The sequence below is a fragment of the Canis lupus genome, chromosome 35 (genome assembly GCF_003254725.2).
Source record: "Canis lupus dingo isolate Sandy chromosome 35, ASM325472v2, whole genome shotgun sequence".
Classification (NCBI taxonomy): Eukaryota; Metazoa; Chordata; class Mammalia; order Carnivora; family Canidae; genus Canis; species Canis lupus.
The window spans coordinates 8,585,350-8,657,438 of NC_064277.1; positions in this window are offsets into that span (position 1 = coordinate 8,585,350).

A 72,089-nucleotide genomic window follows, 5' to 3' on the forward strand; every position below is an offset into this window, starting at 1 on the left:
CTATTTCTTAAACTGGATTTTCCTCACATCAGGTGGCTTTCTCTTGCCCTCCTCCCACTTTTTTTTTTTTTTTTAATCAAGCCTAAGGAAACCTATAGTGAAGTTCTCTAATAACAAAGTATAATGGGGCCTCCTACACCGTTGTATGTTGAGGGCTGTCTATTCTATTTTTAAAAGTCTCCAGGGAAGGAGCTTCTACAACTTCCTTGTGAATCTCTGACTTCGTACCTGGCAATCTTCCCCTCCCTGGGTCCCCAGGCTGGCCTTCCTCCCTTGCTTAAGAATTTATTATAGATCAAATTATTTTAGGGTTCTGAATATATTGTTATATTTAAACGATACTTTCCCCCAAAGGGGCTCAATTAAAAGAGTGCAGGATGTCTGTGCAGTGGAGTGCTGTCTTCGAAGAAAGGTGTTCAATTAATATAAATGGGTGAGATTCAGAGGATAAACACAAATCGAAATCTCTCAGATGAACTCTTTCAAAAGTTTTGAAACAACTGGAACCTGAGGTATGTCTTCTTTCTCCTGATTCTCCCCGGAGTTAAGAAATGATGTGCTATTGAAGACAAATGATCCCAGCCTGAATCCCGAGGCTAGAAGCTTGACTGCACTGTCTGTTTTTTCATCAGAGGACAATGATGGTGCTGCCCTACCTTATTTTTTTATGTGGCTTAATTAATACTTATATGATATTTGCAAAGACATTAAGAAGTATTTAGGCCTTCTATGGGGTTGATACTGTTATTATTCCTCAAGATATTTCTATTGTTATTTTCTATCCAAATTAAAACTGTAGGGAAGAATGGAATTCCATTTTGTCATAAAATCATGTGTTGGCATTCAGGAGGAGACATAAATCATTTTTTTTTTCAAATTTTCCATGTTTCTCTAATGTTCTCTACTACCTTTATGATGTCTTAGGAAAAATAGTAGCACAGTATAACTAGGAATTAAAAAAATACTTCTATTGCTATCTAATACTATCCATAAACTTTCAATTAAAACACCAATGAGGCTGACTCATTTAAACAGTCAAAAGTGTTAACTTACATACTAATGTTAACTATTTACTGTTTACTTTGCTTTGGGGGAAGGGGATATACCCTTTTTGTGTCTTATGTTTGCTTGTAGTCATTTAGAACAGTTTTTAGATCTGAGAAAAATTTAGATTCTAATTTTTGTGTTACATCTTCTTTATTAGAATGAACGTGGGAGCAGATTTTCAAACAATCACACTTTTGAGAATTTCTCCTTCTTCCTGTTAGGAAAAGCAAGACAGTTATCTTTATTGGGAGCAAGTTGTTTTTGTCTGCCAATATTTTGGTAACAAGCTACTTTCAATATTGCTGGTGAGCTTGTTTTCATGTTTGGGGAAGGGACTTATAGGCCTGTTTGTGTATAGTAAGCTATTGAACATGTTAATGGAGCTCAATGGGGAGCAGGAGATTTTTGCTATTGTGTGGTTCTGACCCTGTTCCCATAGGAACAGAACAAGTGTACTTCCCCACACTAGTTTTTCTTTTTTCTTTCTTTCTTTCTTTCTTTCTTTCTTTCTTTCTTTCTTTCTTTCTTTCTTTCTTTTCTTTCTTTCTTTCTTTCTTTCTTTCTTTCTTTCTTTCTTTCTTTCTTTCTTTCTTTTCTTTCTTTCTTTCTTTCTTTCTTTCTTTCTTTTCTTTCTTTCTTTCTTTCTTTCTCTTCTTTCTTTCTTTCTTTCTTTCTTTCTTTCTTTCTTTCTTTTTCTTTCTTTCTTTCTTTCTTTCTTTCTTTCTTTCTTTCTTTCTTTCTTCTCTCTTCTTCTTTCTTTTTTTTTAAGATTTTATTTATTTATTTGAGAGAGAGATCAAGAACAGGGTAAGGGGCAAAAAGAGAAGGAGAAACAGACTCTCCCCTGAGCAGGGAGCTGGAGGTGGGCTCAATTCCAGGACCACAGAATCATGACCCGAGCCAAAGGCAGATTCTTAACCAACTGAGCCACCCAGGTGCCTCATGCCTGCTTCTCTTTCTGATCTCCATCTGACTCAGGAGGTGGAACCTGGAGGACAGAGTTGGGGTATTTGTTTTCTCTTTTGTTTTCCAAACATATCTTAGAGTTAGAAAGGAGGGATGCTAGTATTAAAAGAAAAAAATAGGGGGACACCATGGTGACTCAGGGGGCTAAGCCTCTGACTTGGTTTTGGCTCAGGTCATGGTCTCAGGGTCCTGAGATTGAGCCCTACACTATTTGGGCTCTATGCTCAGTAGGGAGTCTGCTTGAGATTCTTTCTCCCTCTCCCTCCTTTCCTCCTCCTGCTTGTGTTCTCTTTTTAAAATAGTTAAATAAATATTTTAAAAAATTGCAAGGGACTGTGGCTCATTGTATCAAAATACACATTACTTAGCCAAAAGTTCATATCATGGCAAACAGACACACAGTTTCCCATTTAAAATTTTTTTTTTTCTGTGACACTTAACTATTGTCCATCTTGGGTCTAATACATAATTTCCATTTTTCATTTTCTTCATTTTTTAAAAAAGATTTTATTATTTATTTATTTATTTATTTATTTATTTATTTATTTATTTATTCATGAGAGACACAGAGAGAAGCAGAGACATAGGCAGAAGGAGAAGCAGGTTCCCTGTGGGGAGCCTGATACAGGACTGGATCCCAGGACCCCGGGGTCACACCCTGAGCCAAAGGCAGACACTCAACCACTGAGCCACCCAGGTGTTCCTAATTTTCTTCATCTTTAAGAAAAGATAATAATGCTTCATCTCAGAAAATATTTGTAAAATGCTTCATAATTCTTAATGAAATGTGTCACGTTAGTGCAAAACCTTCTCTTAGTCATTATTCATATTGTTCAATCATATTTTATCTTTTATTTCAGGAATTATTCAGTTTCTTTTTTTTAAGATTTTATTTATTTCTTCATGAGAAACACACATTGCGAGAGAGAGAGAGAGAGAGAGGCAGAGACACAGGCAGAGGGAGAAGCAGCCTCCCTGCGGGGAGCCCGATGCAGGACTCGATCCCAGGACCCCGGGATCATGACCTGAGCCAAAAGCAGACACTCAACCGCTGAGCCACCCAGGGATCCCAATTATTCAGTTTCTTAACAAATTGTAATGGAGGAACAGTGAGATGAGGGATGAGGGGTATATGATTTGTACTTCACAATGTTCTAAATAATTCACTTTATGTATTACATGTATGTGTAGGGAGGTTAAATTTCTTAAAATAAATTGCTTCAAACTAAAGTCACAATTCTCAGTGGATTATTAAACAATTGGAAAAGGGAGTATCATATTTTTTTCCACTTTGCAATAAGAAAATTATAAAATTTTATTTTCTTCATCTAGCATTGCAACTAGATGAAACAATGTTTTCTTCACTGTCATGGTATCATGTCCAAGAAGAGTAATACATGTTGGTAAGAAACTTGTAGTCTGTGTTATTAACCAAAATAATGTTTTAAAACCGTATTTCCTTGTATTTCCTATGTCTTTAGGCCTAAAAGAAATATTAAAGTAGGTTTTGTTAGTTTGCAATATGGACTTGAACTTGCTTTAGAAAAAAATCATTCAGAAATTTATGTGAAGGATTTATTGCACATTTCTCTTTGAGGTGAGCAAAAGCAAGTCTGCTATTGCAGATACCACTTGAAAGCTCATAGAGGAAAATGGTGTGAACACTTGCTTTATTTCTTAACAGCAAACTGATTTTAAATGTTGGGGTTAGAAACCTACTCAACAGTTTTTTTTTTTTTCAACTGCTCTCGCTCTAATTCATAATTACAAGCTTATTCCAATCTCTGCATAATGAAACCACATTTTAGACCAACAGCTGTTATCTACTTTTTTTTTCTGGTAGCCTTGGGGTATGAATATTTTAATATTCATTTTCTATGTGCAGATAAACTAAATACTTCCTACTGGAAGTCTATCAAAGTAATCACGAAAATCTTAGTTGCTGTTCTTTCTTCCATGTAACACATTAAAAAAAAAAACTGCTTACTTTATGCTGCATTTTCCATCAACCTGAAAGTGATTTTTTATAATAAGTACCAAAAAGGATATGGAGAAATCCAGGAATAGAAAGGTTCCCGGGAAAGATTAGAGCCATAGTGTTTTAGTGACCTGAACTTGCATCCTGTGCGTCAGTTTAAGCCTTGATATTTTGCTTCTGGCATTTTTTTTTATAACTGGTTTTGTGTTGGAGGACTGTGATTTTTACTTATTGAAATGGTACTAAGTCCTCATATGCAAATGGTATGGCCTAAAGGTAGACCACCCCATCCCCCGACTTTTGAATAAAATCTCACAAACACCATTGTAACATAGCATACAGCATATGGCAACTTTGGGTTTTGGATGGCAGTGAATGAATAGAAAGATTAAAGTTCTGGAGCCCAGTGACATGTCAAAGGGAAGCAGCAGATAGAAGGGCGGTGGAAGATCTCACAAAGAAAAAGGAAATAGATGAATTTGTAGCTGCCGTGGGTGGATGTTAAGATTGGGGGTGGTCAAGATGGATTCTTCCTATTTTTATGAAGTCTGTAGGCAGGTGTTTTCACCTGTCCACGTTCCAGCAGAACATTAAAACTTATGTAAGCAATATTTTTGTATGGAAAATAATCTGTGCCATTAGGTCAAGATCAAATAGCTCTAATGTTAAACCATGACGATATGAACACATCTGAGGCCTGAGCATGGTGATGGAAAATAATGCCAGGAACAAAAAAGCCACATAAAATGCTCCATGTAGTGTTTTTCTGTTACAAGGAATCAAGGTCTGTGAAAGCTTAGTTGGCCTTAGTGAGCACATATGTGGTGATGTCCTATGTGATCTTTCTTTCTGACTTTATGTTCTTGGCTCTTGGGATAACAGAACACAAACACTCAGGCCCTGGGTTTTTTGAGAAACAGATGCTTCCTCCCTTTTTAAAAAGTGCATACATTTGACAGGTCTTGATGGTGAGACGAGATAGAAACTTCTAATCCTTTCCAGGGCCTGTGACAGCTAAAATTTTCATGCTTGTCTCTTCCTTGTACTTTCTTCAACCTGCCTCATGCTCTTCTTCTTCTTCTTTTTTTTTTTTTTCCTTCCATTTTTGCTTGTGACTTAAGAAGTCCCTTCTAGATATCAGGGACACATTCCATTTATCTTCAGCCTCGTTGTCATTGTTGTTTCTGCCTTTGTCTTCATGTCTTCACAGACACTTGCTGTTCCCTCCACTGCTTTCAATGGAGTCCCAGCTTTTTTGAAGGTCCTACCATAATACTGCCCTTTCCCCCCACACGACATTTCCTTATCTCTCAAGGTCTCTTTACTGACTCCAGATCATCACTGCTGCCCTGGAGGGCTTCCTGCATTTGGCTTTTATATTCTTATGGATTTTCTTAACATTCACCCAGCAATTGCTCTGTGCAGGGATGATGCTAAGCCCTGTGAATGGCTTCCTTCACTTCTCCCTCACCATACTTTAGATGTCTGCTATTATTACTTCCATATTGAGATGGAGGAGAATGAAGTGTACTGCGGTTGAATGATTTGTCCTGAGACAAGCAGCTGTTGGATGGTGTGGCTGGGAGTTGAAGTTGGGTCTTGTCCAGAACTCATCCTCTCAGTCATTAGGAGTCTATTTGGTTCTTCTGCCTCCTACTCACCATCGTTCAGCGACACTGGTCTTCCTACTGGCAGTTCATTAGATAGGGGTTATGGATTCATCATGTCAGCTTCTGGAATTCCACATCCACCGTACAGCTGCTGTACTCTCGATCTGCACACAGTAGGCCAGCTCGCCAACCCTGACATCTCACAGCCACTGGGCTCTTTGCCTACCATTCTCCCTCTGTTCATCCCCATTGGATCTGCTTCTTTTCCGGTGTTTCTCATCTTCCTAACCCACATCCCTTCCCATTTCACCTCCATCTTTTCACTTCCTTTGCCTACATCACCTTCTCCCACCGGCACGCTCTTTGTGTTGATGCTTCTTACCCATCAGTCTAGTTCAGCGTAGATTCTTAAAGTCTCTTTGTTTCAAAAAGCCTTCAGTATCAACCACCAATCTTTTTAATTTTTAAAGATTTTATTTATTTATTCATGAGAGAGAGACAGAGGCAGAGACAGAGGCAGAGAGACAAACAGGCTCCCTGCAGGCAGCCCAATGTGGGACTCGATCCTGGGTCTCCAGGATCATGCACTGGGCCAAAGGCAGGCACTAAACCGCTGAGCCACCCAGGCGCCCCTCAACCACCAATCTAAAATAATTCCAGAAATTACTCTATTCATGTGCCTCTTTAGATTACTAGAAGATATCCTCTGGCTTTCAGTTCTCTCTCAAAGAAGATGCCAACTTGCCCAGCAAATACTGCTTCCAGCTACAGTGTGACACTTGCAGCTTCTTGCAAGTTCTACTTACCCCTTTGACATCTTAGGGCTTTCTCCTGAGGCCTTATCCTAAACCTATTCTCACTTCCTCCTTCCTCACAAGCCAGCCTTCTTCCACTGTAAGTCTCTCCAGTCATCCCCGACTTTGTGAAAGGCTCTCATCCCAAGTCCTGTCCATGGTGGCACTTGCTCCCCACATATAAGCTAGGTTTTGTCCAGTTTTTATTTTGAGACATTTCACTCTGGGGCTTGTTTCCTTTGCCACAATTTTTACTTATTACAGTGATTCCTCCTTCCTTGCCCTCAAACACACTTGAGCTCTCCTTCCTTAAAAAATTCTTCACTTGACAGCCCCCCTCATCTGGCCATGATTTTATTTCATTGTGCCAGTTGTTTATTTTATTTCATTGTGCCTGTTGTTTTACAGTCTTAAATAAATGCCCTTAACTCACTATATCCACCCTCCGACAATCTTTTCTTCTTTAATTCCTTGAAGTGTGACTTGCACACCCAGAATTTTGCCGAAGTGCAGTCACTCAGAAAGTTATTTTTGCTAGATCTTTCTTTTGTCCTTATGGTCGTTGATGTCTCTGTAGAATTTGGTTCTAGTAAGCTTCAACTTCTGAACTAAAACATGTTCTTCTCTTGACTTTTAGAGCAGCATTAGTAAAGTTTGCTTCCCCTAAATTTGGCCGTTCTTTTTTGTTCATCTTTTAATATTTTTTAAACGTGAATCCTGGGAGCTCATTTTCTATTTTTATAAAATTATCTCAGAAAAATAATTACCTCAGAGTTCAGCTCTAACCTCTGTGATCTTCACTTTAAAACCAAGATTTCCTTCCCTTTCTCTCCAGTTGCCTGTGACATATTTTCACTTGGTTTACAAACCACCATTTCTTTAAGGTCTAGAATTGAAATCATTCAGAAGTCATACTTTATTCAATTATTTATTTCCAGGGACAGCAACGGTCTGCTCCTTGGTGGACACTCATAAATTTTGGTTTATTTTTATTTTTAAAAAAATATTTTATTTATTTATTCATGAGAGACACACATAGAGAGGTAGAGACATAGGCAGAGGGAGAAGCAGGCTCCCTGTGGGAGCCTGATGAAGAACTGGATCCCAAAACCCCGAGATAGCACTCTGAGCTGAAGGCAGATTTTCAACAACTGAACCCCCCAGTTGCCCCTATTTTGGTTTAATAGTATTAGGAGTGTACTTTACTGAGCAGCTACTATAGCCTCCTATAGACAGTGGGATAGGCACTTGAGGTATTTTATTTAATATTCTCAAAAGTCCCTCAAGCATAGGCTCTGGGCAAACCCAACTGGTTGCTTACCCAAACTTTGACCCACAGCTCCTTTTTCTCTAATCATCCCAGCCAGGGCTGGCCCAGTGTTGCTATTCTGGATAATAAAGTGGAAGTGAAACTTTAAAGGGTGGGTCTTCCAGAGAAGCTTTGGGATTTTCTTAGTTCATACACCTCTTGTCCCTTTGCCTTTCCCCTTGCTGCTTTCCAAGAACGTGGATGGACTGGAGACACTGGAGCCATCAGGGGAAGGAGAACAGAAAAAATACCTCTTCTCTCGGATATTACTTTTTAGATCAGTGGAATCAACATTCTCTAGTCAGCTATACTCAGGTCTTGCATTTGTCTGGTCTCACTCCTCCAGCTCCTCATATTTAGATTTCTACTTTTATTTCTTGACTAATCTGACTCTAGTCTCTCCCCATACCAATTCATTCTTGTTATTAATGCCTCACTAACCATACTTACAGAGTTCTGCATTCATGTGAAGGATACAGATAGAGGTGTTAGCTAATGCTACACTGCTAATGTTACGTAGATGCCACTAGCAAAAAAAAAAAAAAATACTTCTTTAAACTTGTAGAGAGCTGCTATATAAATTTACTTGGAACTCAGGGATGTTTGGGTGGTTTGGTGGTTGAGCATCTGCCTTCAGCTTAGGGTTTGATCCTGGAGTCCCAGGATCAAGTCCCGGGATTGAGTTCCACCTCGGTCTCCCTGCAGTGAGCCTGCTTCTCCCTCTGCCTGTGTCTCTGCCTCTCTCTGTGTCTCTCATGAATATATAAATAAAATCTTTAAAAGGAAAAAATGAATTTATATAGAACTTAGTGCTCATTAACTTATTAATTATACCATGTAATAGATATAAACCTAAGCAAAGGATATTTTATTATTGTTACCTAGAAACTGAGACTTCTACATGGCCAAAACCATGGCCACCACCAGTAAGCTGATAAATTAGAAATAGAATTAAAGTTCCATGAGTCAGGATTTGGTGCTTTCAAAACCACATTTCTCTTGTCACACTGCTTTGCAATTTATTTTTATGCTCAATAGTCTGCTGGAGTTACTAACACAGTGACATATTGAGTGCATTTTAAATAAAATTTCCCAGAATCTTTCTCCATCCTCCACATGTAACTTTTTTTCTCTGATTCCCCAACATAACTCCCCCCACTTAAGTCAGACCAGTTTAAATATAGTTTCTCAAGCCAGTTGATGTTGTTTTTCTGTTTGATATTAATATTTGAAGCTTGGCTCAAATCCTACTTCATCCATATATCTTTTTTTAATTTTTCATCCTAATTAATTTGAGCTACTCTATTTTTATATTTATGTAAAACTTCTTAGCAATTGACCTTATCCTCTCTTGTATTAATTTCTGATAATTTTATGTATTGCAAACTTGAGTGATTCATTTAGATCATGTGCTTGAGGACAGGGGCTGCAAGTACTTCACTATCTCCTGACATTGTTAAAAATTCAATGCACAGCCCTAGCAGAAACATGTCAGGAATCACTGAACACACCATTTCTTGATTCTTCCTCCCTTCCCTTCATCTCTCTCTCTCTCTCTCCCTTCCTCCTTCCTTCCCCACCCCTCCCTCCTTCTCTCTTTTTTCTTTTTTCTTTCCTTTTTCTTCCATTGCTCAGATTGCTGAATGATTAATGAATCATGAATATCCCACCACTTCTTAGAGTTGCCACACACAACTGCTGGCTAAATCATCAACCCCATCAGCTGACTTCAGCCTTCTCTGATCTATTTTGTTCTTGTTGCTCCATTGATGCAACTCCATTGCTCTCGATTTTACTGAAGTCTTTTATAAGAACTGAATACAAACATCAGGAAAGAAATCTATGTAACAGGCTCCTTCCCATGTTGTTATGGGTGGAGGTCCATAGCTCCAAATCCTGACTGTTGCAGTTAAACATTTAAAACTGAAAAGAATTGAAGGCAGAGAAGCAGGACCAATTACAGAATGCTGTCATAAAAAGGCTCATTCAGCCTCAAAGAGCTCCATTTTACACTTATAGGGAGTAAATTTCTATGGTAAGCTGTAGAAAATTAAGTGGGGAAATCACATGTTGGTTCACTTTACTGCATAGGCACATACATGATGTATAAGAAACTGGGTCCCAAGACCATTGTGTGTTGAGTTCCAGCTTTGTTTCTGGTGGTCTACATGAGTTGAGATAAATTTATTTTATTTTATCTTTTTAGAAAGATAGTGGGCAAGTAGAAGTGGAGGGGCAGAGGGAGAGGGAGAGAATCCCAAGTAGGCTCCTCACTCAACATGGAGCCCAACATGGGGCTCAATTTCACAACCTTGAGATCATGACCTGCACCAAAATCAGGAGTTGGTCCCTTAACCAACTGAGCCACCCAGGCACCCCGACTATTCTTTTACTTTTTATTAGATATAACAAACATTTATCAAGTATTAACTCTGTGTAGGACAAGGTAGAGTGAGATGTGTAGACACAAGCGAAACACTTCTGTAAAGGCAGATAGTAACAGTGTTAAAAATAGATGTTATGCAGGCAATCATCATCCTAAAACTGAAAGAGAAAAGTTAATGTCACACAATGGGCAGATTTAAATATTTGCTAATTTAAGTACGTGTGCATGGCCAGGTCCCATGTTGGAAGCAATATAGCTTCCCTTCAATGCTGGTGGCTTGATTGAAGTCTAGTCATTGCCTATTTCTACAGCATCATGATATTCCCATTTTCCTCTCTTTTTGGTGAAAAGCATTTTTTTTGCCTTGTTTTCAAGGTATTTTTGATAAGATTTTATGATTTCCAAATATAGAGACAGACATCTTTGTTTTCTTTTTCTCTTGGATGCACATGCTAATTAAACTCACAAACAGTTTGACTTGGACCTTAGAACCTTAGGAATTTCATTAAACCTTTGAAATTACATGACAAATTTCTAGACCTATGTATATATGTGTCATTATGGAAAGAGTATCCAGTATTTTTCATCCCTTTATCCAAAGGGTTTGTGGTTCTATAAACATTTTAAGGATTACTATATCCAGTGGCAATTTTCCATGGTTCCCCAGCAGCAGCTGGGATATTTCTCAGTTTTACTGGACATTAGCTGTTGCCTCAGCACGTATGTTAACATGTGGTCACACATAGGCATACTTAACAGGAATTCATTGCCCAGTATTTATTATGACTGTTCTATCTCATATTTTATCTCTTGAATTGCTCAAGTGGGCATGATCAACACACTTGCTCTCTTAATCACATATGAAGGAGGTGTGGGAGTGCCTTTTTCCTGCTCTAATCCAGGGTGTTCTGAAGTTCAGTTTGTCCTTCACATGTTAGGTGGAGACTGAAGGTATGGAGGCAATCACAGTGACTCTACTTGTGGGCAGTCTTGATGCCTGGAAGCCAACTAGTGAGCTCAATTTGCAAACCCTGGATTGGCCTAGAGGTCCTTGATTGAAGGTGAGGAATCTACTAATCTGCCTCCGACAGGATTTTGTCTTTTGGAGCTCTCATCTCACAGCAAGGAGTTGCCACTGCATTGCTTCTGGAAGTGTTGATTTCAAGATGCCTATTAGGCATCCAGTGAAAATTTTGATTAGGCAGATGAAATAAGAGATGAGAGCTTAGAAAGTCTGCCCTGGTGATCCGAAATCCAGGGTCCTCATCATATAAAACCACTGGACTAAGTGATAACAATTAGGTACTAAGCATTAATAAATAGAAATCTGAAGATCTCTTCTGAATGTAGGGACCTTCTGAAAGAGCCTATCTGAAGGACCCTGTAGATGTTCAATATCCAGGGGTAAGGAATGATGGGGGTATGGCAAAACAAAACAAAACAAAACAAAACAAAAACCCGAGCAGGTGTGACCAGATAGTTTGCTTTATTCTCTCTCTCTTTCTCCTGTTTTTAGCTTTGATAACATAATGCAGCCTTCACCCTGCCTTGTGAGGAAGTCTAATGTATTTCAGTAGATCTCTATGACCCTGATCCTCTTCGACTAACTTCCTCTTCTGTGCGATGGCCAACAGCAGAAACATCTCATTGACTTACACATCCTGGGGATTTCTCCACTCTATCTTGTGTTCTCTCTAAGACAGTGGGGCAATCTGCTACAAAATGGAAGCCTCAGGCTTTGAATTCATGCACAGTTCCTAATTCTGGACCATTCACTCTGGCATCTGTCCACTTCCAAAGCTCTCCAGCCTTAGGATATTTCAGTAGCATACTTTAACTGGAAGATCAATTTATTTTTCATTCATCCTTGCAATGACCTCTTTCTAGACTCTACAAAAAGTTTTAAAACCACAGTGGCTGCCACACCTCCAGCGGATCTAGTGTTTGGTGGTAGTATAATACATGGACCTTCAATTAGCCCAAGCTTCTCTTCCCCTCCAGAAAGAACATTAATTTCTCAAGATGGTAGGTTTCTGCAAGGAATAGGTTAAAACTGATTATTTCTAATTTACAATGTTTTAGAGTTTGTTAAACTTTTTCAGTTTAGTGAATTCTTACTGCATTGTGGATATTTGGCTTTCTGGCTTATCCAGTCTTCCTCTACTTTTCCAAAAATTATTACAACCCTTGATATGTCGAATCACTTTCTTGTGTATTACAAATCTAACAAACAAGTGATATGGAATCTCAGGTTTACTAAGAATTCTCCTTAAATCCAAAGTCTTAGGCTATATAGCCCCAAAATATAACCCACACAAAGTTGAGCTGCTTCTATAATCACTTACACATTATCACATTCAAAAGAAACACCAGTCTGGAAATTTAAATCTAGATCACAGAACATATATCAAATCATGAATAGATTGCATAATGCAGAGTAGATCAGCCTAAAAAACCTGCAGTCAATCTTCCCAAAGGGTGCAAATGAAGTATTTTATTGAAAATTGTGCTACAAAACTAACTAAACTTCCCAGAAGAACAACAAGAGTGAAACGAACAAGCATAAAAAACAGGGAAATATAATAGGTAAGGTTGATGTGGCTGCTGTAGTCATTCATAACTTTCCATTAAAATTTTTGTTTCCAAAATGCGGTCTCCTTGTTCTCATTGGTTGGTGCTATGGGAACCAAAATATGATACATGTCCATTTGAGAAAATACATGCTAACTTATGTTAAACATTTTAATCACTTTCTATTGGGTGAAAAATTCCATTTGAAAATCACATCTTTAGGATTTTGTTTCTATTTCCATATTATTGCCATTAAAAGTTTTAGGTATTTTTAGTATGGACAGTGATAATTTATTTGGGCGCATTAGCACTCATGTTTATAAATAATTAACACTTAGAGATGAACTGGATTTATTCTGGTTTCTCTCCAAAAGTCTCTGGAATGATTTCTTAGTGTAGGATTTTAGTGACTTTGGGAAGTTCTTATTTCCAGTCCCCTTAGCTGTTCTTCTTCTGGTTTCTGCTTAGTGTAGCCTATATTCTTTATTCCTTCTCATCCTACAAACACCATCTCTTCCTTGCTTAATGCCTGGTATCCATTAAGTCAGAGCAAGGATTTGGGGAGTTGATATCGGATTGTGAACTAGGTGGATAGTAAGGAAGTAGAAGAGTAGTGAGGATAGTTCAAGAGGCAGAGCCATAGCTTTGTGTAAAGTTGTGGGCCATCAGAAATTGAATTGGAATTAGACACACAAATTAATTGGAGAAGACACAAGAAATCTGAAGTAAATGCCAACAGCTATGTCTTTGATGAGGCAATGAATGTACTAATGTGGTCCACAAATTGTTGACATGATTCCTTGAGAGGTGTGGCATATATCACCTGGAGTCTGGACTCTGATGGTTTGATCAATAGTGTAAATGGGCACCTGGGTGGCTCGGTGGTTGAGCATCTGCTTTTGGCTCAAGTCGTGATTCCGGGGTCCTGGGATCAAGTCCCTCATCAGGCTCCCTGCAGAGAGCTTGCTTCTCCCTCTGCCTGTGTCTCTGCCTCTCTCTGTCTCTCATGAATAAATAAATAAAATATTTTTAAAAAATAGCATAAATACAGCCATGCCAGTTTCTAGGCCCCCGCCTTAAGAAACTGGCAGCTTCCATTTCCTGTCTCTTCAGACCATGACGTAAAATCCAGCCACTTTGTTGGGAGGCTGCTTAATAAACCAATGGAATGGCCACATGCAAGTGTTCTGAACAATAGCCCCAGTTAAGGTTCCAGCTGACAGCCAGCATCAACCACCAAGACCCATGTACGAATGGGTTTCCATATGACTCCAGTCTCCATCTGGTCATTTACCTGTAGGTTTGAGCTTCCCCAGCAGAGTGCCCAGATATCACAGAGTAGAGGCAAGTCACCCCCATCGGGCTCTTTCCTTAATTCTGACTCACAGAATTCGAGAGCACAATAAAGTGGTGGCTGTTTTATATCACTCAGTGTGGGGCCATTTAGCTATTTACTTTTTATGTAGAGATAGTATCCAAAACAACCATTATCAGGCCCAGGTATGCCCAGGTATGCCCATGTATGCCATGATTGATCAAAATCTTTCTTCTCTTAATTAACATAAATCTTATGAGAATCCCGAGTATGCAGCTGTACATCAAAAATAGATGATTTGAGGGGCGCTGGAGTGACTCAGTCAATTAAGCATGGACTTTTGATATCAGCTCAGATAATAATCTCAGGGTCCTGGGATCCAGCCCTGCATGGGACTCCCCTCTTAAGCAGTGGGGAGTCTGCTTGTCTCCCTCACCCTCTGACTCTCTCCCTGCTCATGTGTGCATGCTCTCTCTCTCTCTCTCAAATACATAAACGAATCTTTTTTAAAAAATGAATGATTTGAGCCTCTATATGTAGTAGCTTGGAAATGTTTGACTCTGACAGATACAATTCCCTTCGAATAAGAACCACTTTCCTCAAAAGTGTTAAATTGTAAATAGATTTTGAAGCATGAAGTTATTTATTTGATGGTGACCTTGTCACTTCCCTTGCTTGTGCCATGTGCTTTGCTCTTCCAAACATTTTTGATAAGGGGATCTTTTAAAATCAGTAGATTGCAGCTTGTAACTGAGGTATCTAGATAGTTTAGGTGGCCAGCTTTGAACTCCTTCATTGTGGTGAAGTTGAAAGAAATAGCTTTACTTCTACCAGTAGGGTCTTCTGCCAAATATAACTTGTACATTTCTAAATCACTTACATATTTTAAAGGATTAAAATTAAAGATGAGATTAAAAACGTTCCTCTTGGCTTCAAAGGGAGAACCAAAATCTCCACAGAGCCTAACTGACAACCTCCTTTGCCGTTTGAAAAAGGGGGAGGGAAGAAAAGATTGGCTTGACATAATTTCTTTCCTTCTTAACCTCTTGTTGTCCAGCCAGCCTTGTTGTGGAGTGAACATTAGAAAGTTGAGATAAATTGTGATGTTTACCTTAGATTTACTCAAACCTAAAGTAACACTGAAGAAATGGATACTGAGAGGCACCTGGGTGGCTTAGTCAGTTAAGCATCTGCCTTTGGCTTAGGTCATGATCTCAGGGTCCTGGGATGGAGCCCTGAGTTGGGCCCCCTGCTCAGTGGGGAGTCTGCTTCTCCCTCTCTGCCCCTTCCAACTAGCTCCCACTTGTGTGCTGTCTCTTTCTCAAATAAATAAATAAAATATTAAAAAAAAAAAGAAATTGATAGTGAATATTTGTCCATTTCTGAACTTGGCTCTGACTCACCTCCTTAGGAGGGTGGTTAATTTGACATGTTGGGGCAGAATTAATTTTGTTGCCAAAACAGTAACTTTCTCCTAATAAATTTTTCTCTCTGGAGATTTCAACACTTCAAAAGATGATACAGCGCACCTTATGCAAACCAGAGGATGATAAGGTTTCATGTAGGCAATGGAGCCAGTGATTACGTCTGAACCCCAACATGTAATTACGGAGGAGAGAGGGGGGACTTTCAACATGCTTCTAGTGGTAGAACTGAAGGTGGGGAGGAATGTCAAGTAGGGGTTGAGGTTCAAAGTTAGGAGAGCTGGTTTCCAGCTCTGCAGCTGCTATAATTACACAATTCTGTACATTGGAGCCATTTATCTCCTGCCAACTGTGGTAATTAATTTTGTCTTTACTCAGTAGAAGGGGGATTGATCTTCTCTTTATGAAGAAGTTTCTCACGCAAATATTTTCCAGTGTTGAAATGTCAAATGGCTTTTCTTCTGTTTTACAGGTATTTACTGGAATCTGAGCTCACGATTCTCTGAATCCATGACTAATGCAAGTCAGAACCAAGTTTATTGATGATGTCCATTTTCCTCCTTAGGGATCAAAGTTATCCAATGTATATACTGATTAGAGCTCTTAAATTATCTCTAAGCCTATTTGCATGTAACGCAAGAATCGCTACCTATGCAGGTAAGTACCTGTTAGTTGCACAACAAGAAATATAATCTTTTGCAGGCTTATGTTTTCCTTTTAAAACCTTCTTATAAATTTATAGTTCCAATGCTTAACAGAATTATTTAACCCAAATGCATCCCAGTGGCCTTGTAGAGTTAAGTCAGCATTTAAAAGGGGCTTGTCATCGGGTAGCTTTATGTCATTTCCAGAAAACGCAGTCATACTTTCGAACATTCTACCTCCTAAAGCTCGCTTGGTTTGATATGAGAGTATTTTGATGTAATTTTCCTGCAGAGTGTGGAGATATGATCTGAAAAGAGAGAGAGAGAGAGAGAGAGAGAGGGGGGAATTTTAAAGGACACGGGGAAGTGTCTAGGAGCTGAATTATCATCTATACTTTGGTTTTTACAGAAAATCACTGTGAATTAAAGACAGTATATCATTTTATTTTGATTTTTTTCTTGAGCGTTCAAAGTCTTCCAACTGAAGCTATAAAAGATCGCAACAGCTGAGCAAAACTGAAATTCACCTGCAAATTTATCCCAAGAAATTAGATAAACCAAACAATATGGGTGATTGGCCCATGGGGACTGGGCTTGATGACAGAAGGGAAATTTGACAGTGGCTGTGGATGAGAAAGCGTGATGAGAAGATAAAATTGAGGAGAAGTTTAATTTTGCATTTTTCCCCTAAAAAATGTCAGTTAATTTCATGGATCCTTCTATCCAGTTCAGTATTGAAATTTCAGACCTGGAGGGGCTTTAAAGGTGACTGTTTCAATGCTTGTAGTTTTCCGAAGTTAATGTGAATATAAATCTCCCAGGGATCTTGTCAAGATGCAGATTCTAATTCAGGAGGTCTGGGTGGGGGGCTTGAGATTCTGCATTTCTAAGATGCTTCCTGGAGCCACACTTTGGGTACCAAGGGTCTTGTCCTGTCTCTACTTCTTTTTTTTTTTTTTTTTTAAATTTTTTATTTATTTATGATAGTCACAGAGAGAGAGAGAGAGAGAGGCAGAGACACAGGCAGAGGGAGAAGCAGGCTCCATGCACCGGGAGCCCGATGTGGGATTCGATCCTGGGTCTCCAGGATCGCGCCCTAGGCCAAAGGCAGGCGCCAAACCGCTGCGCCACCTAGGGATCCCGTGTCTCTACTTCTCTATGTGTTTACAGATGAGCATAGCAATGGCTAGAGATACTGAGTTAGTTTCCCAAGACCACATAGCTACTTAGTGGCAAGAGTGTGAGGAGAACCAGGTCTTCTGGTCCCCCAGTCCAATATATTTTACATGGACCCAGAATTTTCCAGTCTGTTTCTGTTGATGAAAAGCTATAAAGATCTCAATGCTGTGCCGAACTGCCTTAACCACTCAAATGCTCAAATCCTATTGCACAACTCTGTGCTAAATCAGATAGTATCTTATAATAGACTCTAGCAAGGGAGATCTATTATTTAATTTGGGGAGTGAACATGTCAGGTAGCTCAAGAACAGGCATAGAGTTTACGCATTCTGGAGGTTACGTAATTTGAGTTCTCTTTAAGAAAAGTATCCAAAGTTACAAATGTAAATTCATGGGAAAGCTAATATTGATTTAGAATGGGAGAAGAAATCCCAACAAGTATTGGGAGCGCTGGAAATTTATGCCTCTGTCTTCTGAGATCCCTTTAGGAAATTTACCAGAAATATTTATAAAGAATGCTTCTTATTTGCAGCCTAGAATTTACTCCCAGTACTGCCAAGATCCTATAACAGTGAGTGGTCCTGAAGCTCAACGTTCATTAATTTTGCTGTAAAGCTGTATCTGGTCTGAGGTCAAGTTTGAGAATTAATGCTGTCTCTATAAAGTGAGCTACTGGGGGCTTGCATGATGTTCTAAGGGATCCTTAAGACCCATTCCAAACCCACTTCATGGAGGGGAAAATCAGTGTGCTCATCCTCAATAAGATCAGACCTCTTGAGATTGTTATCTAGACATAATCTACCTTTCAGATCAAAAGGATATTATGTCAATGCTCCCTCGGCTTCATTGCCTACTTGGAAGACAGAAAGAGAAGCCAATGGAAAACCTAGGAAGGCAAGGGACAGTCAACCACCTCTAGCAAATGTGCCAGCTTTCAAATTTTCTCTCATCTGAGCTCTACTGTTTCTACTGTCTTCTTTTATCATCATTTAGACTATCCCATTAATGACTCAGTTTTTGCTCCTTTGCTAATGTTCAACACTTTAGGTCAGCAGGATATTTCTAAAAGTCACTGAAACTACAGAGTTAAACCATAAAACATATGACCAAAATATTGCCGAAAACAACATGCGTGTGTTGCAGTGCTTCTGAATGGCCTCCGAAATTCCTATTCTGAATTTAAAATCTTTTAAGTTTACTTTTTTAACACACAAAACTGTTTCAAAAGACATTTGCTATGTTTTATTTTCATATGGTAGATATTCCCCCTTGTACTGCAGCTTAGCATGGCTTCAGCACAAAAATATGATTAAGCTAAAATTAGCAAAGAGCATAATGGATGTTAGAAACCATCTGAGACAAAAAGTTAAGAACATTGCACATTTCTTGGGTATTGATATTATATGATGAATCATAATAACACATTTCAAGTCCTTAATCTTGTCTGTTTGTATTTATTTAACCGGGATATGTAGTTTTGCTATATTCAGTGTTTATGCCAGTTATGGTGGATGCTATTACATATATATATTATTTATTTAAGATTTATTTAAGATTATTTATTTAAACTAGACAAACACCCACATTAATTTATGCTATGGAAATCAGCTTTGATTTTCTTTTTGTAGCCAACTTGGAAAAAAAAATCTGGTGAATCATTTAGTCTCAGAGTTTGCTTTATGAGCGATTTTCTCTGGGAAAAGAAGGGGGGACCTTCTGCTAAATTGGGGATCTGGGCAACCATGCATCTCTAGGAGGAACAAAGGAAAAGAACAGAGGGGCTAATTGTTTAATTAGTAAATGTCTGCTTGGTTAATGACATATTAATGAGTTTTTAAGACCGTCATATCATTTACCATAAAAGACCCATGTGCCTATCCCTGGATGTACTGTATAATTAAGTAATGTGGCCCAGAGGAGTTAATCATTTAAAACCCTGTCATCTTTCTCAAGTTTGCAGATAGAAAAGCCAGCACAGAAGGCACCTGCCAGGTAGAGTCAGGGTGGCACATAATTTTGAACTAAATTGTCTCTCTGCAACGGTTACACAGTCAGATGTCTGCCCAGAAGCAGAATTTTTTTTTCTTTTGACAACTGAGAGAGCTGCTAAGATACTGCTGTTTGCTCCTTGGCATTCAGTTGTTGGCAGGGAGAGTGTGAGTTTACAGAAAGGGGGCCATTCGAGCTGTTTTTAAGTACTTAAAAGAGTAGAGTGGCTCAGAGGACTTTATAATTCTAAAATTGTGATCTCCAGTATGGTAGCCATTTGCCACGTGTAGCCATTTAAATTTAAGTTAACTAAAATGAAGTAAAATCAGAAGTTCATTTTCTAAATCACATTAACCACATGTACAGTGCTCAACAGCCATGTGTGGCTAGTGGCTACTTTGTCAGCTGCATAAATCTAGAACATTCCCATCATCCTAAGGAGCTCTCTCCGACTGTGTGGGTGCTGAATGCAAATGGTGGGTGCTGGTAGGACAGCAGGAAATGGCATTTACCTGCTTACTGCCAGTGTCACCTCTCAGAGCTGAAGAGAGAATGCATTCTGCAAACCCTGGGATGTCAGCCCAGTCCTACATGACTACTTCACATCCTTTTTTTTTTTTTTGGTGGGGGCAGGATCGACATCAGAAAACTTGTAGCCATTTATTTAGACTAGAAAGTGAAAATTGACCTCACCACAGAGCACACACTTTGGAGGATATAAATTATGCCCCTATTGGTAAATTACAGAGCTTGGTACCACAATGGGCGCGATGGAATTCTCAAGCCCAGCTCCTCGCTCTAACCTGCTTCGCTCCCATCACCCGGATCTGCTCATTCCACACCAGCACGATCGAGTCTAAGTTAGAGACTGCAGTTCCACTGCTCCTCTGTATGACACTGTGGTTTTCCCTTGAGTTAAATTCTGTGTCTAGAAACATTTGGATGTCTTAATTTTCTTGGACCTTCCGCATAAGTAAGAGTTGTCCAAATGGGTTATTTTAAACAATTTACACATCATTCCCTTTTCCTAGGATTTCACCCTACCATCTGATTTTTATTACTATTTCTTTGTGTCAGCCCTTTTTTCTCTCTCCTCAGCCCCTATAATTCTAAATATATTGGCCATTTTGGGGTCATTATAAACCTAATAACCTGCAAACTGTGATTGCCCACATAAGCAAGTGCCACCCTATACAACTGCAGGGCATTGTCAGACTGGAAATGCTGAAGACTCTTTCCTTGACCTGCTGGTAAATGCATGAAGAGTCTACTCCCCTTCAAAATCCCTGTTATAGTACATGTCCCCTGCATTATGAGTCTTTTGCTAGCACCATGTAATATTGGTGCTACTGCCAATGAGGGCCACAACACACCTGACACATAGGCTTCAAATAATTTAGGCCTGGAGTTGCACATAGCTCCCCAGATTCTCACAGATCACAGAAGCTTTCTAACCCCTAGGGGTCTAACACTTCCTTCATGGCATTGGCAGTGAAAAGACATCAGTCAACTCACTTTCAAAAATATAGTCTGAGAAGTCAAAGCACACAGTTTGAATATTGCTCCATGGCTAAGGGCACGTCTATCCTTGTGGCTTAGAGAGATCCTTCAGGAAGTATTGCTTGAACATCAAATGCATTACCATAAAATCCACATTTTATTTCTTCTTCTTTTACATCAGGTGGGGTAGATTAGATCATTGCTCACATATGTTCACTGTCTCCTTTCTTCATCCATGGGAAGAGTATAGTTTCTCTCCCTTGGGCTCTGTGACTTGTTTTGTCTCATGGTGGATGGAGTGTTCTTTTCTACCCCTGATTTGGGGCTTGGCCTAGTGTTTTACTTTGATCAGATGGATGTTATCAGAGGTAATTCTAGCAGAAGCATAAACTGTGCTTGCTTAATTGGGCTTGCAATCTTGTACTCTACCTTTCATCGCAAGAAGAATATGCTTTGAGTAGTCATTCCAAGAGCTGGACCCAACCTGAAGTATAGACCCAAACTTAGCTAAGGCCAGACTGCATCAACTAAACTCCAGCTGGCCTGCAGATGTGTGAGTAAGAAATACATGCTTATTTTTGTACGCCACTGAGATTTGGGATCTTTCCAGAGCTGAGACATCAGCCAGACCTTTCCTCTTAATAATCAGTAGGACAACACTGGTTGAGTGCGAAATAGTCATATGCAACTAGAGGTGCCCGCGCATGATTGCTTTGGTCCTTCTGGCTTTATGCTTTAATGGTTATGAGACACCTGGAACCAGAGCAGGACATGTACTTGCCTACTCAGTCCTGTCTTTGTATATCAACTGTGGTAGAGAAGTACAAAAAGACAGTTTTGAGTCAGATATGAAATGCAGAATTAGGTCATGGTCCTGGTTCTTCTAGAACCCATAGGTACTGAGATGATTGTGGTAGTCACAGGAGGAGTTTATATAAATACTTTTTTCCCTCTTTTCAGGACCATGGTGCATTTGAAAGTCTCTACTCTTCTTGAAGTTATCCTTGATCAATTGCTTGGTTTGCACAAGTTGTAAACAGATGTAACATATTATGTGTCCCTTCTGGGCTGAAGCCCTGAATACCCGTGCTACCGGTGCTCAATTTACCCTCATATTCCTCTTGCTATTGTGACTGGCCACTTTCTGCGTGGTGGAGGATGGTGTCATGGAAGCTGAGTTCAGAACTGATGGGGATGTAGCATGAAATAGAATTATACATTTGTAGCTGTGCCCACTGAATTTTTTTTCTTTTTTTTTCTAAAGCACTGTAACCTAACCTATCCTGACTCTTGCAATTTATTATATTCAAGATGATTGAAATCTAGTAAAGGAGATTAGACAGATTACTATCCAAAGCAATATGAGATAACACCATATATATGGTTTAAAATAAATTTTATCTGAATGCTGAAAAAGGGAAATTGTTTCTGACCAAGGTGATCAGGAAAGACATGATCAAAGATGAATAACTGAGCAGTCATATGCAAATGACAAGATCTAAATAGACAAATTGTGGTGGGAGGCATTGGAAGGAAATGAAATGGGAATGGAGCAGAAGAGCCCAAGGGTCCTTTCAAACATGGAGCAGAGAGTTGGGCTGCCAGTCAGGCCCTTTCAAGCAGGGTCACTGCACATAACTGAGCGGGCTTTCAGTGTAGCATCTTATGCTCTGGACTTGAGTGCGTAGGCCAACTAATGGAAAAGACCAGATAAGTAGGTCAAGGCAGAGGATGAAGAGCCTTGAATGTTAGGCATAAAAATTTGACCTGTGTTTTGTGGGGCTAAGAATCATCAATATTTTATGTGTAGAGAGGATGTCAGATCAAAGCAACATTTTTAGATTGAGCATGTTTTACATGATGGACAAGGAAAACAAAGAAAAAGAGAGGGATTTCTTGAGCTTTCTATCCTCCTTGCTTTCGGTAGAGAGTCCACTGCAATGACTGGAGAGTAAGAGGGTGGGGGCCTGAAATAAGACTCAGGAAATGGGAATATAAAAGTGAACGTGCACTTTTACAGGGAAATGAGTATCATGTGGTTGTTAGTGTACAGGATTAGCCATTTACGAGCTGTATAATCTTCGGGAAATTACTACTTAACCACCCTGAGCCTCAGAGTCATTATATGCAAAATGGTGATAATACTAGTACACATTTCACAGGCTTCTTGAGGGAAGTAAATGAGAAAAAGTCCTCATTTCAACGTAAGCTCATGTAGTAAGTCCCCAGTAATTGGAAGCTACTATTACTTAAAATAATGCCTATTTTGGTTTCTTCCAAGAAGTTTTGCGGCATTTTTTTTCTATTAAGCATTAAATTTGCTGTTTCTATGTGATTCTTCTTTAGAATGGAAAAACTTCATCAAAATGTTAAGCTATCAAAATAAAAATGAAAAAAAAAAGCACTTTTTTGTTATTTCAATATCACTCTTCCATTAGACCAGAAATACCAAGTAAGCATGACCATCAAGGCAGTTGTTGTATGTAGTTGGTAATTCCTTTGAAGGCCCTGGGGGACGGTTAGGGAAGAATACTGAATAGGAAAGCAAACAAGATTAGGTCAGCACCCAATCTCCCTTTGGGGGGATTCACAGAACTGTTTTTGTTTGAATAAGCAAAACGTTTGCAAAAGTTTTGTTTATTTCACGCTGAAGCCACAGTTGTTTCTCCATCCTTCAATTAATATTTTAAAAGGTAAAGCAAATATTCAAAAAGGTAAAATGGCACTTTGAGTAAAAAAGTGGGAAAGTCAGTTTTCAAAACTTAGAGAAAGCAAATATAGTAAAGCTTTCTATAGCTGTATAAACAGTGGTGAGTAATATCTGTGTGTCTTCTTTGCGACGGTCTGTTGTGTGGACACATATATTTGCTTCATCAACATTAGTAAGGAAGTTATTCCATTTTACAAATAAAGAATATTTAATATATAAATAAATACATTAATTAACTAATTAATGTATTTATTTATATAGAGACTAGAAGAGTCATACTTTAGAGAGCAGAGGAGGGGAAGAGGGAAAAAGAAAGAGAATCCTAAGCAATCTCCACATCAGTGTGGAGCTCCTCCTGGGGCTAAATCTCACCACCCTGAGATCATGATCTGAGCTGAAACCAAGAGTTGGACGCCTAAATGACTCAGCCACCTAGGAGCCCCACGATTTGATGAATTTAAAAAGCTGAAAAAATATGATTTCATTTGTTCATTGAACACAGATTTACGATTGGTTACTTTATAGCAGACACTGTTCGAAACTGTGATATAACCTTGACTAAGGCATAGATCCTAATTTCCAACAGCTTGAAGCTTAATGGGTAAAAAAAAAATAAGTAAAAAACAAAATAATAATGTGAAGAGGGATTTGGTAGCCATATTCTCAAGGGAAGGCTCCTTGGATGCAATACCTCAAGGTTAAATCTTGTTCTGGATTAAGAGTTAGCTTCTGCTAGGGTGAGAGAGGGCAGGACACCAGAGGAAGGTTGCCTGTTCCTTGCCACATTATGGTATCTGATCTTTTTCTTGCTGGCTTTTATCAGAATCTGAAATCCTTAACCTTCTACCACAATCATTTTGATCCGAGGCATTATTATTCCTACTGAGATTATTGTCATCATCTCTTGGCTGTTGACCATGATTCTGGCCCTGTACCTTAAGTTTATCCTAATAATACCAGAGTGATCTCATTAAAATATAGGTCAGATCAAGTCACTCTGCTTAAAACTTCCTATGGTTTCCACTCATTCAGGAAAATTAAGGGTCCAGTCTAGTTATCTTATATGGCTTTGCTGAATCTACTATCTTCCTCTTCCATTCAGTTCCCAGCATCATTAACTCTCAGAACTCACCTTCCATGGCTCTTCCCCCTCCTCATTCTGGTATGTAGGCTTCCTTGATGTTCCTAAGGCACATACGTGTTTGTAGAGCACACTCCCACCCCACGACCTTTGCACATGCTATTCTTTTCTGCTTACAATGTTCTTCTCTGTAACCTCCTTAATGTCTCTACTAAAATTTTATCTACTTGATGGGATACCCCAAGACCCGTTTTTGTAAGGTTATAACCCATCTTACTGCCCATCCCAGTTTTCCCTACCTCCCTTTCATCTAATTCATCACTTATCACACCTAGATTCTATTTATTCAGCTTGCTTATTTTCTATCTCCTGCCCCTGGCATGTAAGTTCCATAAGGGAAGATGAGTTTATCTGCTTGCTCTCTGCTGTATCTACGTTGCTAACAATACTGCCTGGCACAGAATGGTTCCTCGCTAAATATTTCTTGACTAAATAAATGAGTACATCTGGATACAACTGGAACAGTTATAAATGCCTTCTGAGATGAACTTTCATTTCTCTATGAGTACCAAGAGGAAACACTGGTGTCTTCTGGGTGTTACTGTGTATGATAGGGTTAACCTGAAAGGTAACCACAAAATCACAGTGATACTAAATGTTATAACCTAAAGAATATGCAGGCAAAATCCAGAAAATTCAGATCTATAATTGTTACTCTGAAAGCCAGAAATAGGGATCAAATACTGACCATAATTAGGATGGGTAAGAGATTTTAATAAGTATAAAATGCCAGGCTCATAAAAGGTTCTTTACTCGTGGTAGCTTCTTTGGTTCCCTTTCATAACAGAATATAAAATTCATTTGTGCTCTTCTTGAAAGTCTTATCACTAAACCCCATGACCCATCTCAGTGAGGCTCTGATGTTTAATCTTTAGTTTCTCTTCCAGCTGGAACTCATCTTTGTAATTTACCCAAAGTGGCTTAAGAAAAACAATAATTTATAAGGTAAATTTATTTTAAAAAATAGTAGGACTATTTAACCATGGTCTGGATCTAGGTGCTCAAAGGATACCAGAAGAACTCAGTTTTCTCCTACCTCACAGCTCTGACTTCCCCATGGACTGGCCTCAATCTCAGACAGTTGTTCTCATGGTGACAAGATGGCTGCAGCAGCAGAAGCCTAACTACCTTCAAGTCGACCGTGAAGAGGAAGTCACTTTTCCAGTAGTGCCATCAAGATGTGAGAGTCACTCTGATTTGACCAACTTGAGTCACTTGCCACCATGGTCCAGGTCTAGGGCAAATGTGATCGGCTCCCCCACGCGTCAACACTCAGATCATATGAACCCATAATGAGTTAGACACCAAGACGAATCACTGTCTGTGCTAGAGTAAGTTCCCTGGGGTACTTTGAGGGTAAACCACATACTTCCTGTTTCCTTCTAGAATTTTCTGTAGGTATTTTAGCAGTCAGTTCTTGGATTTTATATGAAAACTAACAAAACGATAGCCACTAGGATGACACATTTTGTCTATTTAACACTAAGTTTTGCCTTATTTTAAGAATATTAGTCATAACATATAAAATCCGAAATTGCCAAACAGATCATTTTAGAAGTATTATGACATGAGATTTTAAATTAATGTTTTCTTGATGGAAATTTCTGTAATGATGATAGACAGATGAGAGAGAGAGAAAGATAAATTACACTTCTATATGGCTACTTTGTGCCAGGCAATTTTAAAAGCTGTAAGTCCCTCATACACACGCATATATATATTTTTAAAACTCACTCAGTCCTCACAGCAGCCAAAGAAGTGGAATTTTTATCCTCATTTTTCTTCCACAAGGCAAGTCTTTGTTTGCAAATCTTTTTTCTTCTCGATAAAGGAATAACACTCTACAAGGAAATTACAAATCATAAAGAAATCATAAGATTATATCAAAGGGCTCTAACTAGACCCATGTCAGGGTCACACTCAGATTTGTCAGTATTTACCCACACCCTCAGTGATTCCCCAGAAGTGCCAGGACACCCTGCAGTTGGTAGACAAACACCTGGGAGCAAAGAGGTTTGTATATAATTGAATCAGCCATTCCTAAAAATACTGAGTCTGATGCTTTCTAGGCATGTGCATTTTTCCTGGGGAATGTGAACTAAAACTGTGGGTAAAGTATGTAGCAAGAGAATCAAAAGCACCAAACACTGGTAAGCCATTTAACAAACTGGCAGCGTTTCTTGTCTTGTTTTTGGCAGTGTATTTTATTATCCTACTCCCTCATGTGTCAGCACTTCTCTCCACGATATAAAAATCAAGAAAAGAAGTTAAAGTTTTCGGAATAATCCCAAACTGAAGAAATCAGTAAGTGAGATAATTACATCAGCCTCAATGGCTGTCTCTACTAGGAGCCAATTCAACGACTTGTGGTATTCGCACAAAGGGAACATATTTTGCATGACTTGACTTCCAAGCAGTGATTATCCCTTGCAGGCTGTTTGTTTTTCCAAGTGGTCCTGCTGATTAGAGGCTCTGAGTGAAATCTGTGGTGGTTGATAACCTAGCTACCTTGGCTTTCTGCTACATTAAACCCTTTTGGTCTGCTTTAAACGGGCAGCGCTAATGCCTGTAGACTTTCTCTGCCTTCAGAAGCTGGATTTCTTTGCCAAGAATTTGCTTCTTGCAGGTCTTGAAGAAGTATATGATATGTGTTGGCAGTGCTAATATAAGAATGCAACTTTTGAGATTATAAAGTCTCAGTAGAATATCACGTATTCCTTGATTTTGTGGTTGAATTTTCAAATAATTCAGTGAATAGTTAATGAATGTTATTCATCACCACCATCTTCAACACAACTGATATAACATCCCTCCAATTCTGTTTCAAGGCATAAGAGTCCCACTTGGTGCCCCAGCCTGGAGAGTGGGGTAGAGCAGAAAACAATGCCTGGATAGAACATATTTCAGAACTGTTTGTAGATTCAAAGCTTACATTAGCATACCAAAGCCTTGAAGCATCATTCAGCATCTCAAAAAGTTATTTATCCAAAAACACCTTTCTTTTCCCCATGTGACAGTCTTTATCATTCCTTGGAACTTAATTTCCATAGAGCACACATTGCAAAATGCCACTCTTATGAATGCTTATTTGAGCTTCGTGAGGGTCATGTTTGCAGGATGCTCAACTCTGTTACATTGTAGGACACAGGGGATTCAGTATTTGCAAAAAGACAACAGAAATCTAGATTTTTGATCATAAGATTATTTTCCTTGCTCTCAGCCAGAGATTAGAAAAAGGCCACATAGTAAATATGTTTTGGCTTTTTGGGCCATATGGTCTCTGTCACACCTACTTGGTGCTGTCCTTGCAGCACAATAGCAGCCATAGACAATACAGAAACATGGATTTCATATAATTTTCACTTGTCAAGAAATCTGATTTTTTCACAACATTTAAAAATATAAAAAAACATACTTAGCTTATAGGCTGTGCAAAAACTCAACAGGTTGGATTTGGCCAAGGGACCAGTTTGCTGACCTCTGCTCTAAACCCAAATTGGTAGAGATGATGTCTATGCTTCTACTTATACTACCCAGATGGATCTTTTGTACTGTTATTGTTTTGTTTGTTTGTTTGGTTGTTTTTTTCACTTTCCATTTCTGCTTTTTAAAAAATTTTGGAAGACCACTTGGATAGCTCAGTCAGTTGAGTGTCCTACTCTTGGTTTCCACCCAGGTTAAGATCTCACAGGTCACGAGATGGAGTTCCACATCCAGCTCCTCTCTCAGTAGTAGTCTGCTTGAAAGGTTCTCTCCCTCTGGCCCTTCCCATTCCCCACTCAGATAAATAGATACATCTTAAAAGAAAAATAAAATGAAAATAAGAAATTCTGGGGAAGAAGCAAGTTTGTAGATTTTTAAATTTGTAAATCTACCCATCCTTCAATACTCAGTGTAAGTCCTACGGTTCAATTAAGCTTTCCCTTTATGATTTACTTCATTTAGACATTTCTACCCTGAGCTCTTTAGAACAATTCCTGACTGAGCCGCACCAGCCCAACTTCTCCTTTGATACTTTTGCTTTGCTTTATATTTTTCAAAGAATAAAGGTTTTGTAGACTGGAGATTTTTTTAAAGCTCTTTTAAGGCAGAGATCTATTTTATGTTACTTTATAACAACCCTCCTGAACCAAACTAGGGCATACTGTACATTGAGCAATCAGTCAACGTACAGATAGGAAAACAGACAATGTACAAACCATATAAGAATGTAGGGATATTGTACAGATATATTTAGTGTTAACACTCAATTGTCTGCATATTCAGTGTATGGCAAATAGTAATTTATGGGAAGTAGTAGCAGGAATGTTATTATTTTTAGAGTCGTATGATTTATTCTCAGGTATACATCTAACGAAGAGGGCGATTGGCTTGTCTTTTCATTCAATCATTATTCATGCATACATTAATTTATCTCTATCTATCTATATATATATCTTTCTCTCAACAGTCTTATCTTCACCTTCCCCTACTTCCCATTCCTGCCCCCATAAGACCCTTATTATCACTTGACTCAACTATTATTCTATGTCTTGTATCTTGTACCTGGTTGTCAGAGTGGCATTCTTTATACAATAAAACTTATCATTCAGCCATTGCTAGTCTCCTACTTATAACTGTTTAATAATCCCCATAGCCTGCAGGATGGACAGACTTCTCATGATATATGAGGCCTCCCATGAAAAGGCCCCAGCCTCCCTCTCCAGTCTCATATGTTAGTGTGCTTGGGTGGCCATAACAAAGTGTCACAGACTGGGGGGTGGGCTTAAATGATAGAATTTATTCCTCACGGTTCTGGAGACTGGAAGTTCAAGATCAAGGTGTCGGCAAGTTGCTTTTTCCTGAGACCTCACTCCTTGCAAATGCTTTCTTCTCCCTGTGTCTTCCCAAGGTTTTTTTCCTCTGTGCATGCATCCCTAGTGTCTCCCTGAGTGTCCTAATCTCTTCTTATAAGGACCCAAGTCATACTGGATCAGGATCCACCCAGACAGCCTTATTGTATTTTCATCACCTCTTTCAAAACTCTGTCTCCAAATACAGTGACATTCTGAGGTACTAGGAGTTAGAGCTCCAATGTATGAAGACACAATCCATCCCATACCATGTCTCTAAACTTATTCTTCCCCCTCAACTGGAATCATCCATGCTTCATATTCCTGTTCTGCATTAAGACTTCCATACTCGGGATCCCTGGGTGGCGCAGCGGTTTGGCACCTGCCTTTGGCCCAGGGTGCGATCCTGGAGACCCGGGATCGAATCCCACATCAGGCTCCCGGTGCATGGGGTCTGCTTCTCCCTCTGCCTATGTCTCTCTCTCTCTCTCTCTCTGTGTGACTATAATAAATAAATAAATTAAAACAAAAGACTTCCATACTCAAGCTTTGTTCAGTCTGTTTCCTTTATATGACAGATCTTTTTTCCTATTCTAGACTTGTTTTTGTCTAATGAACACTGATGATATTTCAAAGTTTAATTTAGACAAAAGTATCTTGTTATTGTCTTTCCTGACTCCTGGTATACTTTCAAGTATAACACTTATGACATGCATATACTAATATGGGTGTGCCTGTGCCCTGAACCTAACTGTTAACCAGATTTTCTATTTCTGCTCAATGAAAAGTTTTTTTAAATGCATGGCTTATAAGATTTTGTTGACTATTTTTAAAACTATTTTATTTATTTATTCACGAGAGACACACAGAGAGAGGCAGAGACATAGGCAGATGAAGAAGCAGGCTCCCTAAGGAGAGCCTGATGTGGGACTCAATCCTAGGATACCAGGATCATGAGCTGAGCTGAAGGCAGATGCTCAACTGAGCCACTTAGGCGTCCCTTGTTGACTCTTTAATTAATTAATTAATTAATTTATTTATTTTAAAATATTTTATTTATTTATTTTAGAGGAGTGAGCAGGGAGGAGCAGAGGGGGAGAGAGAGGGACAAAGAATCTGAAGCAGACTTTGCACTGAACACAGAAGCTGTTGTGGGCCTCGATCCCATGACCCTGAAATCATGACCTGAGCCAAAACAAAGAATCAGAAGCTTAGCTGACTGAGACACCCAGGTGCCCCGATTCTTTAATTTTAGTTGATTGGATAAATTGTTAGATAATAGGCAATAGAAAAGATGTGATCCTGGATTATAAAAACAATATCCGTGAAGATATCTATACTACCAGGATAAAATTAAGAAATTTGAAGCTCAGTCAAATGTTACCTGAGAACCTTCTCAAAGTTAGCATTCTAGGCACTGCATAGGAGTGGACACAAATTGAACCAGAAAACTTATTTTAGCTAAACTATTATTCTCCTAGTTTTATTTACAAGAAAAAGGATTTGAGTAAAAGTTTTGCTTTGTTAATTACTTAAGAATGTTCTGGAGTCTGTTTTCCTTCCTTCTTTTTTTCCATCATAAACACAAAGCTAGTTTTTCCTTGAAGAAGCTTTATTCTGACAATTTACTTACTGAGAAAATAGGGGGTTATTCTTATTCTATGTTAGATTTTTACTTGGTTTCTTGGGACTCATATATAGAGCTTTCTTTGGGGGAAAATGTTTTGAGTAATAAAACTTCAAAGACAAAATGTACCTATTTCCTACTGAAATACATAACACCTTCCTATAGAAGCTCAAGGACAGATGAGCACTAAAAGAATTCTCATAAAATTCTGATATATTTAACAATATTAGACAAATATTTAAGACATTACTTTTTTAAATAGATGTTAGACCAGCAAAATAGATCCAGATCCAGGTAGTAATAGATCCTTAGATACTTCACTCCTCAGATTGTTTTGTGCTTTTCTCTACTTACTGAAATGTTAACAATTTTTTAAATAAGCCATGAATTATTTAGTTTAGTAGCAACTACAGCAAACTCTAAATGAGGATGATGAGCTAATGCTACTCAAAGAAGAGAAAGCCCCTGCCTGCTGGTATGACTGTATCCTGGGAGCTAAGTTACTCACATGTCTTTAGAAGATTCTCAAGTCATGTCATTAAAAATGGCAATGCTTTACACTTAATGGATGGCTTTGTCCCTTGGTTAGGTTTTTAATAATTAGTAAATCCATCAATGTATTCATTCAGTCATCTGGCCCATATTTCATGAGAACTTGCTGTGTGCTGGGTACTTGGCTACATTGACTTATAGGGTCTCTCTCTGGATGTAGTTATTTACTCATTAATTTCATGATAGAGTTACACAAGACAACTCTTAACACACCCAGTAAGGGCCTTTCTACTTGAAAAAAAAAAAGCTAAACATTTAACCTAACTGAAAATGTATCACCAAAGTGCTTGGCTTCTGGCAGAAACCAGAGACTATGTATAAACACATCATAAAAATAGATAAAACAAGAGCAGAGAGCCCAGAAGGCTAAAGTTGTCTTTTAGATACAGTCATGGTGACAACCCAGGCAGTGCCCAAAAGGGCCAGAGGATAAAGCAAACTGAACCAGACTTCAAGTCAACAGACATTTATTGAACTCCAGTTCTGCATCAGGCACTGTGATAGTTGCTTTTGGGGATACACATATGAGTGAAACATCTTATCTGCCCTTAAGGAATTTATAAGAGGAGATAGAGATATACAGAACCGCCACACAAGGCAGGATGCATGTGCACAGAGTGAGAAGAGAGATACGGAAAAAGTACCTCAGGAACATGCGGGGGAAAGTGTTTAATTTTTGTTATAAATATCAAAGAAGGCTTCCTGCAAAGGATGGGGCTCGAATTGTGTCTGTAAGATTAGATATGGTTTTGAGAGGCAGGCAGTAGGGAAAAGAGGCAAGTAAACAACAAAGAAAAGTCATAAAGAAGACAATTGCAGTGTGTGGCATTCAGGCTTGGATCAAAGAAGCAGATTTCTGGGGCATGGGAGCTGGTTAAGCAGCCACTGGGAGGCTGTTACTTTTGTGTCTTGTGTTGGAGACTGAAGCACACAGGGTGGGCAGGCAGGAAAGAAAGATGGGTAGCAAGTTGGAGGAGCATGGATAAATTGGAACTCTTAAGGCTTGAGGGAGCCCCACAAGGACCAACAGGAACATAATTTAACCTCTCTTACTACATCTTAGTCTCCATCTCTGATAATGGAGGTGACCTGCAAGAGAAGCAGTGACCATTCTTTGTGGAGTTAAATATGTGTCTTCCCCACCCATGGGATAGGCTGGAGGAGGAGAGCAGGAAGGAGGTAGGTAAGGAGGTAAGATGCTGCACCTAGTGGCTTCCCCAGCCATCCAACTGAGCTTCACTGAGATGTCTCTCTGTACCAGCAGCTGATGTTCCAGCAGACCATCACAGCCTACAAAGAACATGGACCCCTGCTTCACATCCTGTTCTAAAGTTTGTACAAATGGTCTCCTCTGCTTTACTTCCAACCCAGAACTCAGCAATGAAGGGAATCTTGAGTAATAGAGTTTCAGTTTTCCTAAATTGATATATTGCAAATGAACCACTGGATGCCATAAAAAAGCACCCAGAGTTACATTCTACATGTTCACGTGTTACCAAATATTTTACCTTTTCAGAGGCCACATAATTTTCTTAGAACATTACAGAAAATACCCACCAGACATAACCCACAGTCTAAAGTATTTGAGAAAGAATTTATTCATTTGCTAACGATCAATCAGCTTGTTCATTATTCAATTGTTTAGGTCCCAAAGCATTGGAAAATTAACACGAGGCAGAGAATAGGATTAAAGAGTTGGATCACGTTGATTCATTACTATCTTACTGCGAAGATTAATTTTAAAAAGTGAATGGAGAGACCCATTCTTCATTTTTGCTCAGCAACTTACAAACTCCAAATACACCAAGAGCTCTCACATATAGTTGTAGAACAATCTAGCCTTGAGCCCCTGAAAATACTATATTGAAACAAATGGGGTAAATAATAAGCCAAGTGATTTGTTTTTGATGGCAAAAGACTTTGTTTTCTCTTCCTAGAAATACATGTGCATCTGGGTAATGTCATGCTTTGGAAGACACTCTGAAGTAAAGGTGAGAAGTTCTTTGTTCAAAATGTTAACAACAGCTGTGGCCCTAGACAAGCAAATGAAGCATAGTTATTTTTTAAAGAACACAATTTAAATGTTCAAACTGCACCTTTCCCTTGAATTATGTTGCTCACAAAGAAAAAAAAATTTGAAAGGATTGATAAAACACCATCAAAACAAAATCGAGAATTAAGTGAACTAAATTAAATTAGACAGTGTTTATGCTTAATTCATCCTCACGATTGGGTTACTTGTTTTATGCATCTTCACAGCCAGCATTGTGTCTCCAGAGACAAAAACAAAACAAAACAAAACAAAACAAAAAGCTATATATTTCAGGTAGGTCTGAAGCTCAGAGGTGAAAGAGAAGGAAATTTGGAAGTCCATACCAATCTGACATCCAAAAGATGGTGTTGAATCTGTACTTCAAGGTCAAAGAAGATATTTGAAAGGAGTTGACAATATGTAGAAAAGAAATGCTGATTTCCAAGCTGGCTTTATTACTGTTCCAATATGAAGTAAATATTAAATCCAGGGACTCGAGATCATAATTCTAAGCTATTGTTTTCTATGAGTTTTAGAATTCAGCATGCTATTTCCAAGAGTCTAGCAAAAGAGTATAAGAGTTTGACCCTAAATCTTGGAGTCCTGTGCACTAGTGATGTGATGGGCTAAAATAACTGCTAATCCCTCATGTTCAAACAGCACTTTATGAAGTGATTTCACATAAAAGATCTTTTTTGATATAACTGTTATATGGCATATCTTCCATTTTATGGACAGTGTGAGTTTTTTGATGTGTAAGATGAGCTGAAATAGGGAAAGTGACAGAAAATTTACAGACCTATGGAATAATATTCCACAATGGGGTATTCTTTATAATTATCTTGGCTGAATAGCACCATCCAAAGTTCTTAAATCATCAACACTGCCATTTTTACTGTAGAGGATAAGAGTTATGATCCTTGGACTCTTTAAATTTTCTTCCTTGACAAAAGTGATCTACCTCTCTAGCCAACCTGTCTTGATGATCCATAACGTTGCTACCCTGGTGCCAGATGGATGTGATAGAGGGCTCCTAGAAGGCTCTCGGTGTGAGCAAAATGTTGCTTACATATAACTGGAATCTTGTGAGATTTTAAAGTGGGAAGATGCTAGTTGGAGTATGAATAACCTATTTCAGTTGAATTTACTTTTATGTTGTCAACATTGTTATTTTGGTTTATGTAACTTATGACTAAGAATTTTTTAAAAATTGGAACATGATATTCATTTTTTTATAGCACGGCTTACTTTTTAGTATTACCTGTGTCAGTAGGACAGTGTCTTAATCTGTTTGCATTGAGAACTTTATACAGGCACTAAGGCTAACAGCTGTTTTGTATGACAAAGAGTTATTAACTCCTCCTTCCTGATCCAATGAATCACAAAACCTAGTCATTTCTTATTGCTCCAACCATCACTGTTTGCCTATAGTTGATACTCAGTCAAAAGAGTACAAAAAACCCACCTCCAAAACCAAGAATAATACAGTCCAAAGTGTGACCAGGTTACATTATTTAAATCAAATCCCTGCCAATTACCTACTAGACTTCTCATCCCAAATACCATAGGGGCCCATCAAAATTAGGATGTCCAGAAAAGAAGCCATTTTATTTGCTCTTAAAGCTGTATTGTATTTGAAAAGCTATTTCTTCTATCTATTACGGTGCCATCGATCACCGACTTTTCCAAGGTAGCAACTTGAGAGTCATCCTTAACTCACCTTATCATTTACCATGTGGTGTCAAACCACAAGTGTGGTTGGTTGCAAATCCAATCTCTCCAATTTGTTCCTAGTCTAGGTCCTAGGATTCTGTGCCAATTCAAGTCCTCTTTATTTATTGCCTGGATCACTACAGCATTCTTCCAACTGGTTTCTTTGTCATCAATCTCTTACTATTCTCATTCCCATGATTGCCAATTACTTTCCTTTAATTAAATTAAATTAATTAATTTTTATAAGTACCATATGAGTAATAGAGAATGTATGGGGTTCCAAGTAGGCAGTGATGACTTTTCTCATAGGTAATAAAAGCAGGCATCTTGGAGGAAGTGCTTTTGGAGTTGGACCTTGAAAGATGACTTATCATTTCTTGAAAAAGGTAGATTGGAGATCAAGTACGAGTGACTGAAAATTTTAGGATGGGAAAGTAATACCTACCATTAGAAAACCCTGCAGGAAGATTAAAGGGGTGACTGGAACCAGACTGACTAGAAAGGGGATGATTCTGAAGCTAAAAATACAATTAGGGCACTCTTATTTTATTTATTTAATTTTTTACTGGGCATAATTGACATTAACATTATATTAATTCCAGGTACCTAGCCTAATGATTCAATATTTGTACACATGGCAAAATGATCATCACAAGAAGTCTAGTTAACATCCATCACCAGACATAGTTACATTTTTTTTTCTTGTGATGAGAATTTTTAAGATCTATTTCTTGGGTATTTTCAAATATGAAATACAGTATTAGTCATTATAGTCTCCATGCTGTACATTATATCCTCATGACTTGTTTTATAATTGGAAGTTTAGACATTTTGAGCCCCCTTCACTGCTTTTGCCAACTTACACTCCACTTTAATTTTAGTAGGGGTACTTGGGGGGGATGGCAGTTACTTGAAAGAATTCTCTGCTTCCCTATTGAAACTAGCCTTGCTCATGAACTCGTTAGCAGAGAACAATGATCCTTCACAAAGTTTCTCATGAGGTGGGTTTGGAAAACTGGAGCAATGATCATGGCGGCTTATGTGCATAAAAGAAGATAGGGGATTCAGGTGTTAGTAAAGCAAGGAAGGATATTAATGATGCTAATTAATAATGCAAAACAATATATCTAAACTGCAATTAAAGTCTCAGAGAACCTGGGTTTGCATTCATGGGGCACATTAGCTGGGCAGTGAGCCTGATATATAAAGAATCAAGGAAGAAGATCGAGGAGTGGGGTTGTATGTGGCAGGATCCTTTTGGGAGGCATTCTCTCATCACTCTCACACATACATCATTAGGTTTAAACACATGATCTATACTTGAGCACACCATGTATTCACCGGACAGTGTAAAATATCCTAGGATGATGAAAATAAATAACTGAAGACTGCAATTCTATTATTTACTAAGATATTCTGAAAATATTTGAAGCATGAAAGTTTGATACTGCTATAGATTTCCTATTGTTTGTAAATTTTATCAATATAAATTTACTCTCAGGATGCCTGGGTGGCTCAGTGGTTGAGAGTCTACCTTCGGCTCAGGTCATGGTCCCAGGATCCTGGGATCGAGCCCTGCATCGGGCTCCCCACAGGGAACCTGCTTCTTCCTCTGCCTATGTCTCTGCCTCGCCTTCTGTGTCTCTCATGAATAAATAAAATCTTTAAAATATATATATATATATACATATATATATATAAATGTACTCTCTTTACTCAATTTAATGTTTTTCTTGCTAACAAAACAATTATTTATTTATTAACTTACTCAAAAAAATATGTACTGAATTCTGATTATATTCCAGATACTGTGATAGGAGCCAATGTCAGGTTTACAAACAAAATGTGCTGTCAAGGGATGTAGTCATTACTACAAATAATACTAATGTCAATATTTTACCCCTGGGTTCTTCAGGAATTGGTGTATAGAGGGAAAAGTTCCTTTAGGGACATGTGTGTGGTATGCTCTTGTGATATTTCACTGTTTAATTGTTTCTTGGAAGGAATAAAATATTACATTATGATTTTCAATGGTTTCTGAGGGTCTTTGTCTCAGGAAGGGAGAATTTAGACCGTTTACTTTTATTTGACTATTATGCCTGGACTAACTTGTCATCCTGATTTATGCTTCTATTTTCACGATTAATTTCTCTTGTCTTCTATTTTCCACAACAATTTGAAAGGTAGTTACTTTTCCTCATTCTACCAGTTGCTGTTTTAATCTTTAACAAAAGAACTTTCAAACTATGTAATTGTCATGGGCTGTGGAACAAAGTTAACAGCTTTTAACTCTCCCTTTGAAAAGATGAAGAATTCAGTGCTTTCATTTCTCTTTTCCCTTTAATTTAGGGCTTGGTCAATGTATCCTAGAGCCTGATGTGTGTGTGTGTGTGTGTGTGTGTGTGTGTGTGAGTGTGTGTGTGTGTAAAATATAGTCCCAAATGCAGTGGGTTAAAAGACCAAAACTGGCATGTAGTCTGAAGCAATTACCTCACTGAATCCTTCCTTGCCAAACTAGGAATCATTTTTTTCTCTTGAATGGCAGAGAACACTTTCTTTTATTAAATCATGACTTAGAAAAACAAACAGAAAAAAAAGAAACCCACAACACTTTCATAAGCATTTTGAGTAGGGTAAGGATATTTTTATTTTTCTTCTGACAATCAGAAAATCAACTATATTCAGACCATCACGTGGATAAATGCACTCATTTATCTTTAATGAAGATTGCTATACTGCAGATAGTCACCAACAGGGAATAATAATGGCCATTATAATCTATAATAGTCATTTAAAAACTTCTAGTAAGCTAATAGTGGCTTCATAATTTAAAATATAAAATAATTTAGAGTGTGGCTCTTGAGACCGCAATGGTGCAAAGGGAAGCATACCATCAGGGGTTAGAAATCCTAAGTCCACATCAAGGCTAAGGGCTGAACAAGAGGATGCAGACAGGTGTAAAAGACCGGTCCACAAAAGTTTGTGTTCAGTCTTAGGGCAACCTAAGGCTGTTGTCTTCCTTGTCATTCCAGAATCTTTAACATTGGGAAATGGCATATATGGCGGCTTTAACCCTAGAGTCTTTTAAAGACTGGAAAGTCCTTATACATCACCTTGTCTGGAAGCTCATTGTCTGAGCACATAAGGCAATGGAGGCCCAGGATGGCTGAGCTTATTAACAGTGGAACCTGGACCAGAGACTGAGCTGTCTGGTACCAGCTTCAGACTTCTTTCCATTGCCTTCGATAGCCTCTCATTTTAATCCCAAGTTTGTGGATTGCATGACAAACAGTAGAGAGATCACTTAAAAACTGGATCAACTAGTGTGAGACTCTGACAATCCTTCTAATAAACCAGTATGAGAAATTCAGCTTCCTCTCCTAGCATCAGCTAATCAAAACATTTTTGGCTTATTGAAAGTAGTCACAGTTTCTAAGAGAAGCCCACAAGGATCATGCATCATAAGCAATCCCAGTATTTGAACAATCTGTTCTTTTCATTTAAACAAATACAGGCATGTTGTCATCCAGTAAAAACTTTTCTCCATGAACGTCACTCTTCCTTGGCCTCTGTTTGATACGTTGGGGCATTAAGTTTTCAGTACTACATGTCATTTCCCTTTGATGGAGTTACAATACTGCACATTAGCATTCCACCTCAAAAACATTCCTGGAAAGGCATTTTGACCTACATAAGCAGATTCTTTAGATAGCCATAAAGCTCTTACAAGATAAATAAGCAAACTTTTCTGGAGCTGAGGCATGATAGTGTCACTAAAACAGGTACACATAATGATCTGGTCTTTCTTTTCTGAATATGCATAAGGTTTGTTATCCGATAGAGAGTATCTTCCCAAATGAAACAAGGGAAATCTTAAGTGTACCTTTATCATGTGAAAATCCTCCTAAAAAAATCATAGCTTTTTAAAAACATTCTTTGTCATCGGCCCTCAGCCAGGGATTACTGTAGTAAGTTGAAGAGAAACAAAGGTGTCAGATGATTTTTCTGCTTTTGCAGAGATGCTCACATTAACAATTGCATATCCTGAGAATAACCACTGATGTCCTCAGTAGGAGGCAATCCAATGAATAGAATTTGGTGAAACAACTTGTTTGGTGCATTAGTGGATTCCATGACACTTAGGAAATTGTTTGGAAATATATCTGGAAATATAAACTGACAGCAGCGAAGTGAACCAGCTCTCACTTGGGAAAATCTTATAACAAAGTGCAGGCTACCTGTTGGAAAGGGAGCCAGAGTGGTGGGTGAATCAGGGAGACTCTGGAAGTCTGTATGGAACCAACAGAACTCAGAAGAGAGAGTGGAATCTTGAAAGAGCGACCAGCAGAGAAATGAATCCTGGAAGGCTTTTTTTTTTTTTAAATAAAACCAAAGCTTTAATGAGCTAAAAGAAAGCAAATCCCATGAGTCTTAGGAGTTTTGTAAATAAGGAGACCAGCCTTCCCGTGGGAGCAGGGCTAGAACATAATGTCCCATTTAGAGGTGCCAGAGCCATCACGTCTTAGGTGTGAAGTTAGCTTGTCTGGGCTCAGTGTACTCCTCGTTTTTCAAAGTGGAGAACAGACACTGTCTGAAAACTTATCCCCTTCGCGTTGCCCAGAATGCGATCCATTAGAGATTTATTCAGATTTCTAAGCACATGTGCCATGGAAGATTGAAAGTGAATAATCATTCATTTACCTTAATGTGAATGAATGAGGTGCCTTGCTGATACTAAGTGAGCTGCAAGGAAGGAATAGAAGTGGTATAGAAGAAGAGGGAAGACAGGGTGAGGCATCAAAGAGGACTCCCAGCTCTGTGCCCCTGAGGTGTCATCAGGGGAGCCAGAAGAAGAGAAATGAAGATGTTAGGGAAAGAGCTGAGGAAGAGAGGTGGGAGAGGTGACCTGCGACTCAGCCAGCTGCCTGCAATCCTCTCCATCTGCAAATACAGTCTTCCTGCCCCAGCCAAGTGTGGCCATCATTAAGCTCTTGCTTTGTTCTGTACTCTATCTCCCTCAATCCTCTCCTTTTATTTCCTGTGGTAGAGATAATGTTCCCTATTGATAACATAACAGTGGACAGCCTTTTTGAGCTGAGCCATGATGTATGAAATAAGCAGAAGTGATGTGTCCGAGTAGCTTGGTCTCATGCCATCTCTCGTCCCTGGAGGATTACTATACCCTTTTTTCAGGTACTCAGCTATTAAGAGTAGGGATAAAATCAGTTTTTAATATCTCAAGATCCTCCCCTCCACCACCCTTCCATGAAACAGAAGCATAAAGTCTGGCATAAAAGCACATTTGACATAAATAAAGCTCCCTCCCCGGGGATGGTCACCTGACTGCATGACCTGAAAGCCCACGACTTTTGCTTAGACATCTCTCTCCCTGGCATTCAGATGCTCCTATTTAAAAACAAAAACAAAAACGGAGGATTAGAGAATAATAACTACACCAGCCCTGTGGTCTTTTAATCTTTACTAAAATTGACACATGCAATAGGTTTAATTCTCCCCTGTATATAGAAGAAGAAGCCAAGGCTCAAAGCAGTAGAGCAACTTAGCCATGATTAGACATTTGATGAGAATCAGTGAGAGGTCCAAACTCATGTTCTTGCTGTGAGACCAAAAGGTCTATTATGCTCATCTGACTCTCATTTAATTTCTCACAGTCTGACTTTATGGTCTATATGGTACAAGCCATTGTAAAACACAATCCAATGTAGAGTTGTAAGGAACTAATGTCGATTACCCATCAATAGTAGAGATAGAATACAATATAATATTCCAGTTGGTTGTCATGAAAAATACAGATGTATCAAGGTGTTTCACGATTGCTTCTAAGGTTACATTGCATGGCTTTTGGTGATTTCTGATGTTTTTATGTCAATTTTTATAATGCATTTTAAATAAAAATACAAGTGAACCCCTTTTCAAAAATGGTATTAACCTCAAACAACCTTCCCCTTTGTTTCGATATAGATATGAGATGAATAAAGATAGGATGTTTAGCAACCTCCGATTTTATTTGCTTCAAGTACATGAAACGTTAGTAAGAACAAAGTGTCTACTATTCTGTTAAGTTTTAAATCTTAAATATAAAACTTGCAATTATTCATGAGTCATTTTCTTTTTTCTTAACTTTTCAGTTACCACCTTAGGGCAAATCCTAATACATGGGGATTTAGAATCAGTATTATTTAAATAACCTTAGGAATCATAGTAATTCCTTCTAGGTTGTGCGATATACTTTCACCTTTGAGTCCCACATGAATCAAGTTAATCACAAAGTCAAATATGTAAAATTCAGATTATATTTTGTTGTTTAGACAACTACAAAGAACGGAGTATATGAAGGTAAAAAGAGAGAACCATTGAAAAAGGCAAATTCTAACATCCCACTTATAAATCCTTTTGTGTTCCTGACACTGGCAGTTGGGGCTTCCTGATAGAGTATTTGATGTTAAAATTGGTGGGGAAACCCCACATTTTATTGCCAATACTTGTTTTGTTTGGAGAGTTCCTTCTTTTAACAGTACGGCTGTACTAGCAAATAAAAGCATGTCTGTCCTTTCCTATTCTTAGATTAATTCTTAGAAGAATGTTGAAGTTATGGCCATTGCTCAATGATATAGCACACTGCTTTAAACAAAATGTCTTTATTCTTTTACAACTTGGTTGATAACTAAGCCAATGAAATCTGATGAATACCGTCTTTATTTTTTCTCTGAAGGTGTACAAGGAACACTGGATTTTAGGAAATGTACATCCTTGGGATACCCTGTGGAAACAGGCTGTGGTAGGAGCTGGGGTCCAAGAGTAAGAGCTCTTGGACTACCAACCAACAAATGACTTCGAAAGGGGACCTCATATTGCTCATCATCTCCCTACCTAACATTTCCCCCCACATACAGAATGAGAAAGAGTAGTTGAAGAAATTCTTTCTGGGTCTGAACATTTGGGATTCATAGTAGATGGAGTAAAAAAAGTGCTTTTTCATTTTTAATACAATTATTTAAAAAAAAACAGCAAAACTGGAGAGTAGAGATAGAATAATTAATTGTCCATATTCTTATTATGGAAACTGTTATTTTTTTATTATTGTTCAAAATTGAAAATCACATTTCCTCAATTAACCAGGTATGTCAGGTGGGTAAGTTTGCCCTTTGATGGAACGGCATTGTTGTGTGATGTTTGGGATATAGGCTCTGCAGGCAGGGATTTCAGGTCTGAATCCCAGCTTCACCCCCTATTAGGCCATTATCTTAACCATATTCTATAATGTCATCATCAAGAATTTGTGGGCCGAACAAAGGAGATTTCTTTGTCCTGTGGGGGTCCTGGCAGATTGAAGATAGGTCCAGCCAAATCCCAAAGGAAAAAGATTCAGCTAACCCTACATTCCACATCTGAGAGCATCTGCTCTTCTACTCACGAGGTCCTGATTTTGGAGGACTTTGGGTAAATTGTTCTGTCTCAGGTAGATTTTGTCTCTCTGATCAGCATTCGGGAAAAATGTCATTGAAACACAGGTATATAGATTTAAAAGTAGCTACCAACCTGTTTACACGTCTTCCCAGGATTGGTGTTTCCTTCTCGGCTCTGGGTTTTTATATATTAGCACTGCAAAACCAAGTTCACAGCAGCAACACAATTAGCAAGCTCTCTGAAAAACTACCTCCGTTTGTGGCTGCTAATGTATTTGCTATAGATTTTAGTGACAGAAATAGTGATATTAATGTCATCAACATCCATGTCACTGCTTGCAGGCATCATGTAAACCAAAAGGTTACATTTTAAATTATGAAAGCCTGGGTTAAAAAAAAAGTCCTTCATTTTTCTGACTTGTCACATTAGAGTTTAAGATTATGTTATAGGTGCTCAGAATTAATCATAACCTGTTAGGCTAGGTAAAAATAAAATATAATGTGGGAAGTCCATATCGTTGATTTGAAGTATTTTAAATGTTATGCTATGGTCTAAATATGGATGCATAGATATATATGAAATAAACTTTCATTTTATGAATAGCCACTACATTTAGCCAGATAACTTTGTGTTTCTCATCAGATATATTCTAATTAAGGCACATTTCTCTGTTTTGAAATTCTGAATAATCCGAGAATACAAATTTTAGAAAAATTGATCTCTTAGTTAATCAAAGCAGCATATACACAAACACACATATGTACGCAGGAATTGCACAAATTTCATACTTCCTAGGTGCCTGTTTAATGCTCCAAAAAACCCTATGAAGGTGGAAGTATAAGCCCACTGAGTTTTAAAGATTAAATAACTTGCCCAAGATTGCACAATTGTAAAGCAGTAGCAGGAGGGTACAATGAAGAGTTGTCAGTATCTAAAATCAATACCCTTCCATGTGTTTCACATCCAGACCCCTGACTATATTCATAACTATAATTCTTCACTGTTATTTCTTTATTTCTATAGTTTTCACCCCAGTTCTCTTCTTACTGTAAAATACTGTATCTTGGGGATTTTGCACCCCCACATTAAAGATTTTGAGATCATGTTCCCCACATTGGCAAGAACTTCTTTTCAAAGATGTCAATTTGTGGAAAGCTATGTACCCCTTAATAGTTAATCTAAGTATTTATTTATTGATTCATTATATGTATTTATTCATTTATCAAATAGTTACTAAGTACAGGCTAGGCATCCTGCTAGATGTTAAGAATAGACAGGACTTGGGATTGACCAGCACATTTTTGTTACTTAGAGTTATACATTTCTCTAAAGTCTAGGTCATCTTCACTGAAATGGGGGAATTTCTTTAGCTTTGTTGAGAAACCATTGAAAGTTTCTACCTTTAATCTGTAGTTACCATCATAATAGCTGATAAACTAGTCCATTTGCATGCCATTATGGAATGAATCTACATGGGTCTATTTTATTAGGGAATGAAATCTGGCTTTATTTGTCTTAAAAATCAGTGCAGGGGTGCTAGGGTGGCTCACTCCGCTAAGCCTCTGACTCTTGGCTTTGGCTCAGGTTCTGGTCTCAGGGTTCTGGGATTCAGCCCCCTGCCAGCTGCCTCTCTAAGCAGAGTCTGTCTATAGACTCTTCCTCTTCCTTTCCCCCCATGTGTGTGTATACTCTCCCTCACACACACACAAACAAATAAATATTTAAAAATAATCAGTGCAAAATATTCATTTGTTTTATCTTTTAAGCATGGGCCAAAGACAGATTGGAGGCTCTACACAAGGAAGCAGAAATGCCTCAGTTATTTTGGCCAGTTACTTTTAACTCATATTTCAGGTCAAGATTTCCAGAAAGAATGAAAGATGTCTCAGCATCCTGATTGGATTCTTAGATTGGATGCTATTCATTCTGAGTGGGATTATGGCTTGGAATGATATGGTCATGGAGTTCAGAGAGTCATGTGTTTTGACCACATTATTTTATTAAATAACTCAGCTATTAAAAGAATGTATGGAGCTTCAGACTGCAATCAGTCCATATTGGGAGAAAAATCTTTTGTGGAACAGTTCAAATGTCAATGACTTTAGTAGTTTCCAGTCCTAAAAAAAAAAGAAAAAGAAAAAGAAAAAGAAAACAAGTAACGGTAAATGCATGCTATTGGGCCTTAACTGGAATTTTTCTGAAATTCCCAGAAACTGAACAAGAGATCAAGGATGTTTTGTGGGCTATTTTTTTTTTTTTGAAGTCAATCAAACAATAATGGTGATTGTAGCATCTGGAATCTAGATGGTATTAACTTTTGGCTGTTGCCTCAATTTCATTAAATTCAGTGAGATTTTTATTATAGGGAACTTGCCAAAGAAAATTTGCATACCAGAAACAAAGTAGTCATGGAATTTATTCATTAGCTTTTGTACCCACAAAAGGTCTACAAATGCAAAGGTTTGATTTTGGATGGAGTTCATTTGGATGTATCACTAGGAAGGGTATCTTTGCATTGCAGGCCACCTAAATTTGGAAGAATTCAGTCCCATTCATTTTCTTTGTTCTTTGCGGATCTACAATGGAATAATAGAGTGATCTGTAAGGCCACACAGCCAAAATATTACACCATTTCAAGGGCTGTTGTAGGCCTACAATTCCAGATCAATCTGATTCATGGCAAAGTTATCAAAGAAATAGTTTTATAAGTATTTCTTTTCTTTTCCTTTTTTCTTTCTTTCTTTCTTTCTTTCTTTCTTTCTTTCTTTCTTTCTTTCTTTCTTTTTCTTTCTTTCTTTCTTCTTTCTTTTTTTCTTTCTTCTTTCTTTTTTTCTTTCTTTCTTTCTTTCTTTCTTTCTTTCTTTCTTTCTTTCTTTCTTTTTTTAACATTAACTATATAGAATTCTTTTCTTCTCGTAGGTTCTCGATCATTGCATTTCACTCCTAATTAAATCCCTCAGAGTGGCGCATGGGTGGCTCAATTGGTGAGTCTTTGGCTCAGATCATGTCCGGGGATCCTGGGATCGAACCTATTGTGGGCTCCCCATTCAGCAGGGAGTCTGCTTCTCCCTCTGTACACCCCCCCCACCCCAACAGTCTCTCCCTCTCTGTCAGATGAATAAATAAAATCTTTTAAAAACTTCCTCACCTCACTGCTAATGTTAAGAATGAAGAGAGGCATGATTTTAGCCCTCTGGTTTTGTTGATCAATTTAAAAGTGACAAGGTTTTGGTTATTTATACTGACTGACCCTTAAATTACTATTTTAAAAAAATGCTTTGCTTCTGATTTCAGAAGTGACTTGAAAAAAAAAAACTGAAGGTATTTCTGATGCTTGTAGTTAAACGGAAGTTGAGATCTGTCAATTAATACTTGTCTTACCCAATTCAATTTAGAATATGATGTTCTTCCTCTCCAGAAGTAACATCAATTCAGTGATATATTTTTTCATGGTGATAATATGTTTAATTTCTGAAAATTATATCATTCTGGAAAAATAAGATTTATTTTCAATTTTTTTTTCCTCTCATGAATTTTTTTTATGATATTTGAGGTGTCATGAGGGTGAGCTTTATTTTATTTTTTTTAAAGATTTTATTTATTCATGAGAGATGCAGAGAGAGAGGCAGAGACATAGGCAGAAAGAAAATCAGGCTCTGTGGAGGGACCCAGGACCCCAGGATCATGACCTAAATGAAAGGCAGACACTCAACTACTAAGCCATCCAGGCGCCCCAAGGGTGAGCTTTATTGAGCAACTTGGTTGCTAGGTTCACAAAAGATGCTGGAGAGATTTAACCCTGAGAGGGTGCTGAGCCCACTGGTGTTCTGTGGGCTGAGATTCCACCCATGGTCTCTCCTTCTTGAGGGAGTTAGAAGTCTGAGGCAGAGAAACTTGGGAGGCATAGAAGAGAGCTCAAGGAAGAATTCCAGGCCTCTAGATGGAATCAAAAGTCAGAATGAAGAAAATGGAGCAGGACTTAATCTCACTTAGGTTTGGATACCAATGCCCCAGGTCCTGGCTGATGTCTTCTGGTCCTCAGCTTACCCAGCTATTGGAATCTAGGCAAGAAAAAGACAAAAGAAATTCAGCGGAGTCTGAAATGCCAAGTATGGTAGAGCAGCTGGATTTGCAAAATCCAAGTTTTGGAGGAGGTTAAACATTCTTTTTCTGTTTGTTCCTGTGACTCAACACAGCAGTGAAAATCTGAGCAAGAGTGTGTGTGTGATGAGGTCAGAGGGACTGAATCTTCTCAGTGATATTGGTATGCCTCTGGTTCCTGAGCGATTCTGAAGGACAGCACACTGTTATCAACTCCCTCGTCTTCAATTTGTCTCCCAATAATGAATAATGTAAATAATGTTAAAATTAAATGAAAGCCCATTTCACAACAAAACAAACAAACCCCTAAACATTAAAATGACAGAAGAGTCCCCAAACAGAGTGGAAAGCCCTGGAGTGGTGGCCTCACCATGGTAAAACTAAATCATCGGTACAAGCAGGTTCTAATAAACCATTCAGTGTGATAAAGGGGCGCTATTATGTTACAAAGCCCAGAAGGCTCTGCTACTGCTACTTCCATGAAGTGAATAGGTTAAAAGACTTTTAATGGGATTGCCATACTTTCTCCAGCAAAAATGCAGAGCTACAGGCAGATAATATGCCTTTATTAATGTATACAATAGGACACTAATACAAATTAGAAGTATCTATGATGTGAGACAATCTGGTTTGTCTCAGTGGAAAAATCAGGGGGATGTCGCCAGAAAGAAAACACATTTTACAGAAGCAATTGCAATATAAAAGTCTTTTTGGATAATGAATTCAATTTTTCTGTTGAATAGAAGCTCCTACAAGAAAAGTAAGTGGCCAATTAATGTTCGTGTAATAACTTTTCAGTACCTCTAATGTGCCAGGCACTGTGTTAAGTACTGGTACCCTTCAAAAAGTCACGATGCTTGGTGACAATGTGGCCTGCAACACATCGGGCCTAGAATTGGTGGATATTTATTGTCTTTTACGTTGTTAGTGTAAAACCCATGCAAGGTTTCAAAATAAGAGGCTATTCTTTTAAAAAGTTTTGCATCTCTTATTTTGACATTCCTCTCACTTTAAAAAGAATCGAGATTTTTAAAATTTATTTTATTATTTTTTAAAGATTTAATTTATTTACTCATGAGAGACAGAGAGCAGAGACAGAGACACAGGCAGAGGGATAAGCAGGCTCCATGCAGGGATCCCAACGTGGGACTTGATCCCGGGTCTCCAGGATCATGCCCTGGGCTGAAGGCAGCACCAAACCATGAGCCACCCAGTCCTCCCTAAAATTTATTTTAGAGAGAGAGAGCGAGCACACAAGGTGGAGGGGGGAGCAGAGGGAGAGAGAGAGGGACAAGCAGACACCACAATGACCACAGAGCCCGATATGGGGCTCGATCTCAGGACCTTAGGGTCATGACCTGAGCTGAAACCAAGAGTTCGACACCCAACTGACTGAGCCACCCCAGCTCCCCAGATAGTCCTTTCATTTTCATTTGTTTGATCCTCACCACTCTGTGTTTTAGCTCCAGAAATAAAGAAGTAGATATATAAAAGAGAAATGAAGTTGAAGAAATAGTACCATTTATAAATCTGAGAGGTTATTCTTGTACAACATTATGCATTAGGTGAGATACTGTCTTTGCTTAACTAATCACTAAAATTAATTGTTACAAATATTACCTGATGATCAGACGTTGAATTTCTTATCATATTGGAAAATAAGAAAAAAGATATGAAACATTCCATATCTTTTTGACATAATCTCCTGGCAAGAGAACTGTGCTTCAGTCATGCTTTCAATTACTTTACTAAGTAGTCACACATTAAGGTCTAATGGAAAATGATGTTTTATTCTCCTGGTGTCCTGTCCTATTGTTTTCTAAATGGGTTTCGGGAATAAAGAAGCAAACTTGAATGGAAAAATGTTTTTTATGGTGTTGTACTCTTTTTTTGCTTTCTCACATAATATAAAGATAGATGCTATTGTTTATTTCTTAATTTGGGCATGTTTTATTTTAATAGTTGAAGAAATACTTAATCATAATGACAAACTCTTCTGGTGTAACTCATAATGTTGTCAAGCTTCTCTTATGGCAAAAGTTGGTACAATTTACAATTCTTCCTAAAGGGGTTCTTTCATTTGTGTTCTTGGGGGCATGCCAATGGGAGTAGGTTTTGCAATGGATTAAATGTGCTAATAACACTGCCCTTGTTTGATGAGTTTGTGATTATAATTAGTTCTCCCCAACAGCAGTGATTGTGTGTGCACATGTGTGCATGGACTCACGTATGTGTATTTATGTGTGTTTGTGTGTATTTTGTGGGGAGGAGGGGGTTGAAGGGAAAGTTCACCAGATTATCATTAATCCTTAGTCTTCCTGCACAACTCTAGAGTGGTTACCATATGGTATGAAGTGATAGGCCTGGGTTCTCTTCCAAAGCACACGAGGATAAATCCTTAGGAAGAAAAATATTTCTACTACTGTAATCATAACCTACTCGCACTGTGGGTTTGACTGATCATTGAACAGCAGGATACCCTGTGTGTGTAGATCTGATTTTGGATGGTTTTTGGCATGGCCTTTGTCACACAACCTGTAGCCAGTTTAATATGGTAGCTTAAAGTTGACAGGCCTTGTCCAGTTGCCATGGTCAAAGATGTATTTCTTATCTGTATAAATGGACTTTCAAATGAAAATCTTATATTTTTCAGGTTTAAAATAGCATGTAGCTAGCAGCCCCTGGCATAAACCTTTCCAAATTCCAGTGAAGATGTGGAAAGAACAAAACTGACAATAGCAAAGTAAAAATAAACGAAACAAATAAACAGGTAAACAGAAAAATGGAAAACAAGTAAACAAGACTAGCATTGATCCTATTACCAGTATCCGGGAGGATGTTCTAATAATTATAAAAACAATGCACCTGGACTGAAAAAGCAACTGAGGCCCAATGTTAATGAAAATAATGCCTTTCAAGGTGGGGAGATCTGTTTTTACGTATGTTTCAGACATCTCCTCTGCAAAGCTATATGTTATCAGTGTTAGTTAAAAATTACTTCCTTTGATGACAGGATTAAGCCACAGTGAAATCTAAAATTGGGGAAGATCCTATAGTTTATCACAAAGAAATGGTAAAAAATGTGGACCATGCTATTTATCATAGCTACTTCATTGCTATAAAAATCATCCAACGTTAGGAAAAAGTTTCATATAGTCTGACAACGCAGGCATAAAACTTATCACGGTTGACAGGCTTTCCAAGGCATAGGAAAATGCTTTCAATGAGATCAATAGACTGTGAGCTTCATGAAGGCAGGCCCTCACCTTGGTTCCCTTCTCCATTTGCATCTGGCAATTAACTGGCACAAGAGATATTTGCCAACTATGATAAGCAAATAATGATTACGTGTGACTGGGTATAAAATGGTGTAGAGAGCATCATTTCAAGTAAGCCTACCACTGGGAAAATGGCCTGGTCAAGTTAGCCTCCTCTAGCCCTTTAGGGTGGACACATAGGGTGGAAAGCCCCATGCTGGGCTGGGGGACAGAGGTAAGGGGTTCTGGAGCTAGATTTTGTAACAGGGGTGACAGACTTCCATGGCATGCTGTGCATCTCTATCGCCACACTTAGCACACTTTTGCAATTCTATGTAGATCAACCTAGAAGGTAAAGCTCTTCAAGCATTCTGTCTCAGACAAGGCAATCGAACCTTTGTGGAATTCCATGTCTAATGAGACCCTGGCAACTGGTGAGCAATGACTTACTGGGTATTACTTTTGTCATAGAAACATGTCTCATATCTGGATTAACACTGTGGATGAGATGTTTGTGTTCTCCAGCATTCGTAGGTTGCCAGTCCTAACCCTCACACTCTCCCATCCAAGAATTTGACTACTTTAGGTGTATCATATAGTATTTGGAGATAAAGCCTGTCAGAAAGTGATAAGTTAGATAAGGTCACAAGGGTGGGGCTGTCACCCCAGAGGATTAGTGTCCTTAAAGAGACATCGGAGAGCCGACTGTCTGCATGCATGCACTGAGGAAGGCCCACATGAGGACTGTAAAAGAGCAGCCATCTTCAAGCCAACAAGAGGACTCTCATCAGAAACTGAATCTGCAGACGCCTTGATCTTGGACTTTGAGGCCTAAGAACTGTGAGAATATGCATTTCTGTTATTTAAGCCACCCAGCCCACGGCATTTTATTCCAGCAGCTCAAGAAGAATGAGACAGTTAATGAATAATCTGTGCTAGGGTATACGGAATCTTAAGTTTATTCACCCTAACTCCAGAACTCTGAAGCCGAGTGTGTTGGATGAGGTCTCAGGTTCTGATCCCAGCATTTTTTTGTTTAAGATTTTATTTATTTATTCATGAGAGAGAGAGAGAGAGAGAGAGAGAGAGGCAGAGACATAGGCAGAGGGAGAAGCAGGCTCCTCGCAGGGAGCCCGATGAAGGACTTGATCCCAGATCCTGGGATCATGCCCTGAGCTGCAGGCAGACACTCAACTGCTGAGCCACCCAGGTGTCCCTGATCCCAGCATTCTGGGACAGTCCACCATGGTGGCTCTTACTCCATAAAGAATGGCTTAGGGAGTGGTTCTTGACCAGAGACGGTGGGAACAGGGCAGAGGGAGCTCCACTTCTTTTGAACTTTGGGACATTTAGTCCTTCTCTCTGCTTCTTAGCTTTCTCAGTGACACCTGCCTTTTCTACATCATGGGGGCGCTGCGAGGATCAAATGGAATTGGGAGATTACTTTGCTTAGCAGGAACACTATATGAACGTAAGAGATTTCTTGAAAAGTGCCACTCTGACTTGGGAAGGAAAGGCCCCTAACTAAGTGAACATGCTTCATAGGACCTGCTTAGCTTATTCGAGTCATGCTTCTTACCATAGCAAGGAAGAATCCTGGGGACCGAGAGGAGGTCCCACCTGAGCCGAGGCCCCAGCTTCTGTACCTGCATCTGGGTACTTGGAATCCTCAATTCCCTGCCCAATGAGTCTTTAGCTTTCAAAACGTGCCTTGCCCTCTTCATCAGCCCCATCTTTCCAGCTGCACCCAGACTGACTCACTTCTAGGTCTGAGGGGTGCACAAGAGGTGATGGTTTGGAGAAGGGTGGTCTGGAAGACCGTGGACTCGCAGGCTGAACACACATGTGTGTGTAAGCATATGTGTGTCCACGGGGTTGTGCGGTATGTGTGGCCCCTTATGGAGCAGGAACAAACCCAGAGAGGGAAGAGAAAGGGGAAGACCAGGACTGGGGGGGTGGTAGGTTGTAGTATATAGTATGTAGGCCTCTTTGTACTCTTTGCCAGGCCCTGAAAATGTTAAGGTGAGTCTGCACATGAATCCCAGGTTCAATCTAACTGTGTGATTTGGGGCTAATCAGTTTGTATATCTGGCTCTTACTTGCCTCAAATTATTAAAATGTTGTAGTGTTTGAAATTGCAGATTTTGACACATAAAACCTGTGCTAGTTATAGATCTGCCTCAGTTTTCGACTTCTGCTGAAATTCTGGCTTAGATATTAATTTCTAAACTCATTTATAAAATTCATACACACATTGATTTTATTGGCTTTCCAATATCCATTTCATTACATATATAAAAGTTATCCTTTCTGGGCTTTAGGTCTTTCCACGGCTTTTATAAATGGTCTTCTTCTACCTTAACTAATATGGACTTTCTCTTGTTTTCATTTCTCAGACATAATTAGTTTTGAGTTTTTTTTATTATATATCTTTTTCATTTTTATCTGTCATTATTACATCTGATTCTTATTTTTAAAAATTCACATTTTTCTACTTTTTCTGCTTAATTAATATTTCATCTCCGCTTTTATATTTTAATAAGATTGATGCCTATATTTAACATATTTTATGATATAGCTTGTTTGTGTCACAGATGACTGTAACACATTCGGAAATTTGAGCTTCGAAGGGCTGAGTCAAGATGGAACCTTGTAGTTAATTTGGTTGCAATAATTGAGGATATTTTATGAATAAAATTATCACATAATCAAAAAATGTTTTAAATGGGTAACTTTGTTTTAACTTAAATTGACATAAGGGAGTCTATGAGCTGGCCTAAGATTCATAGCATTTTTTCTCTGGGAGAATCCCAAGAGGTCAGTTTATAAACAAGTAATTATTGAATACACCCAAGAGAATCTGGATCTTATTCCCAGATCTGCCATTAAGCAAATTGCTTAATACCCTTGTCTTCATTTGTACAAGGTTGCACTGAGGATAAAGTTAGAGACAATAGATGAAGCCATACCTTGGAAAGCAGAAGAGTCTGCAATGATAATTTGTCACATTAATAATAATAACATTATTACGTAATGCTACTGATGAATAATTTACTTGTTGTAAATTTAAATCATATTTTCATTATGAAATCCTTTATAAGGCTAAACAGCTCTATTGTTGCATATATAATGGAGGTCTTGTCATTTCATGACCTGTTTAGGTTAGTCAGATAATTGCAAGCAGGGTTTGGCTTAATGGAGACCTCTCTGTCCCCCTGTTCATATGATAGGTTACATTGTTAAAGAAAGCAGGTTTTTTCTTGATTCTTTCTTCTGGTTGTTCGTTAAGACTGCAAATTGGTGAATAAAAGTAGACATGAAATAATGAAATGAACAATACATGTGTGATGTTGGGTGATCTTATAGACTCACGTTAGAAAATGTAACCCTGCCGAGTGCCCACTGCTGAGCCAGGCTGCTCACATTTGAATCCCAGGCTCACTACCCAGGAAAGATGTATTCTAGGACAAACTCTTAACCTCTTCATGTCTGTTTCATGATCAACCAACTGTGGAAAATGCAGTGTCTGCCTTTAGAAATAAATAAGCTAATATGTGTAAAAGGCCCCAGTGCTTGGCACATTGTATTGGGGCTAGAAATGTTAGTGTTTTATGATTAATAAATTTGAAAATAGGGGGCACCTGGGTGGCTCAGCGATTGAATGTCTGCCTTTGGCTCAGGTCATGATCCTGGGGTCCTGCTTCTCCCTCTACCTATGTCTCTGCACGTGCTCTCTCTCTCTATGTCTCTCATGAGTAAATACATAAAATCTTTTTAAAAAATGAAAATAAATGTAGCCCTTAAAATTTAAATAAAATGTTTAAAGTGTCTAAAATATATATAATATAAAATTTACCATTTTAACATTTTTGAGTGTAGAGCCCAGGGGCATTAAGTCCATTCATAATACTGTGCCAAGCATCAACTCCGTCCAACTCTAGAACCCTTTCATCATTCCAAAGAGGGAGGCTCTGAATCCATTAAACAATGATTCTCATTACCCGCCCAGCCTCCTCACCTCTGGCTACCACCCTTTTCTATTCTCTGTCTCTATGATTCTGGTGACTCAAGGCATATCATACAATTTTTTTTTATTTTAATAGTAACCATCCTAATATGTATGAGTGGTATCTCATTGGTTTTGATGTGCATTTCCCTGACGGTGAGCGATGCTGAACATCTCTTCACATGCTTTTTGAATACCTATATATCCTCTTTGGAGAAATGGTGACTTAAGCCCTTTGCCCATTTTTTAAGATTGGCTTCTTTGTGTTTTGTTGTTGAGTTGTCAAGACCTCAATATTTTTAACTAAGAAAAGACGTTAGTTATCAAGATGCTTAGTAAGGTCTGAGAAAATTCTGTTAAGTAGGGGACAGTATTAATTCTAAATTCTTGTATTAGAGTGTATAGATATTGCCAAGCAGATATTTTAATAGATATACTTTCTTTTTGTCTGCACTCAGGAAAACTTTCTTTGACAAATGTTTTATAACACAGATCTTATCAAATAGCTTGCCTTGATTTACGATGATTTTGAATGCTTAGCCAAAATGAGATGCTACAAAATAAAGCTTTTCTTCATTTCCTTTCCTTTTTAAATAGCACATATATTTTTCCAATAAAGTTTTTCACCAAAAGTTTCTTTCAGCTGCTTGAGATATCCCAAAGAGCAATTTCAGAATATCAAATTTTAATCTTGTACAATGTATTCACTCTCATGTTAAAATTCATTCAGCCTCTCCTCTACTTTTGTGGGGATGCATTTTGATGACATTTCATTTTCAAGAATTGCCATTTGAAAAAAGCTGCGAAATCTTATTTACCCCAGACACATAGAAAAATATGACTTGCTCTTTGTGTTAGAGAAGCTAACTTTCTAGAGCAGCAGGTGGGTGGCATGATGAAGAGGAATGTTAACAAAGTAAATGATTGTAGGGAAATATAATAATAAGGACATAGGAATATCAAATTCATGGTAATAAATAGCATGATAAACCATCTCTTTGCTTTCTAGCTTGACCTAACAGCATGTTAAAATCCAGGAAATCCCACCCTTTTTGGAGTGATAATGTCTTTAGAGATTAAAGTTGAGTACTAAGGATTATAGATGGTCCATAAGAGAGGGTTTTAGGAAACAGGTTTATGATAACAGGCAAGTATAGAGAGTAAAACTGGAATGAGAAAAAAGGCAAAGTGAGTTGTAAACCTCACTCTAGAAATGAGCCAGATTGACAACTAGGCATTTCAGCTTTATCAAATTCAGTGATAGAATTTAACATTCCAATTCAGAAGTGGAGACAAATGAAGAAAACATAAACCAAGTACACTCAGCAGCTTCTTTGTTGGGACATGTCCATGCTCATGGGGTTATGATGCATGTTTTGGCATCATATGGCCTGGGTCCATGGTGACACTAAGAAGTTTCTGAAGGGAGATTGTGGCACCCACATCTGGTTACCGATTCCAATGTTCTTTGAGGAATGTTCAATTTCTTCACAGCCTCTTTGCCTCTGAAAAGTGTTGTCTACCATATATTTATAAAAGAAGGTGAGTTTCAATTGATTTTTTTCTTGGGAATTGCTTTAGATATTCTCAACAATTTTGAAGTCCCTAGAACTACCCAAGATGGCCACAAAACCAGAAAAATAAAATCCAGGCCATTCTAAAGAATTCTCTCAGAACTTTTCCTGAAAGAAATTCAAATCTAGACCTCATTATATTGTCAGTGCTAATTTTTGACCTATGAGAAAAAAGGCACAGTGCTATGTGCTACTCATATATTACTGTACTTCATTATTGATTTTAAACTAGATGCAGAAAATCCATGGCCAGTGTAGACCAATTTTATGCAAGCTGTGAAAACATCCATCAAACAGAAACTTGATCCTAATAGAAATAACCAGTGACCAACAGCAGAACAGAGAACTTTCAAGTTTTAGGAAGAAAATGTAGTAGAAGAAATGTGATATGCGGCTTGTTGCATTTGAGTCATTATGCCTAGGAAAAGCTGTTCTCCTCATTTCCAGCACACACATTTTCCTTAGGAATAAGCTTTAGTAATTGTAATTTGACATATATTTATATGTGTATTTTTCCCCTCCCAGCAAACATATTTGGAAAGTTTTGGCAGCCAACTCTGATGTTGTACCCATCAAATTACTCAGCTTTGCGATACTTGTGAAAAGCAAAAGAAATACAGTTTTCAAATGTGGGGAGATCTGAATTTATAGATGTCTTTTCCCAAGGGTTTGTCAATTATTCATTAGCCTCAGTAGGCAGTTTTACAAATATGTATGAAAATCAATCTAAACCTATAAATCTTCAGCCTGTTTGCTTAGAATTTGCTGAGCATAACTCTTACATTGATTAGCCAACTAAAAGGAGAGGAAGAGCATATGTCACATGGTGGTACTAGCTGAGCTGAGCTCAGAGAGCAGCAGTGGGAATGAAGAGAAACGGAAAGACTTGAGAAAGATCAGGAGGTAAGCACTGAACCTGCTGCTCAATTGTCAACAGGTGAGTGAATGAGAAGAAGGACTCAGTAACAATGGAAGAGTGTCCAGCTTGGATACACTGGAAAGAGTATTGGTAATATTTCTAAAAACAGGAAACATGGGAGAGAGCAGGTTTAAGAAGAATAATGAGCACTGTTTTTCATCTGCTTAGTTTGAGGGGCTTAAGGGATGAAGCAGAGATCTCCAACTGGCCCCCTAATAAGCATATCTGAAGCTCATAAGAAAGATATGATGTGGAGGAAAGCACCGGGGCTTCAGTAGCTAATGGGTGGTAATTAGTCTTGGGAATGACAAGATCTTCTGGGAGAACATCTAGAAGACAAGTAGCTGATAGCATAGGGAAGGACCCAAGAAACATTAATACCTAGGGGACAGTGGAACAAAAACCTTTAAAAGACACAGAGAAGGTAAGAGGCTAGAAAAAAGGATAAAAAAAAGTGGAGGATCAAAAATAAGAACTATAATAGTTTGGGTTGTGAAAATGTAATTCCAAATCAAGATAGCATAGAGAATAAAATATTCTTGACCTAAAAGCAACAAGGGGTTCCTTTTCCCGTGTGCATCTGGGATATACAAAAACCCTTGCTTGATAAATCAGAGCAAAAACATGATAAACATTTATCATGTTTCCTTTAACAGACTAAAAAAAAAAAAGACTTTATTTATTTGAGAGAGAGAGAAAGAGCACAAGCAAGGGGAGCAGGAGAGGGAGAAACAGGTCCCCACTGAGCAGGGAACCCAACAGGGGGCTTGACCTCAGGACCCTGGAGTTATGACCTGAGCTAAAGGCAGATGCGTAACCAACTGAGCCACCCTGGCACCGCCCCCCCTCCCCCCGCCGTGTGTCATGTATTTTAAAGCCATAACACTAAACATGTGTTGAGTAATAACTGATATATCATGAATTAATTTATTTTGAAAAAAGCTGTAATTGACCACTCTGCTGGAGTCCACATACATGGATTAGACACAATTCCTTATTTCAAGGAAGTTACATTCAGGTGGGGAAAATAGACTCATATAGAAAAGATCCACACAATCTGGAAGGTGCTAGGACACATACGTGTGGGGTGACTATAGGAGCATTTTTATGAAGATGATGCTGACTGTGATGCATTGAATAGGACACACATCACCCCCAGTGAGGTAGCACAAACAAGTGATGCTGGAGGAGTGTCTGCTGAGATACAACCATACTGTTCCTGTCAGTGCTTTTTCATGTTTTGGGATCATGGGGACCCCGCTTTGGCCCTCCATTCGCTCTGACATTTTTGTGGCAATCAGCAGGAGTGTGTTCTTCCACCACTGTGAAATCTCACAGCTTGAGTTGCAACACTTACACTCATGCAGCTGTGTATTCATCCCAAGGTAAAATTGCTGTGCAGGGGAACAGAAATTTGCCTTTACTCTCTCGCCCAAGTCAGGTTTTTTGTTTGTTTGTTTTTTTAAGGCAGGATATATGACCACCCAAATATCATTAACAATATTCCTAGTTTCATAACTTTGGTGTTCTTCTGAAATCTACTGGGGAAGGTCTGGATTTGGGAATGATAGTTAAAAGTATAATGTGAGAGGACTTTTATCCTCTTGCTATCATACTTCAAATGGCAGACCATCTATTTTGGAAGAGCCATCTTTTCTTTAAGTGCTTGCTGCTTTTTTGAGATGGTCGAGGTCCTACTTATCATTGTCACAGTTGATTTAGATCTTTAGATGTCTTAAACACAGACAATGTTAGGAAAATGTGAACTTTCTGTTTCAAATAGTATTTTTAAGCAACCTTAATTTTTCTCGGCTACTCTAATTCTTCTCTGCTAATTTCCTATGACAATGCAGAGATGGAGAGAAAACGGCAACACAGAAAACCAGCCTAAGAGAACACATATTGTTAGAATCATCAAGAAAATTCTACTTTTTAAAAAAGATTTTATTTATTTGAAAGAGTGACAGAGAGGGAGAAAGAGGGAACATGAGCTGGGAGAGGGGCAGAGGAAGAGGGACAGAGAATATCCTCAAGCACACTCCCTATTGAGCATGGAGCCGGAGGGGGGCAGTGGGGGGCTTGATCTCATGACCTGATCTGGAGGCAGATGTTTAACCCACTGAGCCACCCACATGCTCCGAGAAAATTCTATTAATTGTAATTATTTTGGAATAGATGCATATTTTTATTCATAGAACAATACACTTCCCCCCCACAAAAAGTGAGATAGAAGGGGCCTTGATCTCTACCACACTGTCCTACCTTGAGTTCAGAGACTCAGGAAGGTAGAAGGCAAGAGAAAACAGGAATAGTTGAGAAGAGCCATAGACCGTGATGCAGTGTCAGTCATGAGAAAGTAGAGAAGGAAGGGTGGAGAGTTGGGTAGGAAGAGACTCAGACCACATTGCAGCCCTGAGAAAGTCTTGGTAAGATGGGATGTCTCAGAGAAACGATTTTCCTTTAGAGCAGGAATAGCCTTGCTCTAGCAACCCCACTGTGCTCAGCATTGGCTGAGTGTGTCCTTGGAGTGGACAGTGCAGAGAGGCCTGAAGGTGGAGGAGCTGGAATTTGCCTGGACAGCAGGTTCTCCCTGGAACACCCAAGGCTGCTATGCAGCTGGAAACCTTGCCTCTTTAGCTTATTTCCCTTTGCTCTTCTACATGGAAAGCAGAGAGTGTAATCTACTTGCACTTCCAAGAGCTTTATGGGAGGCAGTTTGAAAGCTACTGACCCACATAAAACACTGACAAGTGATGGACTGGCCCATTCATTTATTTAAGAGATATTCATTGAGCATCTATTGTGTGTACTAGGCACTAGGAATATAAAACAAACATGATTCCTACTCTCATGCAATTTATGGTCTAGAGAAAAGAAACAGACCATGTATAAACAAACAAAAAGATAGACAACATAATTCAGAAGGTGAATTATGAAATATGGTAGGCGACAGAAAGGATATAAATATTTTGATGATAATAGGGAACGCAGAATGAGAATTTATTTTGACTGCTTTATTTATATTAGTATGTTGTTTAAATCGTACATTGGCCCTATAAGACGGACTCTATTATTCTGATGCAGATGCAGAGGGAGAGAGAGGCTGCCTTTGCCTAAGGTCCCACTGCTACTAAGTGACAGAACAATGATTCAACTCAGGCAGCCTGACTCTTTAGCCCTCTTAACAATTAGCTATAACTTGTCCCCTACCTTCTCCCACCCCAAGCACACAGATATAGTATTTGAACTCTGATGGTTTGGAAAGGGGAACTTGTCTCTCGTTAGGGAGATCTTCCAAGCAGTATTCAACCAAAGCCTAAGGGTAGAAAGAAGTAGCCATGCAAATATCTGGGGACAAGGAAGGAAGATTCATTTGTTCAGACATTCATTCTCTCCTGCGTGCCCCTGATGTGCTAGGTTGTCCGCTCTTGGTATACAAGCAAACAGATAGTACCCAGTCTTCTGGGTCTTACTTCCTTACAGATGACTCAGGCAATTTAAAAACACATACTCTTTGTGGTAATGCGAAGAAATATAAAGAAAATGAAGCTGGGTGAGCAGGAGAGAATGGGAAGAAAGGGGCTCTGTGAGCTCTTTGAAATAGAGTTGTCTTTGTGGGGGGAGCATAGAAGCGCTGGAAAATCAGTGCAACCCTCACAGTGACTCTCAGGATTCATGAAGAATTGCCCCAGCTCCCTCTTCCTTGATTCAGAGAGCTCCGAGATGCATGTTCATCATCTCTCTCATGTACGTCATCTCTCTGAGTCTCCCAGTGGGATTAAGCTCCAAATGTCTACAGTGGTATATTGCTTGATCTAGCACCCTGCCATGACTCCTACCGACCCTGTTCCCACTACCTACCTTTCAAATAAATTACCTTTGGATCCTTGTTGGGGTGTCCTGAAATAATGTAGCAAGTGATACATCTGAAAAGATCTGATAAACATTCAGAATAATTTTCTTCAGTTTACCCTACACTGAAAGGAGAAATTCTGAAGTGTTTCAAAAATTGATTAGGCTCTTGGTATAATTTTGTAGGGATGGAGAAAATCTTATCCCACAGTAGCTGAATTGGTGGCAGGACAATGGCAGAGATGTGATGTGACCGTGCTCCATGGCCTTTCTTTGCCCATTACCCTTCATTTCCTCCATTGTCCTACCCAGCCTGGTTAGTGGATGTGCGGCAGAGAGTTCCTTCCACATCTGGGAGCATGCATTTGGCAGGGGTGTCTAAGGTAAAATCCTTTCCTTGGCACATAAAGTTAAATCGGCCCAGCTATTCGTTCTGGAATTTTAGTATGAGAATATTTGATCAATTTCTATTCACCCCTTGGTGAAGAAGGAATCCCCTGACCTAACTATGACAAGGATGACCAAACCCGCAACATCCAACTCTGGACAGATGAGATTAACAGCAGTTTATTAGTCACATATATTCACAGCCTACAGAAGGTGAACCCTACATGCCATGAAAAGCCAAATGGGGGTTGCTCTCAGTAGTAGAGTGAACCAGAAGGGGCTGTGGGATGTAGACTTTCTAGTAACAAGTGGGTGAGTTGGCTCCCGCTTCTTGTAGGTGGATGTGACTGCCTTGTTTGAATAATTTGTGGGCTGGCGGAGAAGTAAAACCCACCAGACTGAGGAGTGGCAGTGGGCAGTGGACATAGCCTTTGGGGGAACTAGTTGGGTGGGCATCCTTTTCCACTGGGGGCAAGGGTGGCTGATCTCGCAAGAGTGCAGGAACTCATGGCTAGGCCTTTGGAGCCTTGTGAAACCCAAAGAAGCCAAGATACTACATGAAATTTAAAAATTTATAATACTTGGAGCTGTAAAATCTCAAACAAAAACAAACTAAATTTATTAGAAGATGAGCTAAATATGGTGAGGTGTGACTTCAAAAAGTTTAGGTGGAAAATCTTGATTTTTACCATATTTGTCAATTTTTTTTGTAAAGCAAGTCACTGCAGGGAAGGAGAGAAGGCAGCTGATCTTGCACTTTACTATGAAGTGCTTTTTTTATACATAAAGAGGATGGAGTTTAACTTACGCCTGTAAATATTTCATATTGTAGGTAATCATGATATTCTGTGTTTTCTAATTTTAGACTAAAGATCCATAAAGATTAGTGTCTATGACATTGAGAAATTGTAAGAGCCTCCAGGGATGTTTCAGATATAAGAAAGTGTAGTGAGCCTGTCTATATAACTGATCACACCTCAACTTGGCTGCTTATTCAGAAATCAATGCCACGCGCAGATACAGTGGTATAATTTCTGATGAGAAAGAGGAAGAATAAAAGATATGCTGTAGATATTTGGTGCATTTAGTGTTTAGATTTACATATGGTAATTAAAATGGATGTTCCAGGGACGCCTGGGTGGCTCAGTGGTTGAGCATCTGCCTTTGGCCCAGGGTGTGATCCTGGAGCCCCAGGGTCGAGTCCCACGTCAGGCTCCCTGCATGGAGCCTGCTTCTCCCTCTGCCTTTGTCTCTGCTGCTCTCTCTCTGTGTGTCTCTCATGAATAAATAAATAAAATCTTTTAAAAAAATGGATGTCCCAATATCTTCCTATAGGAGAGAATGCAAGTCTGGGTAATCTGGGTAATTGTCCCCACTACATTAATTAATTTGCACAGAGAAGGACATCAGGAGAGTGAAAGATTGTAAAAACAAATCAAGAATCGCTTCAAAGTCTTTACCCCGATATTACAGTCATATAAAGTTGAGCTGTCTGAATTTTTAAAAAAGGGATCTGGATGGGGTGCCTCTAGTTTTAATCTGATAAGTCAACTGATTCCCTGATAAAGTGATGACAAACATGTTATATCACCCAGAAAAGCCAACTGTCAATACGTATTTATTCTCTTTCCTCTCCTTCTTCCTTTCAGTAGATCCTAATGCCCACAGCTTTCCCTATACCTACTGGAATTGTAGTACGATTTTAAAATATTTTCATCCAGTCATCTTACATAGATGTCATGTAACCTAACATGTGAGTACAGGTGTCCCTAACTGTGCATAGCAAATGTGTTTCTGGGAAGTTATAAATTGAATGATACTTTAAATGCACTCAGAAAACCAATTATTTGAAGGCACACTGTGGTGAATTCTTTTGTAATTCAACTGTTATGTAGGCTTGTGCAACCGTGGATTGGATTTTATTAAAACAGGGCATTCTTGGTACTAGCACTGATGAGAGAAATAATTCACAGTAGACTATAAATGTTCAGTGGAAGTAATTGAAGTGCAGAGTATTTAAATAGCAAAAGGAAACTTTCACCTTTAAAAGATGTTTAAACACCTGCTTGTATCATAAAGGAACTAAGTCAAGTTCAGGTTTACATTCACTCTTCCCAATGTTGAAAATATATCTTTCTTGTTGGGTTTATATATAGTCCTCAAAAAACAGGGGGGGGCTGCCCCATATCTCAAGGTCTTTTATAATTCTTTTACCACAGTTTGGAGAAAATTTTTTGGAGAAGCTTTCTTTTCACACAGGGCAGAAACATGAACCCATGCATCACCTTCTAAAATGGCACCTAAAAGAATCCTTTAAAGTTTATTGCTCTCATTATTATTATTTTACCTCCATATTATTGACATAATTTATGTTTTGTTGAAATTGGGTTACAAGACAGTTTAAAAAGTAGCCACAAACACTTTTAGAACTTTGTTTACAAAAATACTGGAAGCTATTAACTAACCTGTACAACACTACAATGAATGACCCTGGATTTAAGAAAGATGGTTTTAGAACTCCTTTTACACTTACTTATCTTACCAATAGAATGTGAGACATAGAAACAAATTATAATTGCAACCTAAGGGATCATTTTATTCACAAGTTTTCAAATTTAAAATTTCTTCCTAAAGGAGAATATATCAATTCATTCAACAATAATCATTTAGGGTACCCTGGGTGGCTCAGTTGGTTAAGCTTCTGCCTTTGGCTCAGATTGTGATCTCAGGGTCCTGGGATCAAGTTCCATGTTGGGCTCCATGTGCAACACGGAATATGCTTGTTTCTCTCCCTCTGTCCTCTGCCCCTCCCTCTGCTTGTGCTTTCTCTATCTCTCTCTCAAATAAATAAATAAAATATATTTTTTTAAAAACCCAATATTCATTTATTTCTCCATGTCATTTGTTAGATACTATGGCCCACTCAATGATGAATATGGCATGGTACCTACCTTCAGAGAGCATATAATCACTCTAACAGTGTATCGACAAAAAGAAAGCACGTTCACAAATAACAAAGTTTTATTGCTATTAGGGGTTGTAGATAAAGCACTAGAGAAGGGAGAAATGATCTACATCTGTAGAAAACAGGGAAGAGTTCCCACATCTGTGGGGGAAGCATTCTCCGTGGAGAACATCCTATGGACAAAGGCTTAAGATGTACATGCATGGGTCTCCCAGAGAGTGTAGGAGGTTCTATTTCACTCGAGTACAAACAGGTGTGAATGGAGGAAGTGTGAGAAAGTTTGAGTACAAACAGGTGTGAATGGGGGAAGTGGGAGAAAATTCAGATTACCCTGAGGCCATGAATGCCAAGATGAACAATGCAAACACCTTTCAGTGCAGTGGGAAGTTATAGAAGGTTTTTGAGCAGGAGAGGATTGTGTTTAAATATATATTTCAAGAAAATTAATCTTACACTGCATATGACACAGATGGAGAGAAAAAAAAAAAAAAGAGAGCCTCAGAGGTGAGGAGACAGGGGATGTCACAACCATTCAGGTGTGAGGAAATGAGAACTTGAGTAGGGCCGGGCAGGTGAGTGCAGGATAAACATCTAAAGAATCAAAAGTGGTTAAGCCAGGGGGATAAAGCATGTTATAGGGAAGGCAGAGGGCAAAGCTAAAGACATTTAAGCATTCATCTCCATGCCTAGGAGAGTGAGAGTGGCCTGACATTAATAGGAATGGATAAAACAGGGCTGGAAACAAACTTGGGAATGAAATAGTAATCTTACAAATTTGTAATCTTGGGTCACATGTCCTACAGAATGACTGATGTAGGTGTTTCATATTTGCTGCAAAAAAATAATGATTTTCCTAATTTATTATCCAAACTGTACATGTTTAGATGATTTCTTTTCTTTCTAAAATTAAGGATTTATTTCATCTGCTAATTTATATTGCTGAAATGCGGCAATTTCCCAAATATTGGGAACTAAGATTATTACTCTTCGCAGATATTCACTACCACTCAATGCCCAAATTCCTAGCTACTAAATTTTTTAGTTGGAGAAAATAACAGAATGAGTATAAATCATACTCAATTTTTTGAAACCCAGTAATGTATGTAACACGGTGCCTCATTTTAGAGACACTGAACAGACTGAGCCACCCAGCCACCCCTAAAAACGAATTAATATTTTTAATTTTAAACACCCTTATGTATAATTCCAGCATAATTAAGTAAATCAGACATCCTGGGATTATGTTTACTTATTTAAATAGGCTAAAACACAGATCAATATTATTGATGGTGATAGACTAACTTTGTCCTTTTCTTTACATTTCTTATTTTCTCATTTTCTATGTAAGGGCCAAGGGCAGACTGTCACAAAATGTGCCACTTTGTCCTATTGATTATTTTAAGTAAGAGTTACTTAAGAAACAGGACACTAAGACACTCAGATTCTCTTTTGTCCCCCTGAAAGCAGGAAACAAATCTCCCCTACGGAAAAATACCCTCCCTGTATTAAGAAGTAAAAAGACATCCTTTTCACCAGAATAGGGACTTTAAAGCCAAGAAAGCTATGGAAATAAATGTTACTTTTTCCCTAGTCTATTACCTCAGCCCAAACTCTGCTTAGAATTCCTTATGAATTAAAGCTCCCAAACATCTGTTTTCTTTTTCCTGTCAATTCCTCACAAATTTATTGTCTCTTTGTCTCAAAAGTCTAAAAACTGCCCACCTTGGTCATTTCTTTCGGTCTCAACGTCATTATTCAGCCTCCATGGGCACAGAGTAAAGGTTTTTTTCCTCCCCATTGCTCTGTGTCATGGAAATATAATTCTTAGTCTAACTGGAAGAACTTGAGGGTAGAAGGAGAATTTTCTCATCCTTTCACCACTTTTTTTTTTTTTTTTTTTTTTTTAGTGGATATGTGCTAACCTCATATGATCAGATTCTATCACTGGCTCTTTTGCAGAAAATAGATGCAAATTACAAGACTTTCCTAACCTCAGCCCTGATTGATAGACTATGTATAACTGTTCAATAGATCTACTTTCAACCATTTTGCAAAACTCTCTGGGTCACATGACTGACATTTGTAGGATTTTCTAAGTATTTTTGCAGTGTTAAGACACTGCCCGCCTGAGTGTATCAAGGAGGTACTTGTGATGAGCATTGGGTGTGGCACCAAAGCGTTGAATCACTGTATTGAACCCTTGAAACTAATATTTTGCTGCATGTGAACTAATACGGTATTTAAATAAAAACTTTTTTAGAAACACAGTGCCCCCTGAACAATATATTTTATGATAATTGATGCAAATAGCCTTATGTGGTAAAGCTGGCTCTGGGACCCATCTTTGTAGAGTTGCTGAGAATTTGCAGCTATTTCACAACTAACCTTATGGAGAGAATATGGACACATGATCACTTATTCACTTTGGGAATCTTAGATTAACATTCCTTTAAAATTAACCAAAACAAAACCCCACTTATTAAGTGCATAACTTTGCTTTAAGTACAAAAAAATTAAAAGCAGAATAACAATGCCTACAACACCCTGGAAAGCTTACTGACAGCTCTCATATTGTGTAAAACCCAATGTGTTCCATAGATAATGTATTTCGTTCCTGAAATGCAGTTGATCTTACTGAACATAATTCAATGAATGTAATGCCATTTTTCTACTGTTTCAATTATATTTTAGTACGGAAAGAAAAGTGTGAGACTTAGTCAATTCTGCCCTGATTAAAACTTAATTCCATATATTAATAGTGGTTGTATTCTATTAAATCTGGTAGAAAAGATTTATACTGCCATTTATTTCCATTCTTAATCATTAGCATGAAATAGAACACATCAGTATGCTTCTTAAAATACCCTTGGATTATGAATTAAATACAAAATTACAACTAACAGGAAACAGCACAGGAAGATGTTTTTAAATGGTTCATTATAAAATTAACAAAGAGAAAATAATAAAGCAGTGATGGTCTGAGGTTTGATTTTTTTCTTCCTCCACCTCTTTCTTCTTTCCCTGAAAATAATTCTGACCACCACAGTGTGATGCAGTATATTCTAGAAGTAATACATCACATTATTTAGCTATTACTTGAGCAACAAATAAAAATAATTGCACTCAGATGTAGACACACTGAAAAAAAATAATGAGGTTATTACTGGCACCTCTAGCTTTTTTATTTAACTTTTAAATTTTGAGATCTTGTAGATTCCCATGTGATGTGAGATGCAATACACACAGGTTCCATGTACCTTTTACTCAGTTTCTCCCAAAGGTAACATCTTAGAACAAGATAGTACATTCTTACAGTCAGGCTGTTGACACTGATACAATCAAGATAGAGAACATTTCCATCACCACAAGGACTCCCTCATAGACTTCTTTTGCTTCCCCATTTTGCTCTTACTTGGACTCCCTTCTTAATCCCTGACAGCCCTAATAACGTATTTATTTCTATCTCTAAAAGATTAAGCTTTGGAGAAATTAAATAATTTACATACATGCATGTTGAATTTGAATTGAGATCAGATATGACTTAAAAGCTCTTGTTCTTTCACACCATGACTAGGGAAATATTAAAAATTTCATCAATAGTTGCCAGCCTTGCTTGATCTCTTTCTGCAGCATAGGGTGAGTGTCTCTTAGTTTTAATCCAAGGCCTAGACAATTCTAGACTACATAAACTACAAGTTCATTAAAGAATATTCTGATTTTGGTGTCTGAGGGCTAAGTAGAGCATAGGATAGCAATACTTCAATGGGAAGATTGAGGATATCACTATTTTGTAACACAAAGAGACAAATCTCTCAATAAATAGATGTAAGCTACTGGGGAAATGAAAAGACTTCGTGGGGGGAAAATAAGAGATGTAAGGAATTTGCAAATTCAATATTTAGTCAGCATTTTGGCAATTATTTTCTATCTTCAGAAATGTGCTCACATCTGAGCTACGCACAGTAAAGAGGACTCGTCTGCCAGGCCAGCTCCAAATGATCCAATATGCCAAGTAGGGTGAAAAGAAGAGAACCCATTCTAGCTTCAACCCTAATGCCCCACAAATATATACTCAATATTTTCAGGATCACCATTTAATAAACTACAGAGAAAGACAAAAACACAAAATTTGCCGTACCTATTGCTTCTTCAGTCATACAAGATACTACATACATTTTGTTTTAAAATGACATAATTACATACAACGTTTTGTCTTTTGTGAGGCATATATCAATTTGAATTAAGTTTCAATGCATACCAAAAAAAGAAAAAGACTCCAAGAAAATTAAAAAAAAAAACAAACAAACCTGAGAGCAGAAAGATTTGTTTCTCTCTTAAAAAAAAATAAATCAAAGTGAACATCTTTTATGAAATCATCAGTTTCTTTCTATCACCCAGGCTCTTTCTAGCTTCCTACATTGTTGTCCTTAGCGTGTGGTTTCAATTTTCAAGACTGCCTCATAGTTCAAGGTGGCTGGTGGAGATTGGCTATCAAACCCACACTGAAGACACCTGGAAGGGAGAAGCAAAAAGTGAAAAAAAAAAAAAAAAAGAGCAAAAGAAAAGAAACAAACATTAAACAAAAAAACATGATCTAAGTCAGCTCATTTTATTTATTTTTTAATTTTTTTAAAAGATTTTATTTATTTATTTATTCATGAGAGACACACACACACACAGAGAGAGAGAGAGAGAGAGAGAGAGGCAGAGACACAGACAGAAGGAGAAGCAGGCTCCACACAGGGAGCCTGATGTGGGTCTTAATTCTGGGACTCCAGGATCACACCCTGGGCTGAAGGCAGATGCTCAACCGCTGAGCCACCCAGGCTCCCCAGCTCCTTATTTTAAAAAGAGAATTTTCAGCAGATTCATACATGCAGAATGACCAATAACCTAGCTATGGATCAAGAGTTACTCACTTACATTTAGCTGCGAGTTGTTCAATGGGGGTACGATGTTCAGATTTCAGCTACTGAGGAGAAAGAGGTATTGGCTATTGGATGGACAGCTAGCATCTGTGACAATGGGGACATATGTGATTAACATTAATAAATGCAAATTTTCTCAGAATTTTGTTATTACTTATTTATCCTTACTTAGCAGCAGAAAGAGCCACATGTACTGATTGGTTAATAATCTGCTAATGACATGCATGTGCTGAATGAAGTTTTAAAAAGAAATACAGTTTCACATTTTGAAATTCATCTAGTTTCTGCATGTTCTGATTTGACTTTTTCTACAAGGATAACACTGGCTCTCAGATTCTAACACTCCACTTCCTGTTAAATGGAACAGCATGAATTTTCATTTTAGAAACTCAGAAAAAAATACAAAAAGGTTTTGTATATTGTGGTTCGCATTAAGTAAGTAAAGATGATATTTTTCCATTGATTATTGGCATTGTTCAAGCAATTGAATTATAACGCTCTCATCTATCATGTAACATATTTGGACTATAGGAGAGAAGGTCAAATACAGACAGACAATGGATAAATATAAATTCTAAAATAACCAAAGAGCAGAATCAAATCCACAAATAAGAAAAATAACAATCACCTGATTGTTGTGGACCATCTGAATATAGTTTTCCAGATATTGTTCATTCTGAATAGACAAAAAATGAAATGACTCCTACCAGGCTAAGAAAAGAAGCAGTAAGATTGAAATCTTAAGTGTTGTTGAGATCTCTACAGTTGGGGGCTGGCTTTATACGAGCATTCAGAAAATTATTTATTTATTTTTTCCAGGTCTCAAATGTTGCTTTAAAGACCTCATGCAAGATATAATTATATTCAATAATCTCACATTGCTAGAGATTCAAAGCCAGTAACAAATATTTTTTTGTCCTCTTTCCGAATGAAGAATAATATCTTCATTGATTGACAAAAGGGATTCTTCTGAGCATGGATTATGCCTTTAGGCCCTAGACACTAAGAAGTGTCTACATACAAACTTTAGTTGAAATCATAGCCCTAATTGACAGAACTTTTAAATTAGAGCGCCCACAGGCCACTTTGCTCCATAGTACATGGTCATTTTCTTTTACATTGAATTAATTTTCAATCAGCATTGTTTAAAAAAAATGAGCAAGAGTAGAAACTGGCAACCAATGCTCTAACATTATTTCAAATCCCGAAGCACAAAGATTAATTAAGAACCAATTAATATGGAGCGTATACGTCAAAAGAAGATAGAGAAGATAAGATGAGGTCAAGAGAAAAGTCGTTTTTGTTTTCTTCTTTCAAAGCTTAGGTATATTACAAATAACAAATTGAGGAGAAAATAGAACAAATTAAATTGCTAAGCCTGCACTACATTTGAGTAATACAAATATAAGTTATCTTCAGTGTTTACTTACTCATGAAATCATCAAAGAAGAGAAAGCAGCAGAAGTGTTCAAGAAACACCTCCTGTACTTAAAGCATCAGCATAGTGGAGGCTCTGGAGTGAAATTACCCAAAACTGGTCCAAACTGATTTGTCGAAAGTATCCTAAACTCTCTGTGCCTTGGTTTCCTTACTTGCAAATATGTTCCTAATTTTGATACCCAGAGTCTTTGTGAGAATTGAATGGGATATCCATGTGAAATATCCAGAAAAGAACCTGGAATATAGTAAAACTCAATAAATATTGTTCTTGTTATTAATTAATTCCAAAATATGGACTTAATGAGATCTGTGTAAGGCTATTACATGAAGTTGAAGCAATTGTACTGCCTTTAGAAGGGATAGATTTATTACTGTTTTATTAAAATTTTAATTAATTTGAATTTAGTTTACCATATTCGAGGTGTGAATAACAGTATCCTCTTGTCCCATTGAGACAAACAAATAAGAAAATGGTCCAGGATTATTTCAACAAGTTCACTTCTATTGTACTTATTTATGTAAGGCAAGTTTGCAGGCTCAAATGCAAAACTGGGGAGCTCTGTCTCAGATAGGATGTCACATATGGTGTAAAATGGGAAATACACCATTAGTTGCAAAAATATATGGCAAGGCAGTCATAATTTTAAAAGAAGGAAACAAAAAGAAATTAAGAGATATTGGATAAAAATGAGATTGAACTGTAAAAGAAAACTGCATTTGGGTATTCAATTGAGCTGTGTGTGTGGATAAGTCAGCTCTCTCTCAGCCCAGTTGTTTGTTTTATCTGTGAAGCAAGACTATTTCACTTGATGATTTCTAGGATTTCATATTTCAACTGGAAAAGAAAAAAACAACAGAAATGTTGATGCATTATCATATCCTTGCTTCTTCCCCCTTTTATTTCCTGAAAAATAGCAGTCTTGGAGATGATCTTTTCATATTTCCAGTTTCAGAAATGACCCTTCCAGAGCAGCTGGGCTATTTTGCTCACCAAGGGCTTCAGGAATACAATGTTGGTGGCGAGAGGGGAGGCTGGGAGTAGCAGAGGGATGCCAAGCATCAGGGTGTGCTAGATTAACTCACTGTACGGATGCCCCACTTCTGGCCACGAGTGGATCTGGGTCCAATCTGCAAACAAACACTGCTCCCTAGAGCCAGTCAACGGACAGGCTGTAGTCATACATCACTCTGGTTATGCGGTATAAAGCCAGGAAGGCTTTTCTTTGAGTTACTTTGGCTCAAGAGTACACTGATGCCTCAGTATAAAGTACATAATTTTAGTGCAGCAAAACCACACGTCCAGCCACATTTGCCTGTGCATCTGGCACGCCCTGGGTTTATGTGTCTTCTCTCTTCCCTTCCCGGTACTCAATGCCATCTACTTGCATCCTTATACCTTCCCTTCCTAAAGGGTCTCTAGTGAAAATCTCTGTGTGTGGATAAAAGTACATTTCAGTTCTTATATTTTCCTCTTCTGTAGGTGTTGCTAAATTTAGTCAGCCATTCAGTAGATATTTACTGCATTTTGTCTCCCTGATACTATTTGACTTGAACCAAGGACTTGATTTTGAGTTGACAGGTCAAAGATGAGTAGGAGGTCACTAAGTAAAGGAAAGGGGGGAAGAGCAACCATACTGGCGAAACAATGCAAAGTCCCAGTGGTAGGAAGCTGCAAGACAGGTTTGAGAAAAGGAAAATTAGTTATGGAGGCAGGAGGATGGAGGGCACGAGGGGTGGTGATAGAATATGAACAAAAGAGTCAGAAGACAGAGACTTGAAGGTCATGTGAAAAGGGTTGGTCCTTATTCTAAGATTAACACGAAACCACTAAAGCATTTTAAGCAGTGGACGGATATGATCAGAATTGGGTTTTCAAGTCTCTGGCCGTGAAGAACAGAATCCGTGGCAGGTAC